Raw genomic sequence first — 72,089 nt, forward strand, 5'->3', positions numbered from 1 at the left:
GAGATTGTCTTTAAATTAATTCTGACATTAAATTCCTAAATCTCACGACATACTTTATGGGACTGCGCGACATATCAGTGTGTTGTGACACAACGGTTGAGAACCACTGCTCTGTTCATCTTATGTCCGGAAAAGAAGCTTCCATGAGTGAAATATCATCCATGGGCGTTCACTGACTTAAATACATAAAATCTCATCTTTTGCTCAGTAGATACAAATGAAAAAACGCAGTTTAGAATTGTAAGTCAAAAACAAGAGATGATTTTTGAACATCTCAAAAATCATTCGAATTTACAATATATGAGTTCCCTCTTGGCATCATTTAAACGTTCAATTTCCAGTTTTAAGGTCATGCGTTGCCAGTTTTCTGTCCCTCTTGTTAATTTGTTACGTGTTGAGACTTTTGGAATTTATTCTGTTAAATGTTAATTTCTCCATTTTGTACTTTTAAAAAAATATTTTGTATGATTAGTTGTATTTTGTGTTGTTGGTAGTGTTGTTAGATTTGTTTCCCTTCATTTGTTAAAGGTGAGTAATAGTTGCTAGGAAGAGTGTCATAATACACTTGTCATTCTGATTTATGGATAAGAATCTAATATCTACCAGTCTTGTTTCTAGATCTTTTTATCATTTCCTGGTTGTTACCTTTCAGGTGCATCTTTCTGATATTAAGTAATTTGATGTGTCAGTGTGCTAAACAAAATTTTGCCCTCCCTTAGTTTTGTCGCTACCTCATAATGCTAATTGTAAATTACAATCACCTAAAAGATCTTATTTCGGGTTTAACTGAGATATAATGTTCCACATACTGTTCCTACATTAGTATATTTTTTCCGGACTTTCAACTTAGGAGAAACAAGAGTTTCATTTCCATCCGACGTTGGGTGGACCATAGAAGGCAATACCTTCTCTGTGGTAAGAGATATTTTCAAGTTTATGTAGCTTTAAATGTTTAGAATGATCAGGCTGTGTGATACTGTGAGCTGAAGTAGGAGAACGTTAAGGGAGAAGTATTGGAGAACAATATGATTATTAGAACTGAATAATGTGATAAAGTGCTTCCTTAGTTCATGATGTCTTCAATAGTGCTCTAAGATTATGAGCAATATATATGTGGATTGCAGTGGTTGATACGGCAGTTTGGATTATATCGGTCTACGGCATCGGTGTTTCTTATATATCGAGAAGATGATCTAGTGTTGGGTAGTCATATCGTGGTAAAACTGTAACTTGATCGTAGTAGTTCATGGACGATTGAATGTGCCAGATCGATGGGCGTTTGGATATAGCGTTAGCATAAAAGATAAATGTGTAGTCATTCGTATGTTTGATGGAAGTATATACACGTTCAGAGATCCTGTGGTAGGACAAAGTATTTGATTGTTAACTGGATTTGAGTGTGATTTTCGATTATTATTTTAATTTTATTTATTTGTTTCAATAATTGAACTTTCCTTATTTCTATGGTGGCTCATCTTTATCTATATAAATAATATTGAACATAAGGATGTCTGGCGCCATCTGCTCTTAGACCACTGCACTAGCTTTGATAATTTGCGTTTCAGAAGTAGACAATGGCATGGCCTTTTCAAGAGATATTACTATACTAATTTCTTCATTTATACAATGACAGTTTTCATAATGATACATGGATATTTCAAGTAATGCGACAAACTGTTCAGTTACTTATTGTGCTAACTTTAATAATTTTTGTTTTAGAGTTTTGGTTTCTTTTTTCTTTTTCAGTTTTGTTGTTTGCTATACTTCATTATCGACATATGAAACATTAGTCATCTATGTAATCTTTGCTCTTTATGGTTGAATCTGTGACTTTGTCGTTCTTGTTCTGTTTTACATTTTTTGTTTATCGCTACGTTGTAGATTATAAGAGTTTATGTTATAGCCAGTGCTATTATATCTATTAGAAATTTTGCATGCAGATTTTTGTTCTCTGTGTGTCGAATGCTAGAATTTGATGTTCATAAACCGGGACCCACCCACATTCTCAGTAATTTTAAAACATGCCAAAAATTAGTGTCCAATTAGTGCTGACGACCTACAATGTTTTTTAAAAAGTGTTACAGTTATACAAACGTAAAACAAATAAACAAAAGATTCTGAATGCTATTCACTGTTGTTAATGGTGCACACATTTTGGAAAGTATGCCTAAAATGAATGCTAAATTAGTGGTAATGACATGCGAAAAGAAATTAATGCTATTTGACGAAAACAAATTGATGATTCCACCATTATACTCTCGTATATCAAACAAAACATTGATCGCTCATCTTCATAATGAGATAAATAGTACTACAAAATATTCTTTCCATGCTGTATCGTTACCACTAAGTTTTGTTTAGAATACAAAATTAGTGCTTGAAGATTAGAATTCTGTGGTGCTATCTTCACTTAAAGATAGCCTCACCCACTTGTTGCACTAATTTTGGCAAGTACGTCAAACCTTGGTGCTGAAGTAATACTGACGATACCGCATAGAAATAAAATTAGTCCTATAAGCAGAAAGCCAAAATATATGCGAAAAATCTACTGGCATTATGATTAAATCGAGAAAAGAATGAACCCTAGTTTTCGCGATGAGATAATGTACGAATTTTTCTTTGAGACAGGCTGAAATTCTTTAAAATGGGTGATAATGAAAATGGATTTTGATTACATGCTGTATGCTCCGTTTGTGGTCCCGTGTGATGACGTTCTTTTATGATTCTAGGTAATGAGTTTTCATCAATCATGTTTATAAAAAGGTCTTTTCTTTAAAACTTATTTTTCCTTCAGTTGCTATTCTGATCTATTTGTGTTCATTCCTATCCCTCCAAGAGATTTCGTATGGTTGTGTGGACAGCATACGCCAAGGACACAGGAGACTCGAGTTCGATTCCCGACGTGGGCTCATCACGTTCGGATCCTACGTTTAGTTGTAGATCCACTTCTCATATAGCCTCGCTGCTGAAAGGGACTCTAAAGTTAAATCAAACAAACTCCATTACGATCGATTAAGTGAGTAAAATCAGGTTCATGCTCCTACTGCGTTCTTCCAAATTTTGGAGCCATTTTTTTCCGTTGTAATAAGAGTACAAATTTGCTTTTTATTCTTATTGATTAGCACAATTTCAGCACTAATTCTTGACATTTTCTCAATTCTAATCGACTAAGCTATTTAACTAAGAAGGTCTAGGTTCACACTCTCCTTCCCATACTTCTAAATTTTGGCGCCTATTCCTCTATTGTAATAGCAACACTTTCTATTTTCATGCACCTTTATCAACACAATTTCAGCATAATTTTTGCTCTTATTATTTCTATTCTGTTCGGTTAAGTATTTGCAACTCGAATCATGTTTAGCCCTAACATCCTTTCAAATTCTGGTCGAATTCCTCCATTATGAGAACTGCGCAAATTATTGTTTTCTGCTAATTGATCAGGGCGGTATAGCACTAATTTTTGACATATGATTTAAAGATAGTGCTAGTGTTGGTAGAGCCAAGCTCATACTTCCCTCCTTTCAAAGTTAGGGCCAAATTCTTCGTTTTAAAAAGAGCACAATTTTTATTTCTATACTCAGTGATCATCACTAATTTTTGATACGATTTGCATTTTAATGCATGGAGGAAACAACTAATTTTTAAGGCACCAACTCCGCCATAGGTCCGAATTCAATGTTACACAAAGAGTGAAAAAATAGGCGACTAGACTGGGAATCAAACTCGGGGTCCTTGCCAGACCATACCCAAGCGTTAACTACTATGCTACCCAATCCACTTCCGAAACATTCATACACTCCCTCATTCATCAAGTCGGTGCCAGAACTTTTAAACTTTTTGTGTACACGATTAACATTGTAATCGCTTAACTGGGTACGACAAGGTTCACGCTTCTCATGCTCTCTCCAAATTCCGGACAAATTTATCTGTTTTAATAACACCATAAATTTCGCTTAATCCATATCCATACCAGAATGAATTTTAAAATATGTCAAAAATTAGTGCCCAATTAGTGCTGAATACCTACAAGATCAAAAACGTGCTGTTATACAAACGTCACAAGATCACGTGAAGATAGCCTCCCACCTTCAATAATACAGTAATAGTTTTGTAAATTATGTCAAAAATTAGTGCTAACGACACCACTTAGAAACAAAATTAGTGTTGTTTATCTCGTTATGAAAATAAGGCATCAATTATTTTCTTTGATAATGCCGCCATTAAAGATTTTCGTTTATCTTTTGGCTTTCTGATAAGAACACTAAGTTTCTTTCTATATGGTATCGTCCGTACTAATTTAACACTAATTTTGTGTATGGGTTTCATCTGAATTGATTGAGTGGGTGGGGCTAGTTTGAATCTAGCACCATTCAGATTTTTTTTCATTTTTTACGTTTGTGTAACAGCACTTTTTTTTAACATTATAGGTCATCAGCATTAATTGGGTAGTAACTTTTGGAATATGTTTCAAAATTAGTGCCGGTGTGGGTTCGCGGTTCACGTGAAGATAGTCCCACCCCCTTTTAATAATACAGCACTAATTTTGTAAATTATATGAAAAAAATAGTGCTGATGATACCGAAAAGAGAAAGTAGTGTTTTGTTATCTCATAATAGAAATAAGGGATAAATTGTTTACTTTGATGATGATGCCGTTATTAAAGATTTTTGTGTATCTTTTCGCTTTCAAATAAGAACATTAATTTTTTATTTGATATTGTCAGCAGTAATTTAGCATTACGGGCTAAATCTCAATCCATTGAGTGGGTGTGTCTAGCGTGAACCTAGCCTCACCCAGATTTCTTTTTCTTTTTTTTTTTTTTTTTTTGACGTTTGTGTAACAGGATAAATTTTTTGAACATTGTGGGTCGTCAGTACTAATTGGGCACTCATTTTTGGCCAATGTTTTAAAATTACTTGCGTTTGGTTGGGGCCACTACTACCTGAGCAAAATAATTCGTTTATTGTAACAAATATTAACGTGTAACACTTTCGCCAACTATTCACTTGGCTTCATCAGACGCTATCAAGTACCTTTTTCACTTTCCATTTTGATGAAAGAACTTGATTCGTTTAAAGTGCTTATTCATATATCTATTTCAAATTAGTTCACCCTATTCACTTAAATTGTTAAATGAAATTATTATTATGATATTGGAGTTTATAATATTACATAGGTATATAAATTGCCCACTTTATCTTTTGCAAACGGAATTTCCGACTAGAATATTGCACGTATCAACTTACATTGGTGAATCTTGTAACATGTTTTGGGAAATAAAGTTTACAGGAAGATGGTTTTGACAAGTATTCATGGCACAATAATATGTATTTAAAAAAAAAAACGGTCACCAGAAAGTTTTTTTGACAATAGTTTAAACAGAGTATCCCTCTTCAAATGACAAGTTCTATAATTTTTTCCACTCTGAAAATGAAATTAGAGAACAGTAGGGGGAGTTCCTGTCCTATTATTGTGTTAGTGATTAATGAGTGAAAGCTCCCTTTCCTTTCACCGTAACAACTTAATTGTCCTGCTACTCCATTTCTTATGTTTTTTTTTTCATAATGTTTGTTGTGATGGTTTCTAAGCTGTGACCTCCAAGTTTTTCAATTCTTAGATCTGTAACGAAATGCACTTTAAGCACTCATGTAATAGTAATGGAAATGTAGAACATGCAACTGATGCCCTTAAACAAACTATATTAAGGGGGCAGACTACTAAATATTTTTGAAAAACTAATAATCTTTCTTTTGCCCGTTTTTCGTAAGTGGAAAGAGATAATAAAATGTAACTTACCACGATAATAGATAATGTTATTCTACACCCGAAAATACGAATCGGGAGAATTTTCAGTGTTGCCATCCATAGAAATTACAGTGTGACCAGAATTTGAATTACTCAAAAATCTAGGTAAAGGCAGTGACTAGAAAAATGGACTCAACGGTAATTGATGACTTATCATGCTGTCTATGTTTCTTGTTTACTATTTTTTAAATAATGTTTCTATTTATTTTGTAATAACTTATTTATTTTGTAATAATTTATGTAAGTTTTATAAAATAAGTAGAAATATTATTTAAAAAGTAGTAAACAAGAAACATAGACAGCATGATAAGTCATCAATTACCGTTGAGTTCATTTTTCTAGTCACTGCCTTTACCTAGATTTTTGAGTAATTCAAATTTTGTTCACACTGTAATTTCTATGGATGGCAACACTGAAAACTATTCCGATTCATATTTTCGGGTGTAGAATAACATTATCTATTATCGTGGCAAGTTACATTTTATTACCTCTTTCCACTTACGAGAAACGGGCAAAAGAAAAATTATTAGTTTTTCAAAAATACTTAGTAGTCTGCAGCCTTAATTTTAGACAATAGTGTCACCGAGTCAGTTGTAAATGACGCGTCCTCAAAAATTAATATTTTATACTAGAGACCTGCACGGGCTGAATTTTTCGGCCCGAGCCCAATCCAGCCCGAATGTACCTAGGCCCGGCCCAGCTCGGGCCCGAAAAGTGTTAGAGATTTTTGGCCCGAGCCCGGCCTGGCCCGATAAGTTTTTTAAAATTATTGGCCCGGGCCCGATAAATTTTAAAAGTTTCACTTTGTAACACTTTTCACGGGCACACTTCGTCAACGTTTGCCTTCATTCTAATTATCGTTTAACGAAAAGTCAATAATTATTAAAGAATTGCAATTAATCGGCCCCAGCCCGGCCCGACCTGAAGAGAAATCAGTGTCGGCCCGCCCAAGCCGGCCCGGCCCGGCCCAAAGAAATAACAGAGTCGGCCCGCCCAAGCCCGGCCCGCGGGCCGAGCCGGGCTTCGGACCTCGGGCCGAACTCGGCCCGTGCAAGTCTCTAATTTGTACTGACGTTTCGTTTTTTCAATAAAAGAGAAGTTTCCACCGAAGTAAAGCAATTACACCGAAATTCAGAATACCGTTACCTTCCGCTCTTTTCGTTTTATTTTTTTTTTTTTTTAAAAAAAACCTCTGCAGTGGCGAAACGATCAGTGATGGATGGTTGTACAAATTGAGACTTTTACTCAGGAAAACAATATCTACAACACATCACAGTTTCAGTCATTTTCATCAAAATCCAGAATATCACTATCTACGACTGCTTTAAAAAAAGCGGCCCTGTAGTGGCCGAACGGTCAGTGATTTTTGGTTGTGCTCATTGAGACATTTTCTCAGGAACACAATATCTACAACATATCACGATTTCAAGCAATTCCACCGAAATCTAAGTTTCGTAAGAATTGTGCTGGTCCTTTGTTATTTCGAAGGGAGCCATTGCCTAATGAAACTCTTTTCTGGCAAAAACAACAAAACCCGTATTTCCTACTTTGAAGTCATCTTTGTATCGGTAGAGTTTCGTTTCTTTAATGTGACCCTTTTATTCAAGGTTACCTTTTTTTTCTTTTTTTGGAAAGGAGCCCTTTGCCCCCTTAACCTATTTTCCGAAAGAAGGAAAAATATACGTGTCAATTTATTTTCGGTCTAGTATATATGTGCTAAGTTTGAAGCAAATCGAAGGACGAGAAACTCTTGTGAAGCTACCGCTTTCATTTTTCGGACTTAACGGGTTTTTGCCCCAAAGTCTTCATTTTGTCTCTCAACAGTGAAAACATATTATATTACATCTAATACAATATTTCTAATACATTTTGTGAATATTTTCCTGGATTTACTTTCCGGCGAGCATTCTCACAATGTACTTTCGGTAATTTCTAAGACGTTTTCCAAACATTTTTGGGAAATATTTTCGGGAAATATTCGGAATACATTGGGGAAACCAGCATGGAAATCTCCAGAGAAGGAAAACCTTTTGGAAACCAAGGAAAATATTTTCTTTTGGTTGAGGAAATATTCCTTGCTGTGTGGGATTCAATTGTATCCTAGTTGCAATCTTTGATTTTCCTTATAGCGTACTCCTGAATAAAGTTGAATAATAATAACGTCAACGCGTCAACGCATTAACCGATTTACATATTCATTTTTCAGGAAATTAATCATATTTCAAACTGCTCAGCCAATTGCTCATATTGAGCATTTAATTTATATATAACAGAAATTAAAATATTATATATGTTACCTCCTTTTCCCTTTAAAACCTAAATTTGAAATGTTTATTTTAAATTAGAAGTTTGTATACCGAAATTCACCTACTTAACTAGAGGACTTCGTGAAAATGTCTGATTTTGGAGCACAATATGAACTATTCACTTTTCTCCCATTAATAATAATAATAGTTTAGCATTTGTTATTACCATCATGGCTACATGAGACATGGACTTACCGTCAATCGAAGCAGGAGACCCTTTGGTCAAAGGCTCACTGTAGCGACTAGACTAATGGGTAGGTATTATTATTATTATTATTATTATTATTATTATTATTATTATTATTATTATTATTATTATTACTCATGCTAGAAAAATTTCTTCTGGCATAGGCGTCAGTTCTGAAAACCAGGCGCCATAATAATATAAATTCTATGTTTTTTTAAATAATAATAATTTATCATATATTTTGGTCTTAAATTAGATAGTTGCCATAGTCGCTTTTCAGACACCATTGTGAATCTTTTTTACATTATATAATCGTTTTCTAATTAATAATCATGTCCACACATTAAAATTATGTAATAAAAATGGTCTCCACTAGACTTTGATACAAAGTGGATGGTGGTGTAGGTGAGAACGGAATCTTGCTGCCTTTACTCACCAAGTTTCTCAATGGTACTATTTTACAGAGAGTAGGCGAAATTTGGAGAAGGGCAGGACGTTGAAATATCAATGATTCTTGTCTCCACTAAAGATAGAACATCGGCAATGCAGTTGCTAAATAAGCCCTTTACTGACTCTTTGAATTGTGAAGAAAAGATAATAAAATAACTCGCAGAAGACATTCCTGATGATGTAAATCTGGTATGAAGTGCAAATGCTCTTTCGGGTCAAGGACAAGCTCATTATCACCACTGATAATTAAGTTTTACTTCCCCTTCGGTCTGTTTATGTGACATCAATAGGAGACCATCTTTAGATCAAGACACATAACAAATTGTGAACAATCAGAACAAAAAATCAGGTAAGAGAAAATAATATTATTTATTAACATGTAGTTGTATATTCTTCTGTATTTTAAAATGTGTACGAGATTATCTTTAAATGACTTCAACGGAGTAGAAAAGTGATAATATTTTTTTTTAAAGTTTTACGTTTTGTAGGCATTAATTGTTGTAATGATTGTCTTCAATAGGTTGAGCTTTCAGATTCATTAAGAAGTTGGTTTACCAGAATTGCCTTATATGTTTATCATGTCGGTCTGTCCGTCCGGGAGACAAAATTCTCAAGAACTACCTGAACAATTATCACCAAACTTAGTTAGAATGTAGGTGGCCAAAAGTTAGTAACTCAATTCGTTCTTAGAACCAAACGAGAAGTGGAAGAAATTAAGCGTTTCCGGTTTTAACGTTGGTCACTATGGAGCAAAAATGGTAATATAGTGAAAAACTTTTTTTTTTTTTTTTTTTTTGCAATAGATAATCATCAAAGAACGCATTACATCTCCATTCTTAACTCTGCTAACACCGAAGGTAGCAGATATACTGTATAACTTCCGGTTTCAATATTCATCTAGATATGGGTCAATCCATTCAAAGTGGTCCAGAACAGGTTGCTCGCCCATCTCTGAAAATTATAAAATATTGAGTGTGAGGAACCTTATGTATGAAAAACTCAAAGCACTATTCACGTCGTAGGTACAAATGTTCCTGAATTGTGGCCATTTTTGTTGTCGGTTGAGTGCATTTGCGAGCGTGTACGAAGACTACAGTTGATCAGAATACACGAATCAGACAAACACCAAGCGAAAACGAATGTTCAGAGGAAAGACTGAGATATACGGAGAATATATACTCTTGCTTCTAAATAAATATGCTGGGCTGAAAACCAATACATGAAACCACAGAAAAGAAGAGAAAATTACACTTTAAAGGGACTGTATGTAGGAATGGCATAAGTTTTTAGCTGAATACTATTGCTTGTAAAAGTCTGCAGAAATATTCACAGCTATAATACTACTGGCACGGGAGTTCGAAAGTTGAGATTCGTGATTTTAATGCCATTTTTAGAGAGTAATATCCCAGGAGGGCAAAGTGCTAAAAATTGCTGCTTAGGCCTCAAAGTAATTCTGTGCGTGACTAAAATATTGCAAAGAAAAATCAGGACTGATATCACATGGAGAAAAAAAATAAGAACATAGTAAAAACGAGAAGGAAGCACGTGCATGACGATGATCGTAGCCCAGAAAAATATAAATGTTTGGATATTTTTCTCGCTATATCTCAAAAACTACGTATGGTTTAGCGCTTAGGCCTGCTTTCGTTTGCGTTCAGTTGTGCAAAAAATTACGAGCGGCGTTTATTCCGTCTTCCTAACTCCATGATCATTGCCACACCTATCTATTCTATATAACGCAACCTTGTGAACAAAAGAACTTCCGTAACTGGGATTCGTTTTCAATGACACTGCTGATACAATGGGTGCCTTATGGTACCGCGGTTTAATTAGGTGATGGATGTAGTTGGTGCAAGGGGAATCTAACCCCCTCTCCCATATAGAAGGGGCCAGTGGCGACGGGTGGACATTAAAAGTGGGCGGCAAGACATGATCTGAATACTAGTATATATCAATGTTAGTTTTCCTGTTTGCTTGTAACACTTTGTTTGACGAAAGGTTGTATTAACTATTAGGATACTGTCTTTTCCAGTTAAAATACGGTAGCTATATCGTGTTTCATATTTTATTAAGTAAATTGACAAGAGCAACGCATGTAGATACTAGCCCTTTGTACTCTTAAACAACGAAGGTGTAAGAAGAGTTTTGATTCCTTGCTCATGAACATCTTAAAATTCTGTCTGGAAAATTGTGTGATCAGGTTAGGGGCCTATTTAATAACAAATTTGCAAAACAAATAAATAGACAGGATAATATTAATCAAATAACCATAGTAATGAATAATGAGGCTTGTTTTGCAAAAGTTATATTGAAACTGGGAATTAATGAACAGCTTATATTTTTAATTCCACGCATGATATTATATGTGTTATTACTCTTAAAAAGACAGTGAATACTACAAGCATATGTTACGACATTTAAAGAAATATAATACTTTTGCAGCTTCCCGAAACATGTTCGTTGCCATTAGGTAGTTTTCACTTTCTTGGAATACATCAAAACTCAACAATAGTTAGAGGCACTCCACATTCCAGTTATATGAAATAATCGTAAAACCTAGAATTATGTTGAATTCACTAAATTTAATTGTATATACAAAATTCTATAAGTACACCCAGGGGTAAAAATGAATCTGAAATGTAGAGGGAAGGTAGGTAGCGGCATGACGTCAAGCCGTTGCGCCTGCCTATCTTTGCCTATTGTAATTTTTTTAGGAACTGAGAGACGCCGTACATATTTTTTCGAGATGGGGATGGCGTCCCCCTGCATTACCCCTGTGTACACTCCTAAACTCGTATATTATACTGCAAAACACTGGAAAAGGTAGAAGTTGTTTCTTATTATTCTTATTTTAATTAATATTCCTTACTGATCTCCTTCGTGGCTAAGCGGTTAGCGTACAAGCCTTTGGCGTGCAAGACCAGGGGGCGATTCCCGGCGGAAGCTCATGTGGTTCAGATTCCATGTTAATCATTAGGTCCACGTTTCATAGAGCCTCGCTGCTGAACGGAATGTTAAACTCAAAAAAAAATCGAATCAAAATATTCCTTACTATTAGAAAGAAGAAAAGACATTTTATGAACTGTCGATTTTTGTGCAATTAAAGAATAACTTGTGAAGGACTTTTTTTTTTTTTTTTTTTTTTTGCGAAATGTTATCTCAATTAGTTCCAAAGCGGCTGACTAACATATTGAACCCTTGTAAGAAGAAATCAAAGTACATTCGAATTGTGGCGCTCCTATAGGTTAATTTTGAACCATTTTTCGGGGCAATTAAAACGCAATTCTTGTACCTTTCTTAACTCCACAGGAAGACAACCAATACGTACTCACGGAACGGCAAATATTTTATGGTACCATTTTTATTCTATGAAATAATAATACATACAATTCTTTATATTTCCAAATGAAACTATATACATTAATGGGTCATTTTAAAAAAAGTGAGGGGGCAAGTGTCTTCCTTTGCCCCTCTAATCGCCGCCCATGGAAGGGGCAAAGATCATGAAGCTAGAAAGCCGGAATAAACGCCACTAGTAAGCTTTTGCACAACTAAACGCAAAAGAAGGCGGACCTAATTGCTGAACCATGCGTTGTTTTTGAAATCTAATATGAAAAATATCCAAAAATACCCAAAATAGTAATTTTTTCCTGGCTACAACCATAGTCATGCACGTTCTTTCTTCGCGTTTTTATCAGTCCTCACTTTTTCTCCATGTATATATCAGTCCTGAGTTTTTCTTTTTCTTTTCTTTTTTTTCAATAGTTTAGTCACATACAGAATTACTTTCTGGCCTGAGCAGCAAATTTTAGCACTTTACCCTTCTGAGATATTACACTTCAAAAAAGGCATCAAAACCACAAACCTCAATTTTCGGACCCTCATAAATGTACGGTACCAATTGTATCATAGCTGTGGTTATTTCTAAAGACTTTTTATATACAATAGTATTCAGCACAAAACGTATGAACCCCCACTTTATGCCATTTCAACATACAGCCCCTTTAAATGTGTAGTTTTCTGTACTTTTTCTGTTGATTTCACGTGCTGGTTTGTAACTCTCCATATTTATTTAGAACCAAGAGTATATATTCTTGTTACCTCAGTCTCTCCTCTAACCATTCGTTTTGGTTTGATGCTAGTGTGATTCGTACGTCCTGAACAACTGCAGTTTTCGTACATGCTTGCAAATGCAAAAATTGGCAATCCACCGACAACAAAGATGGTTGCCATTCAGGAACACTTGTACACACGACAACGTGAATAGTGTTATTGATCTCATGCACAAGTTTCATTACACTTATTTTTTATATATATATATATATATATATATATATATATATATATATATATATATATATATATATATATATATATATATATATATATATATATATATATATATATATATATATAATTTTCGAGGTGGTTGAGCAATCACTTTCACCATTTTTGTACCACTTCAGATGGATTGACCCATAAGGCCTAAACAATAAGAGATAGCAAGAAACAAATTTTATACCTTTCTAAGAATAGCTATCATTTTTGTTCATCATCAAACCAGAAATAGCAAAAATCAAGTAGCTACTTTCTTTCTTTCTTTTTTTTTTTTTTTTTTTTTTTAATCGTTAATCGTTATAGAGTAAAAATGGTAACAGATAGCAAGAAGCGGTTTCCAACGATGGAATAAACGTTCCAAGAATATATTCTATATCCACTCTAATCTCTCCTTTAATACTGCAAGTGGCAAAAAATAAATAATATAAAACAAACAGCTAACTCCTGTTTTAATGATAATTGCTATCGGTAATATTGAAGAAAAAGTGGTTTCCTACGATCAATTGAGCGTCCAAGAAAAGTATAAATTATTTCTATCCTAAAGCATTTACTAAAACTGAAAGCGGTAGAAGTCCACTATGACTTCCGGTTTGAATATTGATTTTGATTGACATAGAGCAAAAACGGTTTCATGCTATAGCGTTCTAATAATTTGTATAATCTCCTCTCGTAACTCTCTGTTGAAACAGAAGTAGTAGAAATCAACCACTTCCGGTTTTATTATGGATCATTGTAGAGTGAAAGCAGTAAGATAGCGAAAAGCAGTGTTCTACAATTAATTAAGCTATCTAAAATACATTCCATTTCTACCCTAATTCCTCTATTACAACCAGAAGTGCCAGTAATCAACCACTTTCAGTTCTAACGGTAATCTCTATAGGGTAAAATCTGTAATAATTAGTGAGAAGTTGTTTTCTGTAATCAATTAAGCACCTGAAGAATATATTATATCTCCAGTCAAATCTCTCTACTGAAGCCAAATGTAGTAGAAATGCACTACTCCTTCCGGTTTCAATATTAATCCAAAAATATTTATCTGGTGTACACATGACGCTGGTATTTATTAATATGGAAGAACAGAAAATCAATTTAACCTCTAGGGGCCTGCCAGGGATTCAACAAAATCGTAGACTCTCATGTTGGGTTCTCTGGTGAGTCCCCTAACTATCAAAGAGTCATGATTCATACAACATTAGAAAACTTATACACCACAGATTCCAACGAGATAACATTCCTGCAATTTGCCATTATATTCGTAGAAGAAGAGGAAACAGAAAAAACATAAACTAATATGAACAAATTGACAATGCAGAGCCTGGCAACACTTGCAGTCACCCTACGATGGTAAAATGATACTAATGTGTAAGCCGGACACCTCTGAAAATATTATTTTTTAAAAAATGGTAGCCATTCCTGCAACAAAATACAAATTTTTATGGAAGACCACAAAAGGGGAGAAATGATCCCCAAACCTGATGGAAAAATATGTGATGAAAAATTAAAAAAATCTAGTTTCACCCTCCCCCTCGGGCGTGGTGCCCACCACATACATAAAATGCATACTGGCGGATAGTTTCATCGCTCAGGAATACATTGATATCAAATCATCTTTCTAACTCAATTACGGGCTGAGCTATTGATGTTTGTCGTAAACATAAATGTAATTCAAGTAAGAAAACTGAAACTCCAAAAATTGACCAACTTTACCCCTCCCTACTTCCCCATATAAGCAATAAGTATAAATACAGGATATTACCATGCCTCGTGTACCAATTTTTATGAGTGTACCCCTAAAGAGGGAATGCCCCCCCCAAAAAAAAACTCTTTAAAAAAAACACGATCTTTACCCTCCTCTCCACCATCGCGGTACCTACCAGATACATCAAATGCATACTGACGGAAAGCTTCATTCCTCAAAAATATATTGCTACAAAATCATCTTTGTATCTTAATCAGGAGTTGAGCTATTGAGGTTTAAAGCCCCGACGCAGCAATTGGGACAATGGGCGTTTAAAGGTTAAAGGGCCACCCGACGCAATGTCGACTCCCTATTTTCTTGATCAGTAAGTACCAGGGTAGCTATGAGTATGTATAGAAGCGGTAGACTCTGTAGGTCACGAATACGTTGTATTCGATGTCGCAAAGTGAGGTGTGTTCTAACAGGAGTCGAAAAATCAATCGACGGTTCTGACAGTGTTGTAGTCACTTCTCGGATCACCGTGCGCCATTGTAGAGGTTTCCGGTGGAGATCTTTGGGTCTAGCCTCAACTCTTGACTCTACTGTGATATTCTGTGCCGCATACTACCCATGAAGCCACAGAGATCCAGCGGGACTCTCACAAGGAGTGACGAGAAACAGCTCAAAATCACGGACTGTTTACTTGTGGGGGCGCGTATCGCTGGTGACCGACAGGCCACTCGAGCATTATGGTATGGGGACAACGAAATGACACGCTAGTTTCCGAATATTCAAACCAAGGTGTCACATTTGAAATTGTTCCAGTGCCAGAGCTCAAAACTGGCAGACCCTGCTGATCGCCCTCATCTATTTCGACCCATGCATCAGCTGAGCTTGGTTTGTCTCCAGTTGGAGATTATTCATGGGTTTGGTTGTGATATCCAGCAGGGCCGTAGCTAAGAATGTTTTATGGAGGAAGCACAGTTGAATTTGTTCCCTGACACACACACTCACACACAAACCACGATCAGCTGACGCATGGGTCTAAATAGCCGAGAGCGATCAGAAGTGTCTGGTTGTTTTAGGCCTGGCATTGGAACAACTTCAAGTACGACATCGGGATTTGTATATTCGGAAACAAAAGTGTCTGCATATTCTCTCCATACCCACATTGCAAGGAGGATCCGTCGGTCACAGGATATACGAACCCTACAATTCGTGTTTTTGGGCTAGTTCTCGTCACTTTTTATGAGGATCCTGCTGAATCTCGATTCATTGGTAGTGTGTAGAATAGAATTACGCAGCAGCGTCAGGAGATAAGGATAAACCCATAGATTTCTACGGAAAGCCGCTCCAGTGGTGCGCTGACTCGAGACAAGACGGTCGGGGCCGTCGATCAGTTTTTCGACTCCTGTTCAAAGACACCTCACTTTGCGAGATCGAGAGCAACGTATTCGTGACCTACAGAGCCTACTGGTTCTCTACATACTCATATTGATTCTAGTACTTACCGATCAAAAAAGTAGAGAGTTACAAGAGATGCCTTTTAGTGTTTGTTTGCATTCGAGACAATGCATAACGGAGTCTACTGTTATCGTGCGCTCTAAACAATGACCTTAGCTTAAATATGTTGTATTTGTCACAAACAATGATGCAAGATTACTCCTCACATATAGGAAGTTTCCACCACATTATCTAGTCTCCACACTATTAGAGAGCTAGATTACAGAACTACTGCAAAAGGTCGAGTTAACGAGATAAAACACAGATGAGTACAATTCTTTGGTTTGGGTATAAAACCTCGCGGCCAGAACCTCGCGGACCAAAACCTCGCCTGACGAAAACCTCGCCTCCCAAAACCTTGCGGCCCAAAATCTCGCCGGGCCGAAATCTCGCCTGGCCAAAACCTCGCCGCCCAAAACCTCGCGGGACAAAATCTCACCTGGCCAAAACCTCGCCGCCCAAACCGTCGCGGGCCAAAATCTTGCGGGGCCAAAACCTTGCCTTGCCAAAACCTCGTCTTCCAAAACCTCGCGCCCCATAATAACGCAATACCCAAAATCTCGCCTGATCAAAACCTCGTTGTAACGATCTCGCGACACAGAATCCCGCCTGGTCTAAATTACGCGAGACGTAGTGTCGCCTGGGAAGAAATGTCGTCAGGATAAAACCTCATCAAGACGATTTCTTCAATGTAAAACGTTCTATATATTACTATATGTATGTATTTAGTAATAACAGATAATCACATTAAAATAATGACAAGAAAAATTCTAATGCATGCTTTGGATATATATATATATATATATATATATATATATATATATATATATATATATATATATAATTAAATGACTATGTTTGTTACATTATACCTCTTGAGCCATCCTACCGATCTCAATCAAATTTTCAACATAGATGAAGTTCGATCCTAGGATGTCTTTTATAATTTCACTTTGTCGGCACAACAAAAGGGAGGGCGAGGGGGATATATATATATATACGGAGCCGTAGCTAGAGATTTCGGCGCCCGGGGCGAAGTAGAATTCGGCGACCCTACTTTCACCACACCAAGCTCTTCCTTCCTTTTTTTTCTTTTTACTTATAGGAAAAACGGCAGATATTGTTATACTACACCGAATTTTTATTAAGCTGCAGGCGAGATTTTGGCCCACGAGGTTTTGGCGGCGAGGTTTGGCCACGCGATGTTTTGGGTGACGAAGTTTTGGCCCGGCGAGGTTTTGGCAAAACGAGGTTTTAACCCGGCGAGATTTTGTCCCGCGAGGTTTTGGGCGGCGAGGTTTTGGCCACGCTAGATTTTGGCCCGGCGAGATTTTGTCCCGCGAGGTTTTGGCCACGTGAGATTTTGAGCGGGGAGGTTTTGGCCACGCGAGATTTTGGGCGGCGAGGTTTTGGGCGGCGGTTTCGGCCGCGAGATTTTGTCCGTATCCCAAATTCTATGACACTCTGTTGTTTATTACTGATATTTATTCACATTCCAGAGTAGTTGATCTCACTTCAGAAATGTACCGAGAAATTCCAAAAGATTTGGAGCATTACTGTTAGAGTATCTCGTTTTTACATTTCGATTGTTCCAAAGATGAGAATTCTGTCGATTCCGCGTTTATGACTGTGTTTGTACTGATCTGCTGTATTAGTGGAAATAGGTGGAGATGTCGTCGTGGTCAAAAACTTGATACCGGGCAATTTTACACTACAATTTTGCATCTGACTTAAATGTTGATCAGTGTTAAGAGAAATGATCCCTTGTTGAAGAAGATTATAATCATCGTACAATGACATTTAAGTGGTATCGAGAGTTTAAAAAAGGAAATTTCAGCTTTGAGGACGCTCCAAGGTGAGGTCGGCCATTTTTATCAGTAAGTGAACAAAACATTTCTGCAGTAACGAAAATGTATGAGACAGATAGACGGATTACATACCATCAAATAAAGGCATGCTTGGGCATTAACGCACCAGCAGTTCATGCTATTCTCCACGTTCACCTTTGAGTTAGAAAGCTTTGTACCCTTTGCATACCATGTGACTTGACCGACGAGCAGATAGCACACCGTGTTTCATGGTGCCGTGAACTGTTGAAGAGAAATAAATGGAAAATCTTCCTCTGTGAGCAGTATTGTGAGAGGTGACGAAACTTGGCTCTATTACTATGACATCCCGACCAAGGCTCTAGACAAAGTGTGGTTGTTCGAAGATGGGGAGACGCCCGTGGCTGTTCAAAAGTCCACATCAGTGAAGATAAAGGATGGACATATGGTTCCTTCACCTCCATAACGCCCCAGCGCACCGTTCAAAATTTGCTCCGAATATTTGGTAAGCACTAGACTGAAACTGTTAGAGCACCCTCCGTACAGTTCCGATTTCGCTTCCTGTGACTTCTCGCTGTTCCCCCATGTGAAGACCAGATTGAAAGGAAGACGGTTTACAAGCGATGACGCCGGAAGATGAGAGAGTTTCTTCGGCAACTGGTTTCGAAGAACAGAAAAACGTGTAATGTATGGTGGAAAGTACTTTGAAAAAGTATAAGAAATAAGTTCATATTGCAGAACTTTCCTACTACCCTTTGTACTTGTTCTTTGACATTTTGTTACTACTTCTGTTTCAGTATTTCTTAGGTATTATTTGTTTTATACTATAAGTTACCCAGGTATATTATATTTGCCGTGTTTCTAAAGTTACATTGGTGTTTGTTTTAATTTGATAGTCCTTATATAAGCAGCATTTGCCGACTATTGACAAAGAGCGTCGATTTCTCTGTATTTTTTTGGGGGGTGGGGCACTCAGATGCAGAAGTTATATATATGAGGATGTTAAGACAAATTGCATTCAAATTATGCCAAATATTGTATATTCATAAATACACTATTGGGACCACATGAACTTTGATTTGGCCCGGGTCCTCTGCCCCCCCCCCAGGAGCGGCGCCCTTGCTATTGACCTTTTCGCGACTAGTTTTGCTGCTAGTAGAGATGCTGACTAGTCGAGTCAAGATTTTCCTGACAAAATTCGAGTCGAAACACAGCTGTTCCAATAGAAAAATATACATTTTTTCGAGTCGAGACATCACTTTTACAGCACATTTTCGAGACGAGACAGGCACAAATCTTGTCTCGTGCACATCTGTAGCTGCTAGCGTATCCACTAACACATTTTCTTAAATAAATCTTTTAGTTTAACGTCCCACGATTATGTCCTTTAGACTGAGGAAAACGGATGATTAAGGCAAGTGAATGATGATGGAAGAATTGGTGAAATGAGACGTGGAAGGAAACGGGAGTACCCCGAGAAAACCCACAGACATGATGTTGTTCACACCAAACTTACTTGGTCAGGAATCGAAACAGAAATGCCATGCACCAGAGGTCAGCACTATCTCAATGATGCACCAGGCCTCCAACACTAATTAATCAATCAATGAAAAAGGAGTTATACTGTTTTTTCCTGATTGAAATCGTGAAGAAGAATATTAGATTTTATTTAATATTATGTTTTCTATACGGTAGTTGCTTTTAGCTTTAGTTTAATTAACACAATTTAATTAGTACAAAGGACGATGCAGTATTGTATTTACAAGTAGAATAATATTACAATGTTGTGGATTCTAAAATAATATCAAAATGACATAGTATTGACCTCGTCATTTCACCCGAACGTGTTCAGTAAACTGTTGCAATTAATGTCAACGGTCAAAGATAACTAGTTGATTACTGAAATGACACTTTTCGTTGTTAAAAATTATTCAAATTTGCATATAGTTTTAAAAATATAGCAATTTTACGTTTGGAAACATAAAACACATAATCCATACTTTTGCTATATAAAAGATTGCAAGCAATATAGTATTAGCTTTTCGAATGTATGTTTCTTCATGTATATTGATTGTCCAGCGTAGTTTGTTGCTTAATGGAACTATTTGCTTTGCATCATTAGTTATGAAGCTATCAAAAGGAACTGATAGCTAAGCAAAATGTTTAAATGAAACTCTCAATTAAAAATTAAAAAGGCAAATCGCAATGCGTTGTATAATATTTTGACATTATTTTCTTGTTTGAATGTGTTGAGTACCTGCGTAATCCTACTTCTCACTGATATACGCGAAAAATTATCCTGTTTTCTCTTTGAAGTAAACAGGAATTTTAATCGCTTCATTTTATTGATTCTTTCCTCAAGTCTACTTAATGTCTCCTTCTCCACTGTGAACTATTACATGTGCATTCTGGCATGGAATTATGACCTATGTCAATGACATACTGCTCAAATGCAACAGTACATATGACAACTTATCAGGAGAATGAAACCTTATTGAGCCCTAGAAAGATTGGAAAACCAGCAAGCTTACATTTAAAAGTCGGAGATTACTAAAATTATTAATAATAACCTACAGTCATACCTGGGAAATCAACATTGCCATAGACATTTGGATGCACTTTCCATATGAAGGAAGCCACTAGAGAAACACTACACAAGAAAAGGTCAATGCGCGAGTACGTACTGGATCGAGTAGAAAAGTAAATATGAATACCATCATTAACGATGAACATCTAATCAAAGAATTCTGAATCTTTACCCACGATCACCAGTTTGGATTGATCCTTATAGACGTTAGTACAGCATTAGGTTCCTGTTAATTAATATTGGTGACTCTAGTTGATTGTAAAGCTGTGTCAAAGGAGTTGTTGAGAAAATATTCAGCACGAGAAATGTATAACAAAGAGATATTGATCAGTTGAAGAAAGAAAGCTCACATCGCAAACTGCTTGCAATACACTTAGAATCAAGGTCACCGAATACAATGTTACCTTCACCGCCAGCAGCGTGACCATCAGTGTGCTTATCAAACTTGTAATTTGTATAATGTGTTAAAACAAATGACTGTATTGCATGAAAATAAGTCACCTGTAAATACAAACAACGGGTAATGAGTGATCATATACCAACTATTTCAATTCCGAAAACAGACTACTCGACTCGTGAAATTCCACTGTAGAAGCGCCATAATTCCAAAAACAATATTACAGATGAACGTCTCCACGTGAGTCAATTACATCCCATTCATGACAGTATTTATCATTTTGTTCTCCAAAAGTTCGATTTCAGTGAAATCGAAGGTGATTTGCGAGCTGGTGGAGATTTTGATTTTCCCTAAGAGAGAGAATAAAGACATCAAATCGACATCGAATATGCTGGCTTGACTTGATACTAGCAATATATGGCAAGTGACGATGCTGTGACATCTGAGACCATCGTTACAAACACCAGGTGTTTTGGAACTTTAAGTATATAATGTGATAACTCTGGCTTTCAGTTCAGCGCTTAGATACAGGGAGTTTAGTTCCCATGAAAATGTCAGATGTGTGGTCAGCCAAAGATTTTGAGCAACATCGGCCACCAGACGCAAACTGAATTGAAAGCGACATTGCAATGATCTCTTTTAGATGATGTTATGATCTGCAGCGGAAATATTTTCGACAAGCATAAATTTTTAAACACATTTTTCTGTTTGGTAGTCTAGACACTCCCTACAGCAAGCATTATGACTACCCTGACAGTTGACGCAAGATGCCCTGGTCGCTGTACAAAAATCGGCCATGATTTCCCTGGCCACAATTCACACAAATAGCAACAGGCGTGTTATACGACGTGCTGGTAAGCCCGAAATTCTTACTCTTAAAGAAAAATTAAAAACTAGGAACGTAGGGTCAGACTTCATTTCTAAGTAAAAAATACCTAACCTTTAGAAATCCTGGAAGCATTGGAAAGCACAAAGTAGGATTCAATGGCTGACTTGGAAGCAGTAGTTCAAATTTAGTTTCCTCACAAATAACGTTCAGTAACTATCAATCTGAAATTTCTCCGTGGTTGACATTCTGTACACCTTGTAGTTCTACGATGGTGTGAAGTAGTCCAATGTGGTCTAATTTAAGTAGCTTTCCACTTCGCTTTTCATTTAGCATTTCCATCAACAATCTATCATTTCAAAGTTTTCTAATGTCTCTACCTTGTCCGGTAGTACATGTAATTACCAAGGTACTTCACTAATTACAGAATAATCTTTTAGACACACTTTTATATTTAGACTCGCTATTAGTACTTTCACTTGGGGTTTTAATAGGTATCAAAACACTACGGAGGAGTTGCAAGCCTTTTTCCCACGAAATGTTGTTAATCCCAAATTTCGTGGAATATGAGTCGCAGCGAGTGATGCCTAACATAATTTAACACCTCATAGTGAAACAGATAAGCACAAACTTTTGCTATTTTTTGAATCAGACGTTACGTATTGCACTGTGAAGTTCAGTAAATTTCCAAACACTACACTATGTTTCACACTTTCATTTCGATAAAGGCAAAAATGCAGCTGAGATCCGTAAGGAAATTGATGCTGTTTATGTGCAAGAAAGGTTATCAAAAGCAACTTTCTAATATATGGTTCTGTGCAAGATATTTTATCAGAAGCAACTTTCTAACATATGATTCTGTCCATTTCGTATTAGAAATGTTCATGTCTAAGTTGCTTCTCATCATGGGTGACTGATCTAAAAAGTAGATGATATTCTGGGTAAAGTCGTGCAAGACCGCCATGATATCGCCAATGACCTAAACATCCATCACCAAGCAGTGTTAAACTACTTGGAGAAAGCGGGCTACGAAGAGAAGTTCGACGTTCGGGTGGCGTATAACTCAAAAAATTAACTCGATTGAATTTCTATCTGTGAACCAAAACTTAACCAACTCTAGCAATTTCTCAAGTAGCTCGAATAGTAAAAAGTGGATAACTTATGACAACAATGTTAGGAAAATATCTTGTTTGAAGTGAGCAGAAATTCTACAGTTTGTGACAAGGTCGACACTGTCGCCCAAGGAGATTATCCTGTACATTTGTTGCGATTGGAAGGGCATTGTGCATCACGAACTGCTGCAGTCGGTCAGGAGGATGACTTGAGATCTGTCAACAGCTAGCGCGAGTGCATCTAGCAATTAAAAATATATGACTGAAATTTGCCATCAGAAAGGGTCTCGTATCTCACGGTGACAACGTCACATCTTCATCTTTAGCAACCCATCAGAAATTTGGCTAGGAGTTTATAATGTAAATTCCGGAGCTTGTACCGTCAAACCGTCATGTATTTCTATATCTGCAGAACGTCTTGAATGGTGCTAAGTTAGCTTCAAAATTTGTCTGTGAAAACCACCTGCCACAATTTTCAAAACTGAAACATTAATGTTCTATACGTTGGAATTATGGTACTGCCGGGAAAATGGCAAAAGATCATAAGGGAACATAATGTACATGTGGTTTCATAATGTTGTTTTCAAATAAAAAATGTTCTCTTAATTTTGACCTCTAATGCTCAATATTCTTTTTAAACAACCTGATATTTAAATAATAAAATTAATAACATTTAAACGTACTATAAGTCAGTATTTTATAATATGTATCTACAGTTAACGAATTGTATACAATAATTATTAAATCTTACTTTCATAACCTAACCTATCAAGATAAGACATTTTTCACAATTTTAAAGTACAAAGATAAGTCATAATTCTTGCAATATTTATATAACCCAAAGAGCAGGCGCGCGTATACATTGTGATCGGCCATAAGTACAAGTTCAAACAGGTCCAAGAAGTAGTGTGACAAGCGGACTATTTAATACGGAGGCTACCGATCCGTCAGTGTTCCAGTTTTTAATAGCAGTGATGATAGTGTTCAATTACGTATGATAATTATGTGAACTGTTACCGAATGAGTTAGATCATTTGTCATGCTTAATGCTGTGACAGAAATCTAGAACATTTGACATGCAAAAGAGGAATACACAGTGAACCATAGCATACCAATTTGTTGCTTCTAAATATTCCTTGCAGGATGTGAAAATGTTGAAAATCAGTCAAAGTCTAGCCGTCCCAGGACAAACGATTCGGACGTCATACAACACGCCATTGATGAAACTCAAACCATCAATACATAACAATTGTCAAACCAACTTAGTATGTCAGCCCATTGTAGTGTACAATCTTCACGAACTCGGGAAAACGATCCGGAGCTGCCACTTTGTGCCACGTTAGTTGATCCTAGGTCAAGCCCAGAGGAGACTGGATGTGAACAGACAACTGCAGCAACATCCACGTGATGTGCGTTTTCTGAACATCACATGTGACAGTAACTTAATATTTTCTCGAAATCCGAAAGTTCAAAAATAATGGTTAAGCATTATCCAACACTACAATCAGTTGCCAAATAAGGTTGTTTCAAGCATAATGTTTGTTTTGAGCTCTGTGTGTGAGGTGGAACTACGAGTGGATAATTCACTTTAAGTTCGTTCCTAACGTCGTGGCACGATCTTTATTTCGAAAAGTTGGAGCGGATTATGCTGCAATATGCTAAAAATATCCTGCACTTGAGAACTGAAAGCGCTCCCTGCTTCAACAGGATAATGCAGAACTATACTCGCTCGAGAGACGCCACAAAAATACAGGATTTCATGTCACTAAACTGAATGTCACCCTTGACATAGAGTACCTTTTCTCTTGATTGATACCTGTTTCTGTTGGTGACACACATTCTAAAATCACGATGTTTCACTAACTAGCAAAAGGTGAAAACAGTTGTGATTGACTTTTCGCCTCTAAGAACATGAAGTAGTATCGACGTAGAATTGAGGAACAGGAAGAGAGGTGGCCGTAGACAGCAAAACACGAGGGTCTCCAGTTTTCATGTTAACCTTCTTTCATTGTACTCTAACAAATACACATAAAATATTAAATACAGGAATTGGTTTCAAGACCAATAGATCTTTCTCAGTGAATGTGTTTTTCGAAATAATTTTTAAAAATACACTTTTTTTTAAAAAACATTCGAGATAACATTCGAGATATTTCATGTCTCGAATGCGTCGTTATTTGTTCCTGTTTGTCCATGTTTATCTAAGCCGAACTCAAACTAAAAACTAAAAGCTTTTACACTCATAGCGCTTAACGAGCTCTATCATTCCAAAGTAAAGTTTTGTTTGAGATCTGATCGTTGATTTATGTCAACAGGTAAAAATTCAAAGTCGTAATTCAAAGTTGAAGATTTTTCAACTTTTAAATTAGTTGATATTTTAAAATCACTCTTATGTTTATTTAATAAACAAATTTCATGAATGCTTCATCGTTGTCTTACTACGTATTAGCTATGGTATGTGTCTGTTAATTACCACTTGAAACGTTATTCTAATATCTATCAAATTGTTAAAACATTTACTCTAAGAGAATTGTATAATTTTATATATTTATAAATTAATTTTAAAACTTATATTAAGGTTTTTTCATCTAATAAATCATAACAGACAAAATCTGATAAAGACAATTGAAGAATGGGTTCAACAGATGACAACGAAGAGTTAACTAACTGTTCTGATCCCAACAATCATCGGAAAGATGAATTATCATTAGCAGATGCTTATGATGAATACTTCAAGAGGCCCGAAACCAAAGAAGTCCTAAAGCAACTGAGGGAATACGTTCTAGGTTAGTAACGTATGTATTTTCATAATACAAGTCACATAGTTAGTGTAATTGAGTATAGTAGAAGTGTGTAATATGTTTACTAAAACGATTCATTCATTAAAATTTATAAATGTGATTGCAGTAACCAATAATAGAAATTATATTTAAATACCGGATGCTAAATTCGCATACTTTCTCGTGTTAGTAACAGAATACAGGGAAGAATTCTTCAGTCACACCTATTGATGTGATGTACTTGGATGCTATGTCCGTACACTTAGAGAAACAACGTATGTGGCGTACGTAAAAATGTAGTTTGCATGTGTAAATTCTGTAATTTTTGGACTTAAATTACAGAAAACGTGTAACTAAAAAGCATACTTTCCGTATAAGTGTTCGGAATAAATGTACTTTCCGTACGAACTAAAGAACGGTACATAGGTCAGGATCACACATACAGATGGTCATATGTAACATATAGCTGACGTATGTAACACATGTATATGTATGTAATATACAGAAGACTGTTAGATGTCATACACCCTGCAACGGCATGATGTAACACCTAAGCTGGAAAAGTATGTAGTAAATGGATAACGTATGCTCCCTACTGATTTCCGTACTAAAGATAAGGATTCGATATATTTGTACAATATACCGCTGTCTGGATAATGGATTTTTCTCAGTTTAAATTCGTTTTCCAGAATGTCGGCTTCTTCCTGCACCCATCAGACAACGACACCACATATTTGTTGTACTAGCTGATGATAAACGACAGAATTGTTTAGCCTTACACGAAAGCTTGTTTACTAAAGGCACCTTGTAGCTTTCTAATAAAGCATGAGAGTAAATGAAGAGAAACAATCCACGTAGCGAAAATTGAAAATCTTAAATCGTCCCAGACTCTTAACACAGACGATGGGAACAAAATTCTTGATCTGAAATCGTCCGTGACGAAGACACAGCTAAAAGAATTCTCATCTTTCGAAACGTCCATAAGGTATACATTAAAACTATTAGAATTGTACCCAATCTCTGAGCTCTTCCTGATACTTGTGAGTGCATGAATACCATTTTTCGTATGACGACAATCTAAGGTCGGGTGTTAGCGAAATCAACAACCATGGTAGACAATATGTCAAACAAACTTCATTATCGTCTACAATGGGTCTTTAGTAACGACGTGCATACCAAGAGCATGTACAATAACGATTGTAAATCTAGGCTAGTGCAGATGAACGTTGCATGGGTGATGAATGAAATAATTCATATGAGTTGTATTATTTCGGTTAAGTCTATCATGAAGATAAGCTAATTGATAGTATTAAGCTTAAATATGAAGCCTACCATCGGGAGGAGTACAGAAAGAAGCAGTAGTAAAACGAATTCCGGGATAATAAACTTCCAAGATAAGCGAGAATATGAAAAAATACAATAGATCCTTAGTTTACTCTTATCCAATTATATTATAGTTTAAGGATAATCCTAACAGATCAATACTCAATCACACACATGCTTCTCCAATAAACCTCATTGAATCAGCAGCTAGAACAAAATATATGCAAAATAGAATGAGAAGACATCGCTCCAACCTGTTTTTCCTATATATCTATTTCATTTTTTCTCTCCTTCATTACTGAGAATAAAATGAAGCTGAAAGATATTGCCATAGACGCTTACTCAATGTGAGAGTAAGCAGTGGGATTTTGAACGCCGAAGTTTTGAAATAGACAAGGTTTCGTTCAGTGAGGTTCTGGCAAGGCGAGATTTCGTACCACGAGATTTTGGGCTGCGATATTTATCAGGCGATTTTTTGCCCGCAAGATCTTGGTCTAACGATGTTCAAGCCCTCAGAAATTGACTCTGTCAAGTTCTGGCTGTTAGGTTTTGTATTTATACTACTTTTTTATAGTACCATATACATAAATTTGACCTTTTAATGATCAGATTAACCATCTTGAGCTTCTAAATAAACCAGTTTAATATTGTGCAATCCCAGAGAGCACTTTGTTATTCTCTTCCTCATGCAGAAATGTTATAAAATTACTCAAAGGAAAAGCTACATATTGACCATGTTGTGTATTACATATATTTACGTATTACATATAGATACTCATATTCCACATGGTCAAGCAACATTTTATATAGCAATTATTAATTCTAAACCACTATTTTCAGTAATATTGAAAGTATCATTGACAGATGTATGTAATTATGAAGTAATTATTTAATTATTTTAATGAAAAATAATTAGATTGTACTATTAACGAGTTTACTTATGTAGGTGACAAGAAATTGAAAGTACGCACTGATGATAAATACCTAATGAAATTTCTATGGACCAATGAGCTTTGCCCGAGAAAAGCCTTCGAAAGGGTAAGAATGTGTGTTTCTATGTCTTTCTTCTAAACTGTGTTTCAAAGGTGCATAATTATATTTTACAATTAGGTAACGTTGATAAATTTTCAAGTACTTTAATATTAAGTAATAATTAAGATACAAAATTTAATATTTGCTAAACATGTCACTTTATATTATATAGAAATACATTTTTCTTATCGGAATTTTATTTACGTGTAAAAATTGTACTCTTCAAAAATTTAAAAGTATTTTAAGAAATTATTTTCTTAAATAGGTTAATTGCTGAGTTTATAAACGTAGGCTATGGGGCCTACGATAGCTCAGTTGTATACATGGAGTCTCTGGTTCGATCCCAGCTCGGAACAACTCAGATTTGTGGTGGGAAAACACTATGTGCATGGGCTTTATCCGGTTTCTACCATTTCCTCCTACTTTCTTCATTTCGCCATTTCTTTCGTTTCTCATCACTGCCTCTTTTAGTCTACAAGACATAATAGGATGTGAAACTAAAAGATTTTACTTTATTAACTTATGGGCAAGATCAATAATGATAAGTTTGAAATTATTTCTTTAAAGAATTATTTGCCCCAGAATACACATGGTTAAAGTCAAATCTTAATTTCTAAGTCTATGTCGTATATAATGTTTGCTGTGTAAATATTTTCTGTACTTGAAACATCTACATTATGAAAGATAAGTTGTGATCCAAGGTAGTTAGATATTTAGCAAATGAAATATTAATAACTAAGCCTAATGGTCTATCATCCGAAGTCATAACATTTCCTCTTTGAAAGTAGCTAATCATCGATTTTTTTAAAAGAAAATAATAAAAGCAAACTAGAATAAACCTTTCAGCAGTATAACCAATCACGATTCTGCATGTCGTTAAAGAAAATATATATGCAAATCTGTTGATGTCTTTCAACGATGCATATCAATACCTTCAGAGAAGTGAGTTTCCATGACGTTATGTTTATTTCATAATTGAAAGAAACGAGATATTTACTGGGAAGAGAACGATAATAATAAAAAAAATAGCTGTACGCAAATATATATAAAAAACAATGTAATGTATAGAGATAGACTGATAGCTTATGCACGATTATCAATAAACTATCGCAATAATTCACTAAATAAGATTAATGCTTTGTAAACCTGTTCCAATAGAAATGTAAGCAATAAACATGTCTAGAAGCATTTACGTGAGACTATTTTAATCAACGTAATAATACATTGATTTCAGAGACAAATTGAAAACTTTAATGTATGGTAGTCGTTGTATGTTGGTTTCATTTGATATAGTGCGGAGGAAAGGAAATACCCTAGTAAAATATATAGAGATACACATTGACAAGTGAAGCAACTGTAAGACGTATTAAAAACATGATTGATTGTCATAGGGCAGGTAGTATAGTGCTTGAAACGAGACAAATAGATTCTTAAAAGAATAATACAAAACGTGGGTTTATTGCGTATGCGTACATAATATATGACCGTCACCAAAATGATAAGAGAGAAAAGAATAACATTTAAAGTAAATGATAGTATGGAGAAGATAATAAATATATTTTGATTTACATGGGGTTACATATTCTCGTTCTTATGCTAAGACTGCCATTTGCATATTTCATTACAATAGCAAACAGAGTTCATGGTTGCGTACTTACACTTGGCTGAAGTCCATGATCAGGCACAGTCAATTAACACCTGAGTCTGTACACCACTAACGCTAAGTTGAACGCCATTGTAAACGATGTTATGCGAATGCGTTGAGGTTGAGTTGTTATTGCAATGTGAAGATTTTTGTAAGATTTCTCAAGTATATATATTTATTTTCCATACTTTCATTTTCTATTTCGGATTTGAGAAAATAGGATTGTTCATTTTCTCCTGTGAAAGTCTTCCGTGTTTACAATATTTGTTTCTAACTTTCACTATTTTTACCAGGATGTTTTTTGATACTTTATTTAAAATATTTCCCTTTTATTAGTTTATTGTTTGGTTTCCCCGAGAGATTAAGAAAATACTTCAGTTTTTAATATCACAAAATCACAAAAATAAAAGAATGTCTTAACTGATATAAAATTTGTGTCAAGCAAGGTATAACCGTAGATAGAGAGAGGATATGTTATGGTAATGGAATACTTTGTTACAGTTGTGGAGAAATGACAGATAGGTTGTGTAGTTGAACAACTAGATGTAGGAGAAATAAATTAAAGAATATATGGACTGATCAACTTCTACAGACACAATTATGTAGTAATTGGACACACTTCACAGAACCTACAAAAGAGGATAATATACGTATATTCACATGAAAATCTTCACTATGTGGCTGAGATATTCTCTCATCATAATCTTATGCTAATCCAACTGGATACCAACAGAAACACACCTAGAAGGAAAGTAGGAAACAAACACTGAAAAGCTGAAAAATAAAGCAAGACGTCGTCGAATACGAAACATCAATGAACAGTGTTAAAACTCGGAAAGCACAAATGCTGGAACTAATGGGCTGTGCGAAAATATGTAATTTTGCACGCATCAAGCTGAGAAACAAGTAGTGAAGTGCCGCGAAGAGAATACTACAAAGAAGTAACAGGTTAATGAAGAGAGGGATCTTCCAGAAATTAACGAAAAAGAAGCTACATTGTAGAAGACATATATGTATATGAAGTTAAAACAAGAATTATGACTGGGAAGCATACAAATTAGGCAAGAATTATAAAAAGACGTGAGAACATACAATGATTGGAAAGATTTGTGAAATATAAAAAATGTACAAGGAGTGGACAGTGCGTAAAATTAAAGGAAACAAGGGCCGTTACGATGAAAGTAAAGTATAAGAATGGAAAGACAGGCAACGACAGAAACGAAATCTTAATGAAATGGAAATAATATATTGAGAAGTTATATGCGAACAACGATAGTATATTCTAGGTGTTAAAGAAAAAGACTGCAATGGGTATATTATATATAAAAGAGCATGGAAAAGCAATATATGTCATGAATAATAAAAAGGCAAGTGGAATAGATAATGTTCCAATTGTATCCGATGAGAATATCGAGAAAAAGGGCATGAAAGAACTGTTCTGACTCATATGAATAAAAAATATGAAGTTGGAGACTGGTCCAAATATTATTTGAAGTTGAGATACCTATATTCTTAGCGAAGGGATCTAACTTAGAAAGGAGTACGTACTATTAGTTTCACACGAAATGGAGCAAAAATTAATTTTCGAATAGTGATCAGAGAAGTGAGTAGAAGAGTTAAAGAGTAAGTTGAATAGGAATGCGATGTTTGGTTTTATGAACGGTGAGATTACAAGGGATATAAGTATATTATTAAGAGTAATATGTGAAATGATTATAGAGAAACGGAAGGAAGTATAAATTGCGTATGTTGATCTAGAAAAGGTTTTCAATAAGTGAACTGGGAACTATTAAATAAAATTATAAGGAAGGAAGGGTTGGAATGGGATGCTCGAAGGCTTGATACTTATAAATAAGTAAGTAATTGGAAGAATAGTAGAACAAAATATAGAGTGGAGGGTAGTTGAGTCTGCCTCTCATGAACATTATTTAATAGTATTGTTTGCATATTTTTCGCAAATCTTCCACATCATACTATTTTTAGACTTAGCAACATGTTCCATATCATCTGCAAACTGATACATCTAATCTTTCTATCTTGTAGTGAAATTTCATCCGAAACACCCTTCTTCACTATCTCTTATATATATACTCGGTTTTCTCGGAGTACTCCCGTTCTCTCTCATATTCTCATTCCATCGATTTTATTTCATCATTTGAATGCTTAAATCGTCTGTTCCCTTAACCTCAAAGTCATAATCGTGGTATGTTAAACTAAAAGATTTTTCTTCTACCTTACATGGATAATGTCTCTTTTAATTTGGTTATGAAAGTTTCAGAGTTTCCGTTTTATTTCAGCTTCACAAGTTCTACAAAATACGCGAAGAAAATCGTCGATATTTCCATTGTGAATCGCCATTTCACCTCAAACATCTTTTCTCTCACAATATCTTTAGAGTTTTAAGAAACAGAAGTAAAGATGGGCAAATAGTTCTTGTTGTGTATGAAGGTAAGTCAATTATTATTTCCTTACATATTTTTAGATTATATAATGCTACGTTAAATGTGTATTTGAACAAGCGAGTTCCCTTTTATCTGATAAATTATAGTTTACTTTAAGAAGGGTATATCCAATACTGATACATATGTCCTATTTAGCTAATATACTGCCCTGTGATATCACATTTACCTTTGGTGAAAAAGATGACCAACTGCATAATTCTAAAACTTTCGGAAATATTTAATGGAATATAAGTGGTTCTTGGAACGATTCGTAAGAATATTGAAGCTCGTAAATGGAAATAATGATTTCTGAATTGGGAGACTTTTAAAATATCATATGAATCCTGACTATAATTAATATACACAATACTAGTGAAGATAACTCTTTTAAAATTAATCTTTAATTATTAAAATGAAATAAATTTATAAATATTTAATAAGCATCCATATAGTGTATATGCAATGTGAGCAACACAGTCAACTACTTACATGTACACTATAGCATTGTAAGTTAAATATATTTTTTAATTTCATAAATGAAGTTGAGTTTTATCTCAGAAAACGTAAACCAAAATTTCGTTGAAGTACTTTCAGCATTAGTAGGCGGAAATTTGAAAACACGAAAATAAATTATAATAAAAAATTGTAAAATAGCAATATATATATAAAATTGAAAATCACTATCTTTGTGACTCTAAATCTCCTGAACCGCCCAGACGATGTCGGCTGGATTTAGGCTATTCACTTTGATGGTAGAACTGAGGGTTTGTGGGAGATGAAGGGGATATAAAAAATAATTACTCCTGAACCACTCTACCGATCTTGATCAAATTTTCAACATAGATGAAGCTCAGGCCTGGGATTGTTTTTATGATTCAAATTTGACAGAACATCGTAGAGGAGGAAAAGGAGGGAAAGATATATAAAAATCAATTTATATAAGACTGAAAGTTACTATTTTTTGTAACTTAATAACTATTGAACTGTCCGACCAATCTCAATCAAATTTTCTAGATACATGAGGTTCGGATCTGGAAACATTTTTGTAATTTCACTTTAATGGTAGATCCTAGCGAAGGGGGAGAGAAGGTGGACGTATAAATAAAAACTAATAAAACCTAATAACTTTTGAACTACCCAACCAATCTCGATCAAATTTCAACATATATGAGGGTTGGGTCTTGGGTGTTTTTTTATTGTTTCACTTTGACGAGCCAACCTAGGGAGGGGGAGGGGGAGATATGTATGTAAAAAAAAATAAAAATAAAAATGACTGCCTTTGTGACTTCATCACTCTTGAACCACCCGACTGATTTCAATCAAATTTTCAACATACATGAGTTTAGGACCAGGAATTACTTTAGGCTATTCACTTTGACGATGCAACGTTGGGGAGGGGGAGGGGAAGAGAAACTTAAAAATTATCAAAAATGACCGATATTAGTGTTGAAGCCTTAGTTTTCGTGGTCGATGAGAGAAACAGTGATATTTCTAATGCTGTTTCAATCCAAGTTCAGCCTTGATAGTTGGGGAGGAGGAGAGTGCAACGTAGGGGAGGGGGATAACATTAAAAATGATCGAAAATGACTAATATTAGTGTCGAATCCATAGTTTTAGGAGTAGCTGAGATTGACAATGACAATTCTGATGTGCCGCAGTACAGAGGAGGGGAAGGGGAAGCTATTATATCACATTGACAGTAGAACTTATTGGAGGGGAGGGGGAGATATAAAAAAATAAATAAAACCTAATAACTCTTGAACCACCCGACCGATCTGGACCAAATTTTCAACATAGATGAGGTTCAGGACTGAAAAGTTATTACATTTTCTCTTTGACGGCAGAACCTAGGGGCGGAGGAGAGGAAAGGGTATATATATAAAACTTAAGAACTCTTGAAACACCCAACCGGTCTCGATTAAATTTTCAACCTAGATGATGTTGAGGTCTGGGATAATTTTTATCATTTTACTTTTGACGATGCAACTTAGGGGAGGGGTGGGGGAGATATGTAAAAAAATAAAAATGAAAGTGAATGTCTTTGTGACTTCATTACTCTTGAACCACCCGACCGATCGCAATCAAATTTTCAACATAGATGAAGTTCGGTCTTGGGATGATTTTTATTATATCACTTTGACGATAGAACTTGGGTGAATGAGAGGGGAGGGGGAGATATATACAAATAAATAAAATCTATTAAATCTTCAATCACCCGACCGATCTCGATTAAATTATCAAAATAGATGAGGTACGGGCCTTTGATGATTTTTGTTATATTTTGACGATGCAACTTATGGGAGGGAGAGCAAGGAATTAAAAATGAAAGTAACTCTCTTTCTGAGTTCATCACTCTTCAACCACCTGACCGATCTCGACGAAATTTTCATCATAGATGAGGTTCAGACCTGAGATGGTTTTGTCATATCACTTTGATGATGTAAATTAGGAGAGGAAGGTGGGGGAGAAACATTTATAAATGATCGAAAACGATCGATATCAGTGTCGAATCTATAGTTTTCGGAGTCGCTGAGATGCACAGTGATACTTCTGATGCTGATTAAATCCAAATTCATCTCCACAGCTTGGGAGAGGAAGGATGGATATATATATATATATATATATATATATATATATATATATATATATATATATATATATATATATATATATATAAATGATCTAAAATGAGCAATATCAATGTCGAATCCATAGTTTCCGGGGTACCTGAGATGACCGATGACACTTCCCATTTCGTTTAAAACCAAATTCAGCCCGCAACTTGGGAAAGTGGGCGATACATAAAAATGATCGAAAATGAACAATATTATTGTCGAATACATAGTTTTCGGGGTCGCTGAGATAAACAGTTACCTTTCTGATGCCGTTTAAATCGACGCCACTAAAAACGAAAGCAGCATATTTCACGGGTATCAAACACATAAGATACGGAGTTGTGCATTTCAATTTTCATTTTAACCCAGCGAAGCGGGTAATCGATTCTAGTGTATATATATATATATATATATATATATATATATATATATATATATATATATATATATATATATATATATACAGTAGAATTGTATTATCTAAACATTTTAGTCTGTTTAGATGTTGTGTCTCAGGAATTATTCAATATATTTTATTTGCCATTTACTAACTGCTTGAACATAAAATTTTAGTTTGTGAAATATGCCATACGTAAAACTTTGTGCAACATAATCTGGTTACCTTACCATGTTTAATGTTCAACTGTAAATTTTCCTCCGAGAATTCTAACTCAAGTAACATCCAACTTCTTACTTCAACCATACAAGTCTACAAGTCATGAAAAACTGGTGACCATAATCAGATGAGTTGTTGCAAAGCACTGAGGTCCTTAACATATCACAGTTACAACTGGTGTGCTGAAGGAAATTAGTTCATCTCGTATTCTTCTGACCACAATAATTCATATTTTATAATGTGAAGAAAAATTGAATCCAAATAGAGACTGAATTGATTTTAAAATTTAGAATAACTTGACATACATAAATTACGTAATACTAAAACTAGTCTTTCCTTCTAGGTTATAAACGTTCAGCATCAAAAGACCTGATGTTGATTAAGATATTTATACGATATATTAGTATTAGTTTATCTGGATTTTCTGGAGGATTTATAGTATTAAAGCAAAACGCAGTTGAGCGACTTTTACGTAATACACATTGTAGTAAATACTATCTGATGGTCATTTAGTTTATTTATTACTGAGTTTGATCAGATCTGATTACCGATCTATTGACCTTGACATAAACCAAAAACATCTGTAGCTGTTTTGGTATTTTATCATGTCTCATATTTAAGTTTATAATTTCAAGTTCAATTGTTAAATTATATTTTCATATTTTTTATAACTGAAGATAATTGTTACTTTTCTTAATTTGTATGTTTAATTGAGTTGAGTTGATTTTGAGTTTAACGTCCCGTTCAGCAGCGAGGCTATATGAGACGTGGACCTACTGATTAACGTGGAATCCGAACCACATGAGCTCCCGCCGGGAATCGAACCCGGGTCTCCCACGCCAAAGGCGCGTACGCTAACCGCTTAGCCACGGAGGAGCTCATATGTTTAATTGAAATCTCAGCATGTTTTATTATTATTATTATTTCAACCCTATTCTATAGTACTTTATAGGGGGCGCAGTGACTCAGTGGTAGAGCGTTCACCTCCGGTGTTTGGGTCCAGCTCGCGCCGTGTGGACTTTGTGGTGGGCAAACACCGTGCTCGTAGGTTTCCTCGGGGTTCTTTCGTTTCCTCCCACTTTCTTCATTCCACCATTTCATTCATTTCTCATAATTTTAACGATATGTTTGTATTTTCGGCGTAATTCTAAATATCTTTTATCAGACTTCTGGGCAATGTGTGATTTTAAATTGTGCACTAACTAGATAGAAGAGGAAGAAGATCAGAAAAAAGAAATAGAATCAAAATTGATTCTAATATGTTAATTTGATGAGTTGACATAACAACGTTTTATAAATAAAACGATATAATAGTTCACGAACCATCATAAAGTATGTATGCTCAATCATAGAAGTGTATTCTATTTCAATAATTGTGTGCCACCATGAAGTACGGAAAGATAAATACAATATAAATTATTTTTAAGTGAATTTAGTGATATAATATAGATAAAAATATGACTGAGGACCTGTACATAACAAGTTATGCTGTTATATAATCACCATCTCCTTTAGCCTAACCGGCATATGCGTGGGACGTAAAACTCAAAGATTTCATTTCATTTTTTATAGTACTTTATATAATTTATGGACTTCTATTCCGGTGTAAATCGTTAGCTGTATGCTAAGACAAATGCATAAGGAACACAGGATGCTCAAATGGAGTGAGCTTTTTAGGTCCAGATATCTCAAACCTGCGAAACACTACGCTAAATTGAAGGTTTATCATAGATTTTTTGTACAGAATGTTTATTTATTGAGCCAAGATGCGACCTGAAACTTTTTTTTTTTGCTACTATCCTCTCTTGTTTACAATGTTAATGAACATATTACATAATATAACAGACTTCAGAAATTACGCTATTTACCATTACGATCTTACGATTCTACAGAATACTTCAGAAAGAATTTTACTTTAATAGAAACCTAGAACATCGATCAATGCACACAGACATATTTATATCGGCTCTTATATAAAATGGCCACTTATCATCACATGTTTCTTAATATTTATTACTCAAATCTTGTACTAACACCACAAGAGAAAGAATGTGGCCTGACGTCTCTTTTCTTAGAAGAAAAAAGTTGGAAAGAAAACGTTGTTTCAGAAATTAAGTATAGAGGTAAATGGTCAAGAATTTTTGACTATACTTGAAGTCAGAGGATTTTGACCCTAATTTGTTACGTACCAACTGTAAGCAGACTCTATCCAGAGAAACAAATTTTGGGCGAGTTTGTATTTTAATAAAAAAGAGAGAGAGAAAAGAGAAAAAGAAAAAGGAAAGAAGAGGAAGATGATGCTTATCAGAAGAGCTTGAAAATTACTTGAATACTACTCTGTGTAAAATACAGCTTCAGAATTCCGGCATAAACATGTTCTTCCTTAGTATTTAATGTCTTTATATTGTATTAGCTGTAAGTTTCAATTAATTTCGCTCCACTTTAGACGTTTTTACACCTTACCCGTGGTGATTGATTCTGGGACACAAAACAGGTTGTGGAGTTGATTTTGGTGTTAGTTGAGTTTCTTACGAGGTTGTTGGTTTCACTATGAATGGCAAAAGACTTTCTGAGATATTCGATGAACGTGATTATGGTCAGATATTTTAGTGTGGGTAGATGAAAGTTGACTAGGACCTAACTGACAATTATTAGAAATGGAAAAAAAGGCTCGGAAACCTAAACTGGCATTTGCTTTGTGTAACTGTGGCAACAATGCTTTTCATGAGAAGAGATGTCGAGGCCCTTATTCTTTATTTTACAGTTTCAGTATAAAATTATGCATCAGGTAATCACAATTCTCTAACAAAAATTCTATAAAACATTTGCCAAGTAAAAATTAGCGTGTGCTTTACTATGATCTATCAAATTTACCTTCAATAACATTTCGAAGTTCACTTCATCAGAAAATCTTGTTATGAATTTACCTACTCCTTCCTGCTTCACACGATTGATTTAGTTACACATCATTGCATTATGTTGCAGCCCTCTTATATGTATTAGACGAACTATAACATGAACGGCATCGTTCCACGTGCGGCGTCCCCCTTGTTTTATCCTAAGTGAATAACGAGGTTGTGAGCTTAATTATATGTATTATTAAATTGATTTCATATATGTGTATTATGCAATTATTATTTGTTTACTGACAGGAAATGTAGATCCTTCAAAAGTGTGTTTTGAAGAGTTCGTCAAACTCGCTGACTTAATGATACAAATCTGTATGGAAGATGAATCAACTATTAAAGCACGTGGCGCTCGAATAATTATCACCGGACAAAATATGAAGTGGCAGTTAATTAAATGGTTTACTTTACAAAATATAGCTCTTTTGTCTAAGTTATTCGAGGTAAGTTGATTTGAGTACGTACTTTAATATAACGGTTAGGGTTTGTAAGGTTTCGGACAAAGTGTTTATTAAGAATAATCGGACAAATTATTCAGAGGTTAAAAGACAGATGAATATATGTTATGTTTATTTAATGTACGATGTTGTTGATAGTGAAACTCTTGTTAATGTCGAAATTTGAGCCATAAGTGGCCGATGTGATCAAAGGGAATAAGTGCAAAAATTGATTGAAGTTAAAACAATAATTCTGGTATTAAATGTAGTAGATATTAGAAGTTGTAGATTTAAATAATACTACAGATAACCTTGTAGAAAAGTGTTTTGTCATTGAAGCTGAGTGGTTAAAAATGGTACGTATATGTACTCAGTGACATACAGTGATATTAAAAGTTGAAGGTAAACCGAGAAGAGGTTTTATACATGTTAGTAGTCTTTAGTTAAGTGATATAGGTAATTTAGTAACCCTCAGTATTTAAGGATATTTTGGTTAGCCCAGCAGAGTGGTATAGTTTGAGAAATAAATCTGCGCTTCTAAAAATGACTTGTTTTAGCAATTTTGAGCCTTTTATCGTTTAATTGGAAGAATCCAGATCTACGTAGAAAGATTTGAACAAGTAGCTCTATCTTCGGCTTTACCACACGAGAGAAAAACTTGGACACTTTAGCTGTCATGTGATTGCCAGTTAACAAAGAACTGAGAAATTTATGTGGACCTAAAATACAGCGCAGAAGTCTTAAAGGGAAATTAAAGAATCTCATGCTGGAACATTATGGAGTAAAACCACATTAGATAGCTGAATGTTAGCTTCCACGATGTCAAGCAAGAAAAATAACGAAAGTAGCTCAATAATTATTTTTGAACGGCCCCTTCTCTAAAATAATTATTGGCCAAAAATGCAATCTTTTGATCCATTTTTTTTAATATGCGCATTAAACTGAGTTAGTGATAGTTTGGTTTTGGCTACACTATATGTAGTTCTCTAGATATAAGGCGTATTCTAAAACTTCTATTAAGCAACATGATGGCTTTGACTTCTAAAATTGAAATATTCTTTAGGGTTATCTTAAAGTGAAAGTTGGTTACGATAGATTCCTTATAAAACAATACATCAATTAGAGAGACTTAAACAATAAGTATGAAATAGATTTTCATCGCATCGATAACTATAGTAGGTAGCTAGGAGTATAATGTAGAACTTTTACTAATAATATGAATACATGAATTAATATTGCGTCCTACAATTATATTCGTATAACTTTAGTTTATTTGAAACATTAAGGTGCTATCAATTCAAGCACCAACAGATATAAATTCTTTCCCATATTAATTTATCTAGTTGGCTATTTATCAATTACTTGTAGGCGTTTTGTTAACTCAATCTCATCGCTTATATGTTTTCACTGGTGGGAGCGCGATTTGTTTTCTCCTTCCTTTTTCGTCCAATGCGGCTCAAGAGATTCAAGATTCTGCATAATCAGTACTTTGAAAAATCTGAGAGTTACAGATAGCAATGAAGCAACTACAATACCCGCGTGGAACAATAATCCTGTGAATTATAGAGTGCAACCGTCAGAATATAAATTTTCGCTCCATATTACATTCTTTTCCCAATTGGCTCAAGAGTGCAATTTTTGCCCTCATCTACAAATATTGAGGTTAACGTTATGATTTATTTCAAATTAAGAAGTCAAACTCTCAGCAAGATACATAGCATATGGCCTTAAATTATACTGCCTTAAGGTTCTAGATAGTGGAGAAAACTCGGTATATCTCATTCTTGATGAAATTATTTTGTTTATGAATTAGTACATTGAACTTTTATTTTGTTTCTTACATTTTAGATTTTTCCTTTTCAAGATCAACACCATCACTTCGTTTATATTCCATTGTTTTTACGGGCTCCAATTGCAATCTCTTATTCATTGGTTAGTGGATTTGGAATAGCAAAGAATGTAAGTATTAATACAAATATATGTTAAGGGTTATGTTAGGTGATGAATGAATACGCAAGATATATCATTGAATCAAACAAGACAAACATATTTCCCATCAACTTTCTGTCTCCATGTTTGTTTAAAAAGAAAGTAGTAAAGAGAATTACAAAGTAATGAGGTGTGCAAAATATTTTTATATACAAGTTTCGTAATGTAGCAGCATGTAGGATATACTAGTAGCTTTATGAAATCAAACAATGGAATAGTAAATTCGAATAATATAATTGTAGTATAGGTATAAGAATTTCAATCCAAGAACAAACAGTAGGCCTATATACTCGATACTCAAAAGTGTCTGTCTGAGATGTAAATGGCTCAAGTGATTTTTTTTTCTGAGTTCAAAGTCGTTCAGATGCTATCAGTTTTCATAGCTAGACACTCACATTTCAATATTCTTTACTTCAGCCTTTTCTCAAAGTCTATACCTTTATACTATAATAATGCAAAACCAAAGCATTTCACTGGACATGGATTCTAATATTGAGTTGCACATGTTACAGAAGGAAGTTACTCAACAAGTAGGTTTGATTTGTCGGTTTACATGTATGAAATTTTAGATGACCATCAACTAAATATGTGCCAAAGCAGAATCAAAACGGCAAGGATACACTAATTTTAAGTTTTGGAATAGACTGCACTCTTATAACAACGAAGTAAATATAAAGGTAACCAAGAAAGTTATGTCACTTTTTTCTGGAGGTCTGTGTTGCATTGGCCTTCACACCGTGCATTGAATGCGAATGGAGATGAAGAAAAGGTCAGTTGTTGGTGGGTATATCCAACATACTAACTGGTTGTGGCTGTTCAGTTACACTGTGAACTTCCGTAAGAACGGAGTGAACATCGGACTTCCACAGAACGTCATAAGGGCGTGTATCCTGTACAAGTTCAAACTGGGTCAAACGTCACTGCAGTTGGACAGTAGATATGCCAGGCCTTTGGTGAGAGTATCGTGACTACGGGGACGGTGCAGCGGTGGTTTAACAAATTTAAGGACGGTGACGAAACACTTGAAGGCCCACCATGAAGAATCCATGTTGTATACTCATCACATATCACTAACATAAATTATAAAGTACATATTCTTTAAAATTTTGTAATGGGTTCACGTATTTTATCCTTCAGTCTTTGCCTCACTATAAGAGTGTATAAAAGATTATTTGTCTCGAAGAAGGAATTCCACAATTGTAATAGTTTTCTCAGTTTCATAGTTATTTTTTCATGATATCCTTGTTTCATATCTTAAATAACATCTTCTCTAACGTGTTCATACAAGTTTATTTTCTGATTTTAATTATCATTAATATTGTTTTTTTACTATGCTACTACTAATAATACTTCCTCATACGTTTCGTTAATCTCAGCTAATTTGTTCTATGTCTATACACCCATATTTCTGAAGTCCGTAATAGTTTTTTTGTTGCTTTCTCGAAATATTCATGTTTCAACACCGAATATTATTTCTATGCTTCTCGTGAAACACTTATAAAATTGTATTTTATAGAGTCTGGTCTTTCTCTATCAGAACACTTTATAAAGAGCAATACCTGTCGAACCAGGCTACATAGAGCAACAAAAGTATACGCACATATGTATCAATGTCTCAGCTGTTGAGTAGCAGAATGAAGATGTTGTAGAGGTGAAAATATCACTAAAAATAATCTTGTAGGGAAGAATACGCTATGTAAACTTTAACATTCCCGCATCGTAAAACAGGGTCAGAACAATCGCTTTCTGATAGACTTGGTCATTGTTAGCATTACAATCGCATATTATGCAGAGCAGTTTCCTCCACAAAGGCAATGTAGAGATAACGTATAGTCTGACCGAACTAGAAAAGTGGAACATATATAAGGACATTAGTTAAACGTAGTATCATATGAAAAAGAACGAACGTGCCACAATAAAGTTACGTTTTATGTTTGGTAATGAAACTTGTTAAATATTACAACATGTAGATATAGAATTGTTTTTATTTTATTTTTAGATGTATTTTCACTACAGAGACATTGAATCATTGCATACTTACGTTGATCCGTCAATTCTTCCAAAGAATCTAGGTGGTTATCTTGAAGACGATGATGCTTTTTTTGATACAGAAGAATATGTTAACGAAAAGGAGAAAGAATTATCTGGTAAGCAATTAATTTCTATAAACTTAAGTGTTAACTAGTAAGATTGCGGCAAAGAATCTGCGAAAAATTATAATACAGAAATAAATTCAATTGAGATGCTTTCGTATGGTACCGTATATGGCACAATATTTTATGGATGTATTTCAAACACTAAATACAATTTTGAACTTTATAAAAATGTGTATATGCAGAGTGGAACAAAACTTCCTTTACACTCGAGCTAAATGCTTATAACGAAGTAAGATGATAAGATCTTAAGAATCTTAAGCTATTTAAGATTTGAACTCCATTCCACCCTGATCACTGATATAGCAACAGTGCTCCTCACGTGATTGCCATTAGTGGGAGGAGAATAAAGCCTTGCTTTATTGTCTCGCCTCTCCGTGTTTGGTGAACAACTTTGGTAGATACCAGTATTTTCAGTTTGGAGGAGAGTTTATTGGCAAGTGTGTGAGACCATGAACAGAAGTACAGAAACGAAAATATGCTGCATATGATGGATAGGTTTCGTGAATGGTCCAGGAAGGAGCCACCAGACGTCAGACTTGGATCACTTGAGAGAAGCAAGTTTTTCTACTGGCGAGTGTTGCGGATGCCTTTCGTTCTCGTCATTTATCAACTCGAAAAGAAACATATGCACAAGTTAGTCCATCTTTGATGCGTTCATCCTATAAATTGGTCAGAAAGCGATCTGCAGAACTTGGAATTGCAAGGAGCACAATGCAGCTAAACGTAAAAATGGAATTAGACCTGCACGGATTCCGGCCAATGGCCATCAATGAACTTACCGCCGACAAGAAACACCCAGAATCTTGTTGGAGACCTTCCCTTATATGTCTGCTCGGAAGTGTGTTCTTTTCTTTGATGAGTTTGCAATTTATCTAAATTAATGCGAGAGAAACATCTTCATATGGACAAATAATTTTTTTTTAATGAAGACATTGAGAACAATCCTCCGCATATCATGCTTAGGGTGGGAATGACCGAGCAACACATTTTTGTACGTACTAATTGAAGGTTCAGTGACCCAGGATACTTTTCTCGAGATGTAAAATGACTCATTTCTTCCACTGCTTCAGAATCGGGATGTCAACAATACGATTGTTTACTAACAAAATGGAGCACCTTCCCACTTCGCACTTGGTGTTCGTGAACGCCTGAACGTGACGTTCCCTGAGCGGTGAAGAGGACGTTGGTACCCAAATTCACCAGCCCTGTATTTTTAGTCGCCTCGAAGTACAGACCGTATGTCACCAGATAATGACCTGTTGGGTATCATCTAACCACACGTCAGGAGTAAGCACTACGTGGACAATGATAGTCTGCTGGTAAGTGTACTTGAAGTCTTCCAGCTTGTGACTCCGCACCCTCAAGCGGATGAGCAGGAGGATATGGAGGCATTCAGCCTTTGCAGGATAATTAAAGTGCACATATGGATGCTTTGAGCAAATACTTGTAGTAATAATTATTATAAATGCAGAAATGAAATAATTGCAGGTGTAAATGGATTTTCTGGCTACCTTATATTCAAAAACACTATGAATAAGATAAACAAAGTACAAAACAAGTAATTAGGAGTGTATCTTGTACACCACACGAAAGAATTTGGTTTATATGGTGTGGCACTTTCTCAATTAATATTGAAACCGGAAGTGGCAGAACATTTCTACCACCTTCGTCTTAGTAGTTATATTAGAGTAAAAATGGAATATATTCTTGGGTCACTTAACTGATTGCAACAGTCTATTTCTCGCGATCTGATACCGTTTTCACTCTATAACGATCAACATTAAAAACGAAAGTGGTCTATTTTTACCACTTTCCATTTTAATAGAGATTTGAGTATATATATATATATATATATATATATATATATATATATAAAGGGTGGGCCATTTTAATTAATCCACGGAAATATCTGAAAAATTATAAAACATAGAAGAAATTTTTGAAGTACACGTTATATATTGCTAAGGGGGAAAACCAATTCCGCCAAAAGTACCCCTTCCCTCCCCCCGTAAATGGGGGTAACGGGGGTAACTTTGAAATGTCAAATGGGAACATGGGTCGAGTAATATCTCGTTCGAAAGGTCTTGGAAAACTAAGTAACGCTGTACAAAAAGATGTTTCATATTGTGCACCAGTTTCAAAATGGCCGCCATGGTATGGTTCGGAAACTCCAGTACCCGTAGTATGAAAACCATGGAAGGTAAATGAATGGAACAAAATTGAAATACGTAAATATCTTAAGGCATATCGAATGATGTAATCCCTGTGATCCCAGTGGCCTCCCTGAAGGGGTCTTGTGGCTAACTTCAAAATTTCAATGTTTGTGGTGCACTAAGTTAACGCGGATGGCCACAGTTACATTTTGATTAACTGTTAGCATTCATGTCATATTGTGAGCTTGAGGGACGAAACGGTGTGTATGTATATCCCCGAAATGCTTTCAGAATAACCAGCACGCATTGCATAAAAGTTTCTCTTTTTTAGTCACTACAGCGTCATCCTTACAAACAAATGTTTTAACCAAACCATACCTATTTGTAAGGTTAGCCTTAATTTACGAATTAAAGTAGAGTTCTCGTTTGAACTTTCACTTTACTTTCCACCCCACTCACATACAGAGCGCAGGGAGAGATTATTTTGCAGGACTTGGATTTCTCTATATACATTATGGCAATTTTACTCTAATATTTTTATCTCTGTTGTATTATTCTCGAGCCTTGAAACGCCTCCGTGGTTTTCCTATTTAATTTTCGTTATTTTCATTTATGTCTAACCGTATTCATACTTTGGGCACTAGACGTTTTCTTAGACACAGTCACCATGTCTTTGCGATCATTTTGAAAACGGTGTCTCATGTCGAAAATTTTCTTACGGAAGCTGTTTGATATTAATTTGTCTATGTAACGTGATGTTACTCGCTTCAGCTGCTATTTGAAATTTTCAAGTTGGCCCCGGATACCTTTCAGTTGGCCCTTGGAGTCACCCCGACGACACCTCTCGATGTGCCTTACGTCAGTTAGCTACTCCAGTTTTTCTTTTGTTGATTTATCTCCAATCGCTTTCATACTACGGGTACTAAACCTTTTCTCTGACACGGATACTATGTTTCGGCGGCCTTTTGAGAACACTGCCATTTCACATCAATCGTTTTCTCCTGCAATATGTTAGATTTTGCAAGATTTATCGAACGAGGTACCACTCGATTCAGGTTACTATTTGAAATTTTGGAATTAGCCCCCAGAACCCCTTTAGGGAGGCCACTGGGATCACAGGGACCACACCATTCGATATGCCCTATGATATTTACGTATTTCAATTTTGTTCCATTCATTTACCTTCGATGGTTTTCACACTACGGGTACTGGAGTTTCCGAACCATATTATGGCGGCCATTTTGAAACCGGTGCACAATATGGAACATCTTTTGGTACAGCGTTACTTAGTTTTCCAAGACCTTTCGAACGAGGTATTACTCGACCCATGTTCCCATTTGACATTTCAAAGTTACCCCCCGTTACCCCCATTTAGGGGGGGCGGGGAGGGGTACTTTTGGCCGAATTGGGTTTTCCCCTTAGCAATATATAACGTGTACTTGAAACATTTCTTCTGTGTTTTATCATTTTTCAGGTATTTCCGTGGATTAATTAAAATGGACCACCCTATATATATATTCTTGCGATGCGTAATTGATTACAGAAAATTGTTTTTCGCTATTTACTACGATTTTTGTTCTATAGAAATCAAAGTTAAACCCGGGAGTAGTTGATTTCTGCAACTTTCGACGTGAATAAGAAGTTAGGGAAGAAGATGAAAACACAAAATTGATCCTTCAAAACCGCTTCTTGCAACTTTATATCATTTTTGCTACGTAAATGAATATCGACATAGAAGTTATAGCGGATTTCTACCGCTTTTAATTTAAGAAGAGAGTTAAGGATGGAACAAATTATTTTTGAAGCACTTAATGTTTTGCAGTAAACAGCCTCTCTTTATCTATTTGCACTTTTGCTCTATAGTGATCAACATAGAAAGTGGCAATAGTTGACTTCAACCACTGCCGGTTTTAATATTGCCTTCATAAACGAATACTATTTCTAACTTTTGATTCGCTATATCCCGATCAAATGTGGAGGTCATCCATCAACTAACTCTTAAGGTTTTTCTGTCTCCCGGATGGACCGTTGGACACTCGAAAAGGGCAAATATCTAAGGAGTTCTGGTAAACGAAATTCTTTGAAAATTATCACTTTGGAAGTTGTGGCAAATGTTGTTATACTACGTTTTAGTACATTTGTGTAACATGTCTACGAAATACTCATACAACCATACTTCAAATGAAGGACTCGAGAAAAGATGCCACATAACTAGGCTTTCCATAATTTTTTGATCAAAATGCAGACAAAATGACGACCTTAAAGTAACGACCAATCAAAGATACGGTGCTCAAACACAGAAAAAATATTTTGAAATTTCTTACCTAAAAACACCTTTTCAGGTTCTCCCCAAAAGTGTCCTGTGCAAACAATCACAAGTTTTGAGATGAGGGATGATATTACGCTATATAAATACACTTTAACAAAATCCTATTCAGTTATTTCTACCCACAACTAGTTTCGTTCATACGGTATATAACAGTCTTGTTTACACACATTAATTTTTTACTGAAGTAGAACCTTATTCCAACTAAAAAGCACTACACGCCACGCCAAGTGGTAAAGTAACCTAAACAAACCCAGGACAGTGAAAAATACATAGAAATTCCTTTCTTAAAAATTAAACGAGATAAACAAAAAATGTATTTTCTATTTATCTCCGAATATTTGTCTTTTCCGAACACCAGTCTCGATTTCCTTTATTGTGAATATCCGTTGCAGATATTATTCTATACAAAAAATGGCAAGATACCACTACTCCAGTGATTACTCTACCCAAGGTTTTTTTTAACAAACGGTGTAGTGTTTCTTTCTGATAATGATAAAACGAAAAGTGTAAACTGCAGATCAATGAAGTATTTCGAATATCCTTGTAACTCCCTTGCCCTTTTTCAATCAATATTTGTAAATCATCTCTATCATGGTACAGGTTTTTGCTTCCACCTTCTTAAGAATTGCTCGTTTAGTATGAAAGTCACTCTTCGATTTTTCACAATTGCTTTGTAAAAAATCTTTGACTTGAAAAGGATCTGTACCTCTGTTGATTAACTGTTTCATTCGCAAGTCCAGCACGTTACCCTTACATTATCTTATCACGTAAAATTATCAGCGAAATATTGCTAAGTTCAGCCCTGATATTTGGAACGAACCGGTAATGTTCTCCCTGTAATGATATTTACATTAATGTGCATGTCGAAATTAATTTATTCGATGACTTGGAGACAAATTAGTGCTTACTAATAAACTAAATAACCTGCAATGCAGGAAGAACATTCAGAAATGGTAACGTATTATACAGTAATTTCGCCGTGCAAATTCTTAAGTACGCTAATAATAATAATAAGAAGAAGAAGAAGAAGAAGAAGACCAACAACAAGAATAGTAAGAACAGTAATAAAATAATAATAAAGTAACAACAAAACTAGATATAAATATTCACATTCACTGTGTATTTGTCACTTCAACGATCACATTGGTGGGAGTGGACGTAGGCTCGAGTCCGCTGAGGACTATTGAATACATTGGTTCTTAACATAGTTTGGGCACAATTGTAAGTTCCGTCGTTAGGTGCTCAGCTGTTCGTTTTGGTCTTTCGTAGCAATTATTATTGATAATGTTTATTATTGGTAATATTTTTTGTCTTTACGTACCGGTATTGTTTTTATTCTTCTCTTCATTTCGAAAGAAAATTTCCGAACAAACACCACGATAATTGACCCTATTTTGAGTGTAAACGCCATTTGCAATTAGTAAAGAACAAACATTGAAAGTTCGGACGTAGCTGCATAAAGTAAAAAGATAGGAGTGGTGGGGTTCGAACCCATACTCATGGTCATTAAAAATACTCTAATCACACCCCTTAAACTTATGTTGAACATAATATAATTATTTAATTTCTATACTGCTCCCATTATAGAAACTTAATGCGGATGTTTCTCAGCCCCCGCCAAGTGCCAAAACACCGTGTGCGTGGGTTTTCTCGGTGTTCTCCTATTTCCTCCCACTTTCTTCATTCCACCATTTCATTCATTTCTCATAAACATCGTCTCCTTTAGCATAACCGGCATAACCGTAGGACGTAAAACTCAAAGATTTCATTTCATTTTAATACGGATGTTTGCCTTTCCTTATTTTGAGAAGTTGAAAACGTCGGCCGGGACGCTTATGTTTAGGTTATTCCTGGTCAATACGTTTCGCAAAGGGGCCCTGGTATAATTCTGGTACAGTACAGGCGCGAGAAGGGAGAATGTATGTGAAAGAGAGAAATAATCAGTAAGAGATAAAGATGGATGGAGAGAAAAAGAGAAACAGAGATATGTTAAAGAAATGTCAAGGAAGACATGAAGAGAGAAAGACGAATGAACACATGCTCACAATATTTACACTATTGTAAAGATGCACATATTGTTTACTCCGATTGTTTTTAGAGATTATCTAGTATCAAAATTATTTATGTAGTTTCAACGTGTTTGTAATAAGGAAAAAAAACATCCATACAAACTTGCTATAATGGGAACACTATAGAATTTGAGCAAATTATATCTTATTTAACGCAGTAATCGTAGTAGAGAGGTTTAAGACGTGTGATATTAGTATTTTAATGACGATGAGTATGGTTTCATTTTTTTCTTACTAATTGAAAATAGCATGTTCCGATATTCTTTTCTTTCGAAATGAAGAGAAGAATAAAAGCAATACGCCATGACAAAAAGTATTACCAGTACTGAGCATCAATAATAATTGCTACGAAAGACTAAAACTAACAGCTGAGCCCCTAACGACGTTACTTACAATTCTGGCCAAACTATGTTACGAACCACTGTGTTCAATAGTCCTCAACGGACTCAAACCAACGTCCACTCGCATCAAGACTACCAAAACGTTCGTTGAAGTGGCAACTATACAGTGAAGATGAATATTTCTTCTTATTATTATTGTTACTTTTACCATTATTATTATTAGTAGTAGTACTAATATTCGTATTAGTATTAGCATTAGTATTAGTATTATTATAAAGTCGATGCATAAGTTCATTTGGTTTTTTCTTATGTTGTCAACAATGCGATTGTTTATACTTACTGTAGTTGGGAGTAGTTTGTAGTTTGATTTACTGTAGTTTGGAGTTTGTGTGTTGTGAAACTCAGAGTTTCTTGGTTGTGAACGTATTATTGTATATATATCTCAGACAAACTAATATGGAATGTCACGTTGAGAAAATTGATCATTTCAATCACATTTTACTCATCGAGTTTAACCGAGGATCCAGTGCTGCAGAAGTTGCGAGAACAATTTGTGCGGTATACAGTAATGAAGCAATTGCTGAAAGATTAGTACAGAAAAGCTTCTCTTCATCAATGGCTAACAGGTCTCCTCCAGCCAAAACCAAAACAGTTCTACAGGCGAGGCATTGAACTGCTATCTGAACATTGGTAGAAGGTCATAGATAGTGGAGGTAAATACGTCACTGAGTGATTTGAGTTAATGTGAGTGACAGTAAAATGTATGCAACGTATTGTTACACTCGTAGAATATGTTAATGTTATGTCTATGTTGTATTTGTATTAGAATTAACATAACAGCGGAATAGAAATATAACATAAAATATAAGAACAGCACGACCTCATGTACCGACCCGATATTATTATTATTATTAGCGTACTTTTGAATATGCATGGCGAAATTACTGTATAATATGTTACCATTTCTGTAATTTTTCCTGCATGGCATGTTATTTAGACGTCCGATGGATTTATAATCTAGCATCTTAACCTCTACCCCAAGATCGCTGCTTCCTATGTGTTTAGTTTGTTGATATATTTTTTTCGTATTTGTATTTTATGTTCCCATTTCTACAATTTTTACTCTATTTTCTTCGTTTACCTGTTGTTTCTGGATTTTTCTTTCGGTGTCGTCCTTTATTTATACCATGCACTATTCTATGAATATCACTGCAGTGTTAAACAAATCTATATATTTATTGATTTGAGCAACATATTTTTGAGCTCATATATTATATTGCCCGTAATTGTAGCATCTATTGAAATTAACTTGTAATTGTTCAGTGGCGTTAATAGCCTCATACCATTGGAAGGAATCTTCCATGAAGGACTTATCATATCAGCAATATAGTTAATTTTTAACGTAGTACCTGTTCAGAAAGGATGAAATGTTCAATTTAAAAAACACAGTGCTAAGTCACATTATGTTTAAAAATACTCTAATTGTTTCATTTTTTTTCAACAAATCTTCTTCACTCGCGTGAGATACATCTTCCTCTTCACTATTGCGAAGTAAATCTCCAATATCACTTTAGTTGTCTATACATTACAATCTTTTCTCGCATGCTTTCTGACACTACTTGTACTAGATTCCGTCATGTTTATCCAATACGTGACAAAGTTTTTCATGCTGAAAGGTTTATGATCGTATTCAGGGTCGTAGCCAGCCCAAAAATGTAGGGAGGCGGTAGAAGTTAGGGAACTCGATCGAACCATATTTAGTTCATTTCCAAGCCTACAGTGAAAATTTTTGGGGGCCGGCCTCCCGTGCCAGGCCTGATAAAGCTTTATAGCACTTGCGCTTTATTTCTTAAGTTTTCTTGAAACTTCTTATCGATAATTAAGAGTACTACAGGTCAAGACTCAGAACTCACTTTTATTAAGATGGTAGATTTTGAGAGGCAGTTGACCTATTTTAAAAAAAGAGCATATTCATTTCTTCCCCGAGAAGTAATATCGTTAAGATAGTTTGATGTTTCCTGTTTTTAGTTTCATAGCTTATTCACCTCTTAGATAGACAGCCTTGGACTTACATTTGTGCAGTAGAAGCTGCTTAGCATTTTGTCTTCGAATTGCGATTCTTCTTCACATCTGAAGTTGATTTCCAGTGTGTCTGTCCGCTGCCTTAACTTCTTCCATTTATCCATTTATAATAATTAATCAGTAGTTTAATAATTTCTGGATTTGGCCATAGTCCAAGGAGTATGTGACGAAGAAGTTTGAAAGGCTGTTCTGTTTCTCGATTTGTTTACAAGGACATATGTAATATACAGGATATTTGGAGGCGAATTCTGACCCTAAAATAAAGTCCAAAGTAGCCTATGTACAAAATTGGGTGTATAAATGCCTCCTTTCGGCGCTATGACCAACCATAAATTTGTCGGAGAAATGGAAAAAGACCCCTAATTCTAAAGAAATAATTGTTGGATTAAAGTCGGATGAAACGGAACATTCAACATTCAGCAATTTTAGTCTATATTTCATTATTATACAATTGACTGAGGGTTTTATTATACTAAACTTTCAAAAGATGTGTAGGCACTTTGGTAATGAATACAAAAATTAAAAAAAAAAAAAAAAAAAAAACAATATGATTTTGATTCATTTATATTTTGATAATATGAAGTTTACGCTCTGATTTAACGTTTGATATGTATGTTCTGCTACTACCTATTTATAGTGTATAGTATCCTAGTTTCGCGTTCTTCAAATACTTAAAATCATTTGGTGCATAAGTTGTACTTGTACTTAAAAAGAGAATAAATAGAACCTAATTGCACATAATATCATCAAGAATGAAAGTTATTTCAAAAAATTATAATGTTATCTACGTATCTTGACCAAGTATGAACAAGTACAATGGCTGTTTAGTACTTCTAGTTCAGACTGTTTTCGTTTCTGTGTTAGCTACTATTCTAATCCTTAATCTCTTCTGATTATGCTAATCAGACACGTATGCAGGAATTTATTTCGGGACGGACCCAAAGCTATGGAGAGTCCAATTTCAATAGAGGATGAATTATATAAAAATTTGTAAAATTACTCCTAAAATCATACCATATTTACAGAAAAGAAGGTATTCTTGGGGTTTGAACCCTTAAAATCCACCCTCTCAACTTGGCAGGCCTCAGTATAGACCTAAAATACTATTTGAGATTTGTGGTGCTGTATCTTTGAAAGATTTTCCTTCGTGTTTGTCAGTAAAGCTCTCCGAAGAATGTACCATTTCAAATGGCCTATTACAACGACTCAAAACTACGTTTGCATCCACACAGCAACCAAGCTCTAATTTATTGGTACTTGTAGTCTCAATACGTCGTGCTTTGGAACTAAAAAGTTCTGGTATACAACTCAAGGCGTTTGCAATCTCTAATTGATTAGTCAGAAAAGTTCATACTTGCCTGGAAAACACAGAAAAGAAAATATTAAAAGCGGTAATTACTCTGTCTATTCCGAGAAACATTCTATAAGGTATGGTAATAGAAGGACGAAAGCATATAAGTGAGCTCGGTTTCCGAAAGTCATGATGACCCGAAAAATTCCCGGCAAATCCCATTCGATACGCCACTTTGCTATTCCGAAGTTAATTGTGAGGAAGTATATGAACCAGAAGGTACGGTCTACCTCATAAAATACTATTTACAAGAACTTATAAAAACTGGGACAAAATTGTGCATTACCAGATTTCCATGTCATTTTCACGATGAACAAGGGTGCGTAAAGCAGGTCACTGAGACATGATAATTGGTTTGTGTCACAATCGGGTTTATCGAAACACAAATTCACTCCCAAAAGAAACTTGCAAAATACGAATCTAAGTATTCCTTTCCCCCAGTGTGCTACCTGAAGATGAGTTCAATTAGTTTCAATTAGCTTGTTTTTCACGTTAATTGACAAGTATTTGAATGTCAAGAAAATAAAAAAATGAAAAAGTTTAGTAGTATCCCTCGCTCCACCTTAAATAGCACTCAAATAGGTACTTGCTTGGAATATACATTATTAATATATATACAAAAAATCCAAGTACAAACTTCTGCACTGTGATAAACATACCTATTCTATATTTCCTGTGCGTATGTTTAATTATCATGTTTTTGTGGAAGATATTTTACCAAGACATGAAAGTAAATGAATTGCTGCGATAAAGAAAACTTTTACTCTAAAATACACAATGATAGTAACTACTTTAAAGAAACATTCATTTATGTACACTCATGTAAAAAATTATTGTCGCATGTCTACAAATATGCTGTTGTAGGAATATAATTTGATAACTAATTCGTCCGGTATTTCTTATAATGTTAGTATCTATATAATCGGCAAAGACATGTATGTGGCAAATTTCATGTCAAAAGATCAGTAAATAAGAACAATAAAATGATAATAAAACTTTCTTGTCAATTTAGCAACATTTTGTTTTACTTATTCCAATTTTCGTATTTATAATTCTTTTCCTATGAAACTTGCCAGAAATATATATTTCTCAATTATACACATAGTATCAGTATTAAAAGTACCCTGCAAAATCATTATCAAATTATATTCTTACAGGAAGACAGTTATAGATATGCGACAATCATTTTGGACATGAGTGCACTTTGATGCTAAGCTCTTGAAATAATTATATTTATGGAACGCTACATTCAATATGCTATGATCAAAAAATATAATTATCCTCTAGCATTAAAGCGAATCAAAATAACAGGCAGGGATGAAAATTTTCCAGAAAATTTTCCGAATAATGAAAACATACTTCACTTACTCCTACATTGCTTTTAGCCGTAAAATTTATTGGTAATATATATTGTCTGTAAAGAAAAAAGGTTCATGAGGTGAAACTAACGATTCTTCATTTTTGCAAATATGTTTCAAAAACTTTTATGTGTTCTTCCCTCAGATTTCACGTTTGATCTCACAATATCATATTTCGTCAGTTTAATACGTGTAAAACAAAGCTTCTCATATCTGTACTACTTTTCTGAATTTACATACTTGCAACATATATAAATAAGTAGAGATAATATGCAGTACCTACTGTAAATTTTTTACTATCAAAAATTCGAGTTTAAGTAACTCTCGAGAACAAATCCTGAACATGTTCTGGAAATAAACATTTATTTATTCACATATTCATTCAGAAGAGAAAGTAAAATGTAACTAATAAGCAAGCTGGTTTATGTAGTTGTTCTTCCAACACAATAATAAAAGAAACGTAAATCGCTGCATATTAGCGATTAAAATATCTGGTCTGAGACAGTGATTATACAAAACTCCAATATTGAAATCATAATTTACGAGTGTTAAACACAATAAAATCAAAGTATTTCTTCTTGGTTTCTGTTACAAAAATTATCTTCATAAGGGTAGTTATTCCATTATATACGCAGGCCTATATGTGAGGAAATAGTAGAATTTTATGTTTTTGAAATAATTGATAAATTTACAAAGGTTTCTTTTCGCTTTCTTGTTGCGTTCTAAACAATGGGATGGGGTATTTGTACTCTACCATCTCGATCTATATTCTCTACACTTTACACACACACATAAATAGAGAGAGAGAGAGAGAGAGAGAGAGAAAGGGAGACAGAGGGAAAGAGAGAAAAACACTATGTAACAATTTACTTGTCAACTTGAAATAATAGAAAATTTTCCGGTTCCCGAAAGCTAATTGGAAAATAATAATTTCTTATTGTCTAACTTACCTCTACAGAAATTCAATTTTATTGATCAATGTGCAGTTAAATTTATTGGAAAATTTTCCACCTAACATCCCTATACATAATATTTAAAATTGTCCGTCTTATGGAAAGTTTTTCCACTTGTTTCTATATCGTAATAAAAATTATCCGATCCATGAAAATTCCTTTCACTTGTTTCTACAGAGCAATAAAACTTTCCGATTCACAAAATGTTGTTTTACTGTTTGCTTCAAAATGATAAAAAATTTCCGACTCATAAAATGTTTTTCAATTATTCCATACACTTCAGAAAATGTTTCGATTCATATAAAGTTGTTTACTTGTTCCTACATAGTACTGGAAATTTTCTGAGCCATATAAATTTTCAGATCTTTAAACAATCTTTCACTTTTTTTCATTTCTATACATGAATTCAATCAATTTTATGGTTAATGAGGACTTGTTGCTTGATCACTGATAGTTGTTTAAAATGGAAAATTTTCCGGAAAACTATAGCCGAAAATTTTCCGGATTTTTTTTTTTTTTTTTTTTTGAAATGGACAACTTTTTCCGAGGAAAATTTTCTACCTCACATCACTAAACATACGATAGCTCAAATAAGTATATATGAGTATATAAAAAATGTAAACATATAAATCATATTTATATTACTATTCTAACATTTATTTTTTATTTTTTTTTATTTTTCAGAAATGATTGACTGTGGATACTTCAATGAAAAATAAAATTCATGTTCCCAGAGACAGCTATTACTACAAAAAAATATTTTTACTTTCTTTAGGTCTGTGTTAATAACTTAAAAAAATGTTCAGTTTCCTAGAAATAAAATATAGAAAAAATTCTCTACTTCTCATTATTATTTACATGAAGTACTTATAATCATGGATAAAAGTGGATCTGTAAAGATAAGGGGACGCATGACATCACGAAGAACAGGTTATATCTTTGATCTTATTACTCTATTGCGAACGATACTTATAGATGCGCTACGCAAGTGTGAGTATTGAATTGACATAGTTTGAAGTTTTAATTTCACATTGTGACAGAATACTAACTTGTTTATAGAATAAATTTAATGCATGTTAACAGTAGAAAGATGAAAGAATTCTAGGTTTCACCTTTCCAATCAAGACTTCTTTTGATCTTAACAAATTCCACTTTTGTATGTAGATCATTATGAAATACAAGCATGTTCTTATGTTCCTAGTGCCAACAATGCATATGATGTGACTCACTAATGTACAGGGTGTTCCTAAAGTCTCCTTCCGATTTCAATGTGTTCAATTCGAATATCCGTACTTGATTGAAATCATAATTAATTCAACATGTACCAACTAGGAACACAGGTTTTCGAATGGTATACTATTAATTATTCGGAAACGAATAATATCAACAAATATATGAGTTAAATTTATTGATGATAGACTCTCTTTATCACTCTTAACTGTTGGCGGTATATTATTATTGATCTAAATGTATACACTCGAGCAGAAGATAAGGATGATGATATAAAAGACAAATTTTACGAAGAAGTAAAAACGGCATTTGACCAACTTCCTCGATACCATATGAAAATTTTAACTGGAGATTTCAAAGCGAAAGTAGGATGAGATGACATTTTTAAACTGATTATAGGGAACGAGCGTCTGTATAAGGAAAATAATGACAACAGCGTTAGATTCGTGAATTTTGCAACATAAAAAAATCTAATTCTAAAGAGTAGAAGAGGCTCACATCGAGACGTTCATAAATTTGCTTGAACCTCACCAGAAGGAAAAACACTTAACCAAATTGATTTCGTATTAGTAGATAGAAGACGACAATAGCAAAATTGATGTTAGGTTGTTTAGAAAAGCTGAGTGTGATACTAATCGCCTGGTAACAGTGATAGTAAGAGAGACATTATCGTTTAATAAAGAAAATATTCAACATCTAAATGGGAGACGTTTAATTTAAGGAAATTAGAGGAGGAAGAGCGGGGAATACTAGATTAGAGTATCGAGTAGATTCTCGGTTTTAGAAGGTTCGGAATGCACTAGTGCTGAGGATACTTGGGTTGAAATTAGGGAAAACGTTAAAATTTCAGAAATAGAAAAATGGAACACTTAGAAATATACCAGGAACAAACCACGGTTTGACCAGGAATGCATTAAACTAGAATAGAAGAAAAAGTAGACAAAACTGCGATGACTACAAAATCCGAACGACCAAATAACCACACAAAATTTGGTTAACATAAGGCGTCAAACTTCCAAAACTTCCAAAAGATTTGGAAACGCGATTTTGTGAAAGATAAAATTATTAATGAATCATAGTGAAACAAAAAGATGTGGAATATGTATAAGAGCAACGATGAATTTAAGAAAACATCGCACTTCTAGAAAGAGGACGGTACAATTATAACTAAACCCAAGTTACCCTGGCAGTAATCTGCTAAATTAAATAAAATTTATTAACAGGGTTGTCAACAACATCTAACATTTAATATCATACAGTGCTATATTCATTATTCTATATACACAAACTAAAGTTGAAACTGGTAAAGAACAAGTGCCCCTTGTAATACTTTGGACGCGGAGAGAGAGAGATGTGCTGATCCGTTCTGTCAGAAGTTCTGCAATTTCTTTCTTATGCATCCAGTGACAAATTTTTAACTAAGAGTGAATTACGAAGTTCTAACTACATGTGTTTCTCTTCTCTGTTTACTTATTACTCAACGTAAAGGAAATTCGGTGAGCGAACTCAAATTCTTCCTTCTTTTCGGAAATTAGAATCTGAATCGAAAGATAGCAGAGTTCGCATCTCACGTACGTTACAATGTGTCAGAATGGAGTGAAACTTGTATATATTGAGTAACTGATATTACCACTATGACGGTTAATTACTCTTTATTTTCATTCACTTTTCTTTAAAAGTTCCTACGTTCCTACCAATTTACAAAATCAGTCCCTACATTGAACAAGTGGAGCCGCGTTGGTTCAGGTAGAGCGTTCATCTCTTGTGCACGAGGTCCTTGATTCGATCACAGCTCGCCCCAAGTAAACTTTGTGGTGGACAACAATCGTGTGCGTGGATTTTCTCGAGATTCTCCTGTTTCCTTCCACTTCCTTCATTTTACTTTCTCATCATCACCGTCTCCTTTAGCCTAGCTGGCATAATCGTTGGAGGTTAAACTTAAAGATTTTTCAGCAAGTGCCTATGTCGAAGAACACGTCCCTACAATTCACAACACTGATATGGGAAATGATGTTTTCCTCTTTCTCAAGTATCGATTTCAGATTTCGAGTTCGAAATGGAGATTGATTAAGGTAATTGATTGGTTGAGTAATCAAAGTATAATTATATATCTATATCTTTACCTATCTATCAATCTATCTATCTATCTATCTATCTATCTATCTATCTATCTATCTATCTATCTATATATATATATATATATATATATATATATATATATATATATATATATATATATTCATGAAGAAAGCATATTGAAAAGAAACTCTTCATGCATAGTTTAAAATTTTTGAACCGCCAGTGCTAGTAAGCAGAGGCAGGACCAATCTGCACCCTGTACAACCTTTATACAGGATAGCAAATTAGGCTGTAAAAACAGGACAATCTTCTATATACAGGACGGCTAACAACACTAGTCAAGTGTAATGATAAGACCACAGTATTTTGAACATAGACTTGATATCTAATTTTCTGCTTGATATAAATAGTCATTTCTTCAGTTCCACGGTACATCAATTATCTCCAGATTTGTTGCTTTCCTTCAACAAGCGAGAGAAGTAACTTGAACGTTAACGTTGTAAATCTGATATTGATATGTTTGTATTTGAAACGTATACCATGTACAGGTTACTATATGTGTATCGTAAATAAGACAAATTTAAATTTAAAAAATAATAAAAATACCGAAAAGAAAGTAGATACCACGTCCAAAAAAAAAAAAAGACATTTGTTCAAAATTCCATGTCTTTTAAAATTTGAAAATAAGGTAACTCTTACAGGCTGAACATTTAATAAGTATTATAACAATATTTTCGATTGAAAATAATCAGTATAATGAACAAACATACACAAGGAACCAGACTAACACTGTATTACACATTTCGCCATGGTTAAGACTCTGATATAGTAGTATAATTTACCACATTCAATCCCATCAACATTTTCACACGTTTAATCATCAGCATATTCTACATAACACAATGCATCTGCCCCTGAAAAGGTTTAACCTAAGTACGTTCCTCAATTAGAACACGATATGGCTTTGGTCTCATTGAAATTCCTTCAAGAGCTTCTACTGTCGGTGTAGATACATTTGGAGGAATTTTGAATGTATAATGTTGAAGGAGTGTTGTCATGAACATGAATAATATCCTTTTTGAAACATTATTTCCAAGACATCGCCTTCGACCTGAAATCAAATTTTAAAAAAAAATACTATTAATATCAGGAGTACTATTATGATAAACACTTCACAGTTTCTACAGAAAATCCCTTAACTTTCAGATTAAGTATTTGCTAGGATACACGCAGATTGCGGATATTATATCAATTTTATTTTGTCACTTAATGCTCTTTCATATAGGGTCTAGAAACGTTTTGTATTCTACTTGTATTCTAACATCTTTGTTATATCTTTATCTGTATTTGTGGGCAAAATGTGCTTTTAAAATATGCACAAGCTATTCAAAGAAAAAAAAGAAAAATATGAAATGAGAAATAGATGTAATTTCTTTTCTGGTTGTTATGCAATTATATTTTGTTACGATAATGATTCGACGATTTAAATTAATTGTCATAGCAACGAAAAAATAAATAATGCATAAGAAAGGATCCATCTCGTGAAGTCTATATGTACAATTTTTAAAGAGTGTACTTGTTTAACTTATTACGTATTATAATAAAAGGTAATATCAAGTATGTAGTGTAAAATGGATTCTGATATATCAGTAGCCTTAGTTATATAAATGTACATCTTAAACTTACTTCTCCGAGGATCAAACTTGGGAACCCCACTCACCGCAAGTAAGTGTTCAAGAAATTTGGAAGTTGCAACCTACATCATATAGAACTCATACAAATTATTGTAAATGTTATTTAAAAATTTGCTTATATCTTAGTATGTTTCAATTAACTTCCGTTATTAAATAAGCTTTGACATATACAAATTCAATTTGTGAATTAACTTGAAGAGTAAGTATAAAGTATTTGCTTGTGTTGTGTTGTATCTGTATTGAGTGAAGTTTGTCTCTTGCAAAATTCGAAAACCAATCAAGGGTGATATGCAGAATGCAAATGTCCTCAACCTTAAAAATTATTATTATTATTATTATTACTAATAATAAAGATAGTAAAAGATTTTTTTCCAATAAATTCGATAAGGGTCATTCCATATAAAATCAACACAAAAAAACATTTTACCCTCACATTTTCGGATTTTGATGATTTTTAAGTCACATGAAGCTATCGTAGCAAGATGGAAAAGTACCAAATTTCGACCTTCTAGGTTGATTAGTTTTCGAAATTTTGGTCCAAAAATTGCACATAATAGCTTTTTAATTTGATTTATCTCGGGTCCTAATTAACGTACCGAACTAATACTTACGCCATTGCGAAACCATTGTTTTAAGCTTTTTTCAGATATATAAATCAATGGGGTGTACTAAAAAGAATTTTCGAAAATTCGAATTCGAAAGAAAGGGCGATTTTAAATTTGTGAAAAAATCTTATATGTAGGTTATGCCTTTATAAAGATAGTGTATAATTCTGGGATCGTTATGGGATCGCGAGATACAAATAATAGAAACGAACCGGAAGTTCTTCCACCAGAAAACGCCCAGACCGTCAAGGAATTCTACCAAATTGCTGACATTTCTAGGATTATGCCAAGCATAAAAGACTGTCTTTCAGTAAGAAACAGCAGTGGGAAGAAAGTTAAAATTTCTAAACGTCTTTTGTAAAATTTGTGGGAGATATATCAGTCGTTTAAAGAGCGGTTTCTATGAGCATAGGGTTTTTCAAATTTGCAGAGCTTCGCCCAAAAAATGTCGTCAGCTGGAGCTAATGGAACGCACACTGTTTGCTTTTGTATGACATATCGAAACGTGAAGTTAATGATAGAACAAGATAAGTTACAAACTCTCACCAATGGTTCCATAATGGGTTCGGTTGCCGGAGGGAGCTCATGTGGTTCAGATTCCACGTTAATCAGTAAGTCCATGTCTCATATAGCCTCGCTGCTGAACGAGAGGGTAAAATCAACTCAAAATCAACTCAATGGTCCCGTAATAACTTACAAGGACTGCCTACACCTCATAACGTGTGAACCTATGTTTCTGAGAACTGTTCTATAGAAACTTGCTCTTCTTGCCCTGGAACTGACATCATCAAAGCTGCTGGAAGACACTCTACAGGAAAACTTAATCGAAACTCTGACTTGGTTGTCCGTCAATGGTTGTCTGTTGATAGATGTACACTAGTAACTCTTCAGAAGCCATCATCAGAATTTCTTAAGCTATTTTGTCAAAAATTAAATGATCTTTATCACGACTTCATAGGGAAGCAACAACATTTATTTTTCAACCATGTTAAAGGAAAAATTTCTGGAAGTTAATTTTGTTGTTGTTTTTGACTTCGTGGAAAATTATGACTTTGTTGTACAAGATAAGGCAAAACAACTACCAGAGCTTTCCAGAAACATATCTCTTCAAAAGACTTTAGCTAAAGGTTGGTCTCTGCTTAAAGATGGGCTACAGTTGAGTAGTTTGAATAATTGCCAAATCTTACAGCGCAAGGAAAGTTCAGTGAACACATGCAAATCATGTAAGACATCTTTTCTTTATTCACACAATTTCCTTCGAAATTTCTCTCTCTCGATCCAAAAATTATATTTTGACCGTATCTTTATAAAGGTCTAACCAACATATAAGATTTTTTCCTAAATTTAAAATTGCCTTTTTTCGAGAAATTCGAATTTTCGAAAATTCTTTTTAGTAGATCTCCATTGATTTATATATCTGAAAAGCTTAAAAGAATGGCTTTGCTATGACGTAAGTCTTAGTTCGGTACGTTAATTAGGAGCCGAGATATATCAAATTAAAAAAGGTAATATATGCAATTTTTGGACCAAAATTGAAAATCTCGAACCGTAAAATTTCGAAAACTAACCAACCTAGAAGGTTGAAATTTGGTATTTTTCAATCTTGCTATGATATCTTTATATGACGTAAAAATCATCAAAATCTGAAGAGGTCAGTATAAAACAATGTGTTGAATTGATATGGAATGACCCATAAGTATTTTGTAGAAACTCTTGTCATCTAAAATAGAGTTCAACAATTTACTATATTCTGTGCCCTTAAATTACTTTTTTTATTATTTCATGTATTTAAAATTACGTTTGATGACATTTTGTGCGACACAACGAATAAGTACTCTATATTTATACGAAACTTGTGTAGCAATCATCTCTAAACAACGAAATGTTTTACAGTTATAATTTTTTTTCTGCATTTACAGTTTGCTAACTCAAGCACTGCAGGTACTCTTATATGTAACATATTAACTGTTTTGTTCCAACTTATTTCCAAATTATAGAAACATTTCCGAATATGGAGATAATATTTTTACAATTTTTTACAGCTTTTTTAAAAATAAATTTTAATATAAAACTTACAACTTGTTAATTCAAACACTCAGAATACATAATACATGAGATAAGCAACGATTTCCTTCTAATTGAGGACCAAAATAAAGAAATACATTCAAATGTAGCGATAATAATTAATTTGTTTAAAATTATTTTTCAATAACAATTTAATCCTCAGTTTTGAAGTTTTTAACTAAAACACTCCGGGCATTATTATGTATAAAGCACCATTTTTCCAAAAATTCAGCTGCATATTACAAAAACATCTTGAAATGTAGTGATAATGACTAAATTTTGTAAAAGTTTTTTTTTTCAATTTTTCATTTTACTACTCATTAAATAATACCATCAGTAATTAATGCAAACACGTTTTGATCATCATTACTAAATAAAAATATTCAAATGTTCCTTATCTATACTTTACTCAACTTACAAACTTACAAATGTATAGTAATATCAAGACTCTCACTATAGAAGATGGTTTACGTAATTAATTAACAATTACAATCAAACAACATCTTTTTAAATTTACACTACTAAATTTTAGTATTTAACTACCATCCAACCTTACATGTAGCATTGCATTGGTAATGATCAGTTGTGTACACAAAGGGAGGTTCCAGTTTCAATTCCCCTTAAGATAGATATTATTCCAAAATAAAATTTTACTTATTAAGGTATGTGTACAAACACCTGAAATTATATGAACGTAGAAGCTAGGGTCCACTCCCCTAAAGAAATTCTGCTTATCTTATTGCCAATGAATGAACATTGATGTTGACATTTGTTCACGCTAATGAGTAATTCTGTTGATCTTACTGAATTTCATTAAGTTCACTTCCAACCTACAGCATTATTTATAAATGACTTACAGAATAAAAAAAGTGTTGTATTCAGTCTGTTTTATTTTGCATTTTAAGTAAGAATCATTTATTGCATTCACTTTTCCATTTTATTATCACCAGGGCCCGGATCTTGTTGACCTAAAATTTTCTAGAAAGTGACCTATAAAATGACACTAAAATTCCTGTAAGATGACCCTAAAATTCACAAAAATTGACCTTAAAACTTGCGTTTTTTTAAACGTTTATTTCGTTAAACACTGACATTTTTTAAATATGCATTGTATTTTAATTAACGTTTCTCACTCATATTCAAAAAGTTTTGTTCCAGTTAGTTGCAGTCCATTGATTAGTGCATTGTATGGCATTGTACGCACTGAAAGCGTCAATTCCGAGTTGAAACTAGGAAGCACTCTTACACAATAAAAGTTCGCAACTTTAGACTGCACGAGAATAATAGACAAAAACTCTGTTTAAAATCTTTGTACGCCTTCTAATCCATTTTTAGTTATTCACATGATCACATCCTTTGTGGTCAACAACCCAAAAGTATCTGTTGGGTCACCTACCAACTTCCACCTTTCGTCAACCAACTACAGCTTAGTTTTCATTAGCTTGTTAAGAATGCAATTTTTCCACTCCAATAGTCAGGAAGCATGAAGTGAGATTATTTAACTTAGTCTTTAAAGAAGACCATAGGTGACCTAAAAGTTATCTTAAAATATTAAAAAATGACCTGAAACTTCAAAACGACGAAAAGTGACCAAAAGTTGACCCTAAAAAATGTATTTTTAGAACCTAGAGTTGATGGATAACGTTTTTATTTGAACTTCCCCTGTCCTATGCGTAACAGAAAAAAGTTGACCTGTCAACAAGATCTGGGCCTTGATTATCACAAATATCCTGTTGTGCACTACGTTTCTTTACTAATGTCCTTGTTTTAACCTAAAAATTGAGCATTTTTTTATAATGTCCAGCATCATAACAATTTCTTCCTATTCATTTTTATTTTATTTTATTTTATTTTTTGCTTCCTTCCATACATTCTCCACACATTAATAAATGAAGGGGCTCTGTGGCTCAGTGGTAGAGTGCATACCTCTGGTGCGTGGGATCCTGGATCGGTCCCAGGCCAAGTAAATTTGTGGTGGATAATATCGTGCTCGTAGGTTTTCCCGGGTACTCCCGTTTCCTTACATTTTCTCATTCCACCAATTCATCCATTACCATTCACTTACTTTAATCATAGTCCCCCTTAGGCTAACGGGCATAATCGTGAGACCTTTAGCTCGAAGATTTCATTTGATTTCATTAATAAAACATTCATCATTCAAGTAATGTAATGTGTTAACTAGTATATTTCCTCTTTGAAATTTACGCTTTCCCCTTCCTAAAATCTTTCTGCCATCAACCGAATTCTTATATGTTATTTCCTATTCCTTTCATATTGTAATATGCCTAGTCATGTGACTCTGCCAGCCACGAGCTATATGCCAACAAAAGCAGACTACACTTCACTTGGTGTTATGTGTCACCGTAGAAACAAGACGCCGTCTACGCTAGCACCAGTACCAAGTACTTGAAGATTGCCCTTAAAAGGAGGCGCAGCAGTTTTAAAACAAACGTACAACATAGGGCAGCACAGGTTAAGGCTGGAAGTCCATCTTTTCTTCGTAAGGGAAATCATGAACGGCCTCGCTCGTTCACACTTCGGTAGTCGGTTTATTTCCACACTGAGAAAAATCCGTTCTCCGGACAGGGGTATATTGTACGAATATACGGAATCCTCTTGCTTACTACAGAAATCAGTACGAAGCATACGTTATCCATACGCTACATACGCACTGCGCTTAGATGTTACATCATGCCGTTGCAGGATGTCTGACATCTAATAGTTTTCCGTATATCACATGCATATACTTATGTTACATTCTTCAGCTATATGTTATATATGTTCATTTGAGAGATCCTCACCGCCTATATCGTTTCATACGGAAAGCACGTTTAGATACTATTATAAAACATTCTAAGTATGGAAAGTATTATAAAACATGCGTTTTCAGTTATACGTCTGCTGTACGTTAAATCCAAAAACTAAAGGAATTACGCATGTAACCTACTTTTTTAATTACGCCACCTTCAATTTTTTTCTCAGAGTGCAGATTGGCCGCATATAACCTATCTTACTCTGTTCGGCCGCAATGAGTTGTGGGATACTTCTTCACAACTATACACTCTACAGGGCTGCTCTGGGCCGTGGAGCGATCCTTAAATGTCGACCCATACACTCTGTTCGGCTGCACTGGACCATGGAGTGACCTTTACGTCAATCCACCCGTGCTCAACTGCACTTGACCGTGAAGCGTCCTTACAAATATCTTACCTGAACCACACACACATAGAGGGGAAAGAATTACAGACTCAGTTGCGTATCCGGATGCTCTTTTTATAAGGTTTTTAGTTAATATTTTATTATAGCTATATTATTGTGTTTGTAATAAAAGATGACGGATAAAAAGCCACAAGAGTTCCTTATATTCACTGCTATTCCACTTCGGTACCACAGAACATTGCAATATTGTATATCACTCCCTAAGTACCTACACTAAATCTAGCCTAAATTTACTTTTTCTACCTCGAGCTAATATATCGTTAACAGAATTGCCTTCATTCAATCGGATTTTCTTTTGTTCTTTCATTTCCAAAACATAATCTTAATATTTCTTTCTTAAAATCTTACAACATTTGTATTCATATTGAGATTACACTCTATTGTTTCCTAACAGTTTTGCTTCTCTATCTTCTACCCAAAGAAATTCTTTATTAAATAGTTCTTCATCACCCTTTCTTCTAAATGTATTTAGAAAAGCAGCTCCTTGTTGAACTAAATTTTCTATTAAAGCTATAGGCCATTGGTTCATATAAAATTTTCTTGTGAATCTCCATCCCTTACATTTTTTGATTCATCTAGTACATATAAAATTTATGTAAAATGTTCAAAAATACTTATGTTAATGATCTATGAAGATATTTCACAATAATCTCTGCAATGTAAAATGTGACTATTAGTAAAATGTGAATCGCTACAGATATTTAGAGCATACGGTGAACCAGATCAAAAATTTAGTTTACTAACTTTCCTAATGTAAAGTTTTCTATAGTTCTATAAGTGTAGTTATAAAACAAAGCCAGGGTAAACTGATTTATATATACTGTATTGCAACTTAACTTTCAGAATGCGGTTGCATACCTAAAATGAGAGCAAAACTATTCAAATCCTATCATGGCGACACCCTACAACGTAGCATGGAATTGATGGAAACTATGATCATAAAACATAAATCTTGTCATATGACATGATTTGGCTTAAAATGATACTTTTTATTTTTATGATTAATATTATCTGAACTTTACGAATTGAAAACTCATATTAAACTTGTACTACAAGATTATATATAATAGTTATAATATCAAGTGGGCATGGTTTTCAATGAGATTTTGCATGATAAAAAAAATACTTTACAGGAGGTGCCTTGATTTCGAATACTTAACTCAATTATTTCTTAAGGATTTACCGAATACCCACACACTTAAATCAAAACATTAATAAGATATAACTAATCTCTTTTAAATCTCATATGCAATACTACAAGTTCTGTCCGAAAAGTATTAGGACTTCTTGTTTCTGGCTAAGGGGAAAGGGTGGAGGATAGTCTCCATGGGCAGAGACATTGACGAGAGATACAAAGTATACAACACGACTTGAATCATCTGCATCTGAGCATTTGCAGATTGTGAATTTTACCCGGAATGAATGACTTTTTTATGGTGTCGTGAGGAATCAAGGTGCAGCATGATTCAAAAACGGAATGCAATCAAAAACTAAAATGTTAAAGCTCTGTCGCGTCCAAAGAAAGATCCTCCTCCATACCTGGATGCTCCATTACGACAATGCGTCGAGTCACACGCCACTACGTGTAAGGAAGTTCTCAGACGAGTAAAATGTGGCAACGATGACTCCCCGATCGATTTGTTTCTTTCATATCGGATGAAATGGAGCCTGCCACCATTATAGGACAGTGGAAAGAGTGCAACAAGCTTGAACACATTGCCGGAATGAGATTGCGCTTGCAGACTTTCAGAGGGCGTTCCATGTATTGCAGAAGTGCTGCCAACGGTGTGTTGATACACAAGGTTCTTGTTTTGAAAAATTACTCGTATAACTCATCGTAGGCCAACATATGTCTGCAATATTTATCTGTGTGAATGTAATGTCGATACTTTTTGGATAGGCTATGTATGTTTCACAATGTACCTCCTCCAAAAGGGAACATCCATCCTTGATGAATGTCCTGTCCATCATTCAGAAACCGTTCTGGTCTAAATTCCTCAGGATCTCCCCAATGGTCCTTGTCCATATGAATGGAATGCACATTGACCCAAATAGGAGTGTTCTGAAAACAAATTTATGAATTAATATAACTTTACACGCCTAAAAATAAGCTTAATTATGTAATACAAAAGTTGTTAATATTTACCATAAAGAGTTTATACCTCTTCGTTATCACCTTACGGTTAGAGGACTCACAAAATACTTGTAGTGTGGAACGTTTTAAGCACTCTTTCCGCAATCAGTCTTCAATGTAATGCGGAGAAAATGCTGACATACAGATGAAAATGTTTTAACTTTACGTTAAGTTGTCTAGTGAACCTAGAATCCGTGCAATAGTGTCTAACTTAAAACTGTAACTTCTAAGAAACGGAGCAAAAATAGAAAGTTTAATGATAGAAACCAATAAAATACTTTATTTTAGGGATATATTTTGAACTCCTTTATTTCCTTAGGATGCTCTCTTTAATCAAATTGACATGGTAAAATTTCAACTGAAAGTAGCTACTATGTTACAAAGTTCATTGAAAACTGTTCGGCCATCTTTCCGCCACATGATCACGAACAATGGATAACATCAACGATGATCTATATTGTAGTGTTCTTCCCCCTTCTGTAGCTAGATGTGAGACAAATATTTTCTCAAAACGCTCTGTCACCAATATGTTGTTTAATCCGGATCAGCTGTTCAGCAAAAAAAAAAAAAAAAAAAAAGCACTGGGGCGCACTACAACACAGTATCATATATGGAAAACGAAAATCAGGTTACTGTTAAAATGAAGTTAAATCAAATAAATTATCCACTACAGGCTGGCTGGCATTGACAGTGAATACAAATATTAATTTATACTACCGGTATTTCATTTGTGGTTAATCATGCGTAAATGGCGATCCAAAGAGCTCGCGCAACGCCAGAGAGGCCTGCCGCGGAACAAACCTGAGCGGTACTCCTACCCTGTCGGCCTATGCTTGTGTATCGCAGAATACGGTGTTCTAATACATCATCGGTAGCCATGTGCTTAGTTTTCAGTGAATTGGAATGTCGATTATGGAAAAATATTGGTTCAACTCCAAGGAATATTCTAAGACATTCAACGGGGAATGTGTGCTCAAAGTTGTGAACAGGTGGTTTTTATTCTCGAGAAAACCTGTTTTGCACACATCATCGCTAGTCGATTGTTTGTTTTTTGGTCACATTTCTCTCGGAATACCGTAAAATATTGCCTGAAGTTTGGTCACTATTTTCAAACAATTGTCATTAAAATCCGTTGAAATTAAAAAAAATGGCTAGTGGTAAAATATTGAAACACTGTCTTCCACAATGGATACCATCATGTCCATGGGATTTCTCGGGGTACTCCCGTTTACTCCATTCATCTCATTCCATCTATTCTTTCATCATAATTCGCTTGCCTTAATCATTGTCTTCCTTAGCCTAAAGGGCATACTCGTTGGATGTTAAACTGAAATATTTCATTTTTTCCCATAATACACAAAGGCCGGCTGGGTTGGGAGTTCCGTTCACGTTAGTTCTGCGGCAAAGAGTTTCGAAGACATATGTCATTGTTCAGTGTTAAGGTGGCCACACAGGAAAGTGACATTCAAATGACAATAGAGTAGAATAGGAGTGGCAAATAAATTTTATTAGCCTACTGACCTGGTGTACCAAACAGTTGGCAATTTGCAAGTTGTAAAACGCCATTACCCTTCAAGCTTCAACTTCTCCCCAATAAGTTCGCTTATCTTGCAAAATGCGTACATTTTGACTTCATCATTCTGTCGAGCACCCAAGAAAACACCCCAGTACCAAGAATGAAGCATGTATCTTTAAAAATGGTTACTTCAAACTTTTTTTCAGAACTGTTCAATTTTGAACTTTTAACGCTCATAATTTGAACACGCTTGTAATTGAGGATTTCTCCGGTTGCCTAATTGTTTCATATGTAAAATGAGTCGACTGAACATAGGATCAATATGAAGTCAGAGTAACATCCCACGACCTTCCCTAGTAAGCGAAATGAATTATTAGTTTCCACTAACGGGTTCAGGCAACTACTCGTGTACATACGAAAGCTCAAAAACATAAATAAATTATTTTCAAGAAGATATAATATTTTACCAAAGCAAATTAAATTTCATAAAAAAAATAAATTAAATTTCAGTGTCCAAACGTGCCCACACTGCCTCGAGGCGATTAGAGGGCATTACTGTGGAGTGACACAGAACAGATCTAAGCGGTGTGTGTGCGGCAAGACGGGGAAGAGCGCGGACGTGACGGAGTGGCAAAAAGGGGCAATCGTGTTTGGCCGAGCCCATGGTCACAGTGATGGAAGTTGCCCGATTTGTTGGTGTTTCGCGGCGGACTGTCCAACGTGTCTACAAGCGTTGGTGTAACACACGTGGCCATGAAACACGACACCAGAATTGTGGTTGGAAAAATATCCTCACAGATCGGGCCCAAAGACGGGTTGCCAGGCTTGTGAATCGAAATCGCTTCCAAACCCGCCAGGAATTACTGCAGTCCGTGAATGCAGGCCCAGTCCAACCTGTCAGCGAGAGAACATTGCGACGGGAACTGCATGCAATGAACATATGGAGTCGGGTATCTCGCAAAAGGCGAATGCTCACACATCCACATAAAGTTGCTCGTCTGCAGTGGGCCAATTATCATCAAACATGGACAGTAGCAGATTGGGACCGTGTCACGAATCACGATTTTTCCTGTATTCGGATGACGCCCGGCGTCGTGTCCACAGACGGCCACATGAAGCATTTCACCCGCAGTGTGTTTAAGGTCAGGTGCAGGTCGGGGGTGGGTCTGTCATGTTCTGGGGTGTTTTTCATAATATGGGGTGGACCCACTCATTGAGGTGTCCACGAACATGAACCAGCACGTTTATTTGAACATCCTGGACGAGCATATGCTGCCCTTTAGTCGTTTCTTCGCGATGACTTTTTTATAGACACCCCCATTTTTCAAGACGACAACAGCAGGGTTTACAGAGCTGGACCCATATGTGACTGCTTTGAGGAACACTCAGGTACCCTACCACACCTCGAATGGCCTGCAAAATGACCATACTTCAACCCAATTGAGCATCTATGGGACCAGCTGGAATAGCGGGTGAAACGTCGACATCAGCATCCCCGACGTTTGGTGGAATTGCGTGATCTTATCCTCTGTGAGTGGGTTCAACTGGATGTGACGGCCTTGCAGACCCTTGTGGACTCCCTTCCCGACCGCATCCAGGCGGTTATCCAGGCCAGGGGTGGCGCTAAAGGGTATTAACGTAACTACCAAGGGGGTAACTAATTTTTTGTCCGGGGTGCTTATTTAACGTTCAAAATGATAGTCAAAATAAACCATCTTTATATTATACGTGTGTATAATATTTACGTGGCAACAAACAGTTAAAAATTGAATAGCGCTTAGCTGTTTCTTAAAATTATTCTCCCTTTCCCTTCCCATCCTTTGGCTCTTCGACCTTCTACTTTGAGTTGGATTCTTTTTTCTTTTATATGATTCCTCCTGTTTCCACATTTTAAACTTTTATTAATTATAATAGTTTTGTCACAATTCACAGGTTTCGCTTCTGGACTTCAAATACT

General features: G+C 34.9%; 1 protein-coding gene across 2 annotated transcripts; it reads left to right on the top strand.

Moving 5' to 3' along the window:
* Positions 1-8,939: 8,939 nt before the first annotated feature.
* Positions 8,940-56,431, top strand: LOC145693277 (clavesin-2-like). Of its 2 annotated transcripts, XM_081769121.1 has the most exons (8): positions 8,940-9,097; positions 25,621-25,801; positions 28,065-28,156; positions 32,093-32,243; positions 38,620-38,816; positions 40,659-40,769; positions 42,799-42,946; positions 56,276-56,431. In XM_081769121.1, the coding sequence occupies exons 2-8, from the start codon at positions 25,648-25,650 to the stop codon at positions 56,308-56,310; spliced, it is 888 nt and encodes a 295-aa protein (XP_081625247.1). In that variant the 5' UTR covers positions 8,940-9,097; positions 25,621-25,647; the 3' UTR covers positions 56,311-56,431. The 2 variants fall into 2 exon arrangements, with proteins under 2 accessions (XP_081625247.1, XP_081625248.1); XM_081769122.1 differs by lacking the exon at positions 8,940-9,097 and having other exon boundaries at positions 25,611-25,801.
* Positions 56,432-72,089: the final 15,658 nt, after the last annotated feature.

Source organism: Thermobia domestica, chromosome 8 (genome assembly GCF_964235325.1).
Source record: "Thermobia domestica chromosome 8, izTheDome1.hap1.1, whole genome shotgun sequence".
NCBI lineage: Eukaryota > Metazoa > Arthropoda > Insecta > Zygentoma > Lepismatidae > Thermobia > Thermobia domestica.

Excerpts from the sequence above, each read along its gene's own strand:
- LOC145693277 (XM_081769121.1), top strand. The coding sequence starts at position 25,648 with ATGGGTTCAACAGATGACAACGAAGAGTTAACTAACTGTTCTGATCCC. Across the intron at positions 28,157-32,092 it reads CGAGAAAAGCCTTCGAAAGG|CTTCACAAGTTCTACAAAAT; the intron begins GTAAGAATGTGT and ends GTTTTATTTCAG. Across the intron at positions 38,817-40,658 it reads TTTTGTCTAAGTTATTCGAG|ATTTTTCCTTTTCAAGATCA; the intron begins GTAAGTTGATTT and ends CTTACATTTTAG.